Below are 72,089 nucleotides of genomic sequence, written 5' to 3' on the forward strand. Positions count from 1 at the left end.
CTCTCAGGTGATAATAAACATATTGCAACATAAAACCCATTTTTGGACTTAATTTGTCAAATAAACAAAAGTTGGGTTGAAAGTTGCCCTCCACGGATTTCTTAAGGACCAAACGACTCAAAACTGTAAAAATAAACGTTTTTATGAATAACATACTCTTTAAAGGGCTAGAAATGTAATTTGTAGCTTAATGGGCCAATTTTTGGGCTTTTCAGCCCATTGAGCCAAAAGTTGCGAAAAATATGATTTTCAAGGGATTGAAATGGTAAACTTCTCAAAACAAGGGGTAAAAGGGTAAACAAAACTAATTCAGGGGTTAAAATGATATTTTTTCCAAACAAGGATCAAAAATGTAAAGTTTTTGGATTTTGGACCAAAATTGTAAAAGTTGCAAAAAGTTTGGATTTTAACTGAAAATTTTTTTACTGGAGGGGCTGAAACTGCCAAATAGTAAATTTTGAGCTAAAATCATCACTTAAACAAGTCTATGGGTCAAAAATGTCAAGAAAATGGTTTAAGGGACTAAAATGTCTTTTTTTTTTAAATAAAGGACTAAAATTGTCATTTTTATTAAAGAAGGGCTGAAAGGGGTCAAACCAATATTTTTGAGTCAATTATTTTATTATTAAGATATTGGGTCAAAAACACCAAATTACAACTTACGAAAATAGAAAGATGAATATACATATAATTCCAAATATCGTTATAAACAACCGACCGACCTCATGCCATTACAAATCTAACAATCATTAAATCAATCTTCCGACAATTATACAATACCTAAAACAAGTAAATATTCAAATCTTTGGGCTTGAAGGTTTTAAACATGCTTATTGGGCCTTCATGACCCATTATCATGACTTTAAGGCCCAACGATAATAATAAATGTTTATTGGGCCTCCTGTGACCCAATTTCATGCTTAAGGGACCCTCAATGGCTTTCAAGTGCTATTGGGCCTCAGTGGCCCATTAGCATTGCTAGTAAGGTCCAAATAAATCAAATGCGAAATGGGCCAACGTGTCCTTCGTATACCCAATAGTCATATATAGTATGTGGGATTAACGGGACATTGTAACCCTCTTCTCCTCGTTTGTTAGGCTTACCTTCAATTCAGTAAACATATACAGGTTGTTAATCAATGGTAATCAAATTCATGTTGGATTCAGTGAGTAATAACGGGCGGCACCTTTATGGGTCATTTGTAGTTTGTAGTTATAATCAAAGTCTCTTGGAGGGAGAGCGAGAGTTTGTGTATACATCTATACGGGGGTGACTCCCCCACACCTCAGCTGTTCGCTACAGTTAGACTCGGCCAGTCTAGGGTGACAAAATCTTAAGATCAATTATGGCGTTCGCTAGAATGCCAAGACAGACGAACTAGTCATTATCATGCATGGTTATAACGACTCGCATAAATAAATCCAATACCATCCGAGTAATCAAGGGAATTCGTAATCATTAGTTATGGTGGTATAATAATTCGAAACAATTATATAATATTATGTTATTGGAAATCATCGGGTTTTGCGGGGTAATCAATATTAATCACTTGTACTTTCAATAACTACAACGCCAAACCTCTTATATATACACATTTTGAAATCATTCATGCATACACCTATGGATCTTCACACTTTTTGTGTAAACAATTGTAGTTTCAGAAAATATCGGATTTTATGGGTTTTATAAACTATACAAAGCATTTTCATACCAAACCTACTTATGAACTCACCAACATTCCATATGTTGATGTTTTCAAAATAACTTGTATTCTCAGGTAACAGGTGAGCTGAAGAGTAATACCAAGTATGTTAGAATGTTATGTTTTGAAAACTTTCAAACAATTTATGCTATGAAAATGTAAAATTTAGACAATGTAATTGATGTGAACAATGTCGGTTGTAATGTATTAATGCATGGTGATGTTAATTTTATGATTCATGTATATTCATTGTGATGATATTCAATTTAAGTCACGCGAGCCCTCAGACATTTCCGCCGTCTGGTTCGGGGGTGTGACATATCGGGTCTTTCACCCCTATATCAGCAAGAGTCACAATGACAACAAGCACATAAAAACATAACAGTAATTGTCACGAAGACAAATATCATCCTACAAAAATAAACAGTGGGCCGACGTTGGTGCCTTCGACCCAGAAATACATTGAAGGAACTCACCTCAGTCTGAAGATAGACAAACTACACTCTCAGGCTACTGCTATTATAGCTCCTCACATTGAACATTCCAAATTAACCTTAACTAATACATAGGGTAATAACATATGAATGGTCCATATCACCTTCTTATATGCCAAGGGGTAAAGGACCATTTTACCCCTTCCTCTAACGGGCCCCTAAATCCATGGACCAAGTCCAAAAGTCCTAAGGCCCAAAATGGTCCCTCCTGAGTACGCCAAGTGTACTACCTATGTTCGTCCGGTGTATTGCTTACTCAAGGACGGGGAATCGGGCTCAAACCCAATACGTGTGGCATACTCAGAAGTACACCTAGTGTACTGTTCAGTTCCTTAGTCTCAATCTCATTGCTTAATCCGTTAAGACCTTATCGTCCAAACCACAAATCTACCTCTAAATAAGGTCTTAATCCATACAGTTGGAACCTTTAAACTTTTGCATAACTTCAAGAGGTCCAATCCCTAGATTTAACATTCTACTTTCATCAATTAACCATTAACTCATGCATGGTTGATCTACAACCATCAAGATGCAAACTTTATGAACTAGTAACATCAAAATGAATAACTAAAAGCTTTTGGAGTAGCATTTACTCACAAGAACTCATTCATGGGATGATAATATGCTCAAATTCCAACTAATCCTAGATCTAAGCATGTAATAACCAAGGTCATGACTTTATACCTCCAAGAAGCTGAAAAAGGAAAATAAACCCTGGATCTACAAGCTCTAACTTGATTAATGCTCCTTCATCAAGCTTCTTCTTCTTCAAGATGCACCAATCTCACACCAAACCACACACAAAAGGGTCAATTTTATCTAAAATGGGCCAGGGTTTCAAAATAATGCTTTTGGGTACAATGGAGGCTGATAATTAAAGAACCTTAGGGCATAAGGTTGCTTAAATAAGGATCAAACCCTAAAATTAGTGTTTGCATTCTGTGTAATTACGCCCAACATATTGGGCATAATCCCATAACCCATTTAATGAAGTACGTTGTACGTACTCCCATGTACGCCCAATGTACTGCTACTTCCTCATTCCCACCTAAACTTCAAATGAGCAAAACTACTTCATTCCAACTCCGATTTTGGCGTTCTTTATATCCACAGAAAGGTCTTGAAGAGCACTACAACCATTTAACTTGTTATATGTGTTCAAATATTACTATTGTCACCGGTTATAGCATGTTAAAATGATAATATATGAACACATTTTACAAGTTAAATGGTTAAATGTGTACAAAAAAAGAAAGTTGTCTAAATGTGAACAAAACGAAAAGTTAATTACCATAATATGTCATTTTCCTCAATTTTAATAGTGATTTTATTTTTCATATTTGTTTGTGTTATTTTTTTTTCAAACTTTATTTTCAAAGCATCTATAATGTCATAAATATTAATTAAACATTGATTGATTCTAAACTTTGCTTTTTAACTAAAGAATATGTTTTTGTTTTGTGAAATATTTTATATAGCCTCTTTTATTTTTTTTATTTCTTTTAAGTATATACAATATTTTTAAAGTAAATAATATCTAACAATAAAATTAAATAAATTAAATATGTAATAATAAGTATCGAGGGTCTTTTAAAAAAAATATTACGTAGCAAATAAAAAAAACCAAAAAAAACCTATATAATGTAAATGTTTTAAAATTATTATAACTTTTTAATAGTTTTTAAGTACAAGTTTATAAACTTTTAATTTTTTAATACAACGTTTTAAACTAGTATTTAACAAAATTATTTTAAAATGTTATACAAAAGTATTAAATTGTCATACAAAATCTATGAAACACTTTAAAAATGTTGTAAAAGAAAGTTTAGAAATAATTATATGAAAGTTATAAATAAATTTTATAAAATATTTGGTTTAAAAGAACTTGTATTAAAATTATATGAAAGTACAAAAAATATTTAAAAAAATTATAAGCAAAGTTTAAAATATTATATTAGAAAAATCTATCGGAAAAAATAATTAAAATATTGTAAGAAATTATAAACAGTTTTAAGAAATTTATATAAAAAATTGTTCATATTTAGACAAAAATTTTTATATATATATGACCATTTAACTTGTTAAATGTGTTTACTTATTACCATTGTCATTACTATAGCAGATGATAATTGTAATATATGAACACATTTAATAAGTTAAATGGTCAAATATAATAAAAAATACAAAACATAAATAAGACGAAAAAATAATTATCCAATAATCATGTTTCTAATAGTAGAAGGATGTTATTTTTAATTTTTATATATTATCGGCAGCTAAAATTAAAATTTAAAAGATCAATTAGAAAATGGGTTCTATTTTATCTTTGAGTTACGATGTGTGATCATCATTAGTCCTCACCCACTTCATCCGTATACCATCTTAATATCGACCAATCTCTTCCATTCACATTAATTTGTGGCCATCCCTTTTTTAGCTCCCGTCACATCATGTCATCTTCGTCCTCCTACAAACAATTTGCTTAGAGCATTGGGTGTGGGCAACTAGTTATAACACCAAATTGGTGCCACCTTACATGCCACATAAGCAATGGTGTTATAACACCAAGTGAGGAAATAGCGCAACTCTAGTCACAGAAAGTGACCTCTCAACTATCGGCTGATTGCTCAACTCAGACCGCAATCCTCCATAAAGCACCATCTCTTTTCATCCCCGAGTCTTGTGACTCCAACCGGCATCTCACCAGTAAAATCCCTCAGAAACTAACTCAATTTCCATCTCAAGGTACACTCTAATTGAAGCTTGCTCGACATGGACCTCTGACCCCACACTCCATCATATCAGTTCTCAGTCTAAGCAATCACAACGGGACCACTAGTTAAGTCAGAAGCATTATCTGCTACGAATCATGGTACTCAAACCATGTTATCTCCCCTCAATCTGCTACTTAGAACCCCTGGAATTCTCCCTGTTTCAAGTATGGGTCCTCTGCTTTCAGTAGTATGGGCCCATACTACCTGCCACATCTACCCATACTTTCTACACAGATCATCCCAGATTTCCTAAGTAGTTGCTCATCCTTCTCGATCACCAATCCCGTCATACATGGTCGCTCTCCAGCGAATACTCTCCTCTAACAGCGTACTCATCTGACTAAGGTCACTCCTTAGGCTCTTTCCAGGTTCTCATACTTCTCTGCCATCAGCTACTGAAGAACTCCTTATGATGCCAGCCGTCTACCTCCTGAATATTGTCATATTCACTTAGTTGCTGACTCTCATCATCAAGAGTTCCACGAAGCACAAAGCAAGCATCATTCAAGCATCGGATAACCTCCACCGGCACCAAAACACTACTCGAGCACACAACTCCACTTGATCTATTCACAACTCAAAAGTCATCGCCAAACCCAGGTGATCTCCCCTCTCATGGTATCTAATCACTCTTCTTAACAGACTCCTCAAATGCTCATCTAGGTATCTCTCCTAGATTACCCAGCTACTCAATGCTCTCTCTCTAAAAGATCCGTGCAAGGTACTCCTACTCAACACATTCACAGAGAAAATAACAGATATCAACATCTCCTAGGCTAAGACATCACAAATCAGGCATTCTAGCCCGAGAATCTGAAATACCTAGCCTATCTCTAGCATCCAATTCTAATATCTCATAAAAATCTCATAAATATCTCATAAAGTAAACAATTAAGGTATTTTGAGAAATCACCGTTCGGGCTCTGGCTGATTGTACACACGTCTCCTTCTCGTCTTTCTCTTAGAAACTCTTACTTGTTTTAGAAAAATCATTTCTTTTGAAAACTTTTCTCAAATCCTCAATTTGAGTTCAGACATACTCGAAGGTGCATCTGAATCCCTCAAACCAAGGCTCTGATACCAACTTGTAACACCATAAATTTTCAAACAAAATTTTCATTTAAAAATCACATTAATCTCATTAACATAAATCAAAAAGTCTCCAAAATCTCAATTTATCAAAACACATGTCTATAATAACAAAATCCAGGATCCACAAAATATAACTCGGTCTCATGTGTAAAATCAAGTCGGCGCCTTCCCATGATGCTGAGAAGTACCTAAAACACATAACACGGTAAGAATGAAGCTTAGTGAGTTCCCCAAAATACCACACATATCTCATTAACCTCTCATGGCTATGCTCAAATAAGACCCTCCGGTCAATGTGTCTCAGTGCACTACTAGAAAAACAACATTTTACGACGTGTAATGTGTGTCGTAAAACGCTCAGACGACGCGCAAATCCGTGTCAAGGAAGGCTCTGTCATAACGAAAGACGACACGCTTTTGCGCGTTGTCTATATACGACGCACATTTATGACACGCATTTACGACGCACAGTTATGACACGCAATGCGTATCAAGGAAGGCCCTATCATAAAGGAAGACGACATACATTTTCGTGTCGTAACCTTACGATGCACGTGTTTATGACACACAATGCATATCAAGGAAGCCCCTGTCATAAATAAAGATGACACGCATTTGCGTGTCATAAACTTCAGTAACCATTTATGATATGCATTTACGACGCGTCTTTACGATACTCATTTATGCATAATACATGTAAACAAATATATACCAAAAGAATCAATTTCATCCAATAACATCATGTCAAAAAATTTTAATACATTGATTTTAAGGGGATCCAATTGTACATTGTTACTAAGAGGTTTTCCCTAACTATATAACCTAATACTACATTGCGTATCAAGGGACACCTTCTGCAAAGTAATGCTATACAAGCTAAAAAGATATACACAAAGATGATAAACATCAAATTCCAACTATGTAGAGTTGCATCTTGCCTTTCATAATTCTTGAAGACTAATGAACCCCTGCTCCGATAATTCTTGTGACCTAATCAAATAAAAGTCAAAAAATTAATATGCTAATATAATTTATAGAAGAATCAAACAAGGAATGTTAGTTGGAAATACTTGTGCCAAATGTGAGTGGTCAAATAAGGGAAAAGTGAACATCAAGAAAGGGTCCTAACAGTTTGAATGGCTAATACCTATACCGACGACTTGTCGTCGGTATAAGTGTTTTTTTTTGTTTTTTGTTTTTTTTACTTTTTACATATTTTTTATATTTACCAAACCTGTTTTTTAGACATGGAATCATTTGAGCTGCTCTCTGCATCTCCTGTTTGGCTCTACTTGGATCTTGACTTTTCTAACTTTTCTGAACAAGTAAAGAGACATATATGACCAAAATACCCTCGATTCCATATACACTCAAAAAACATGGAAGATTCATGTTATACCTTCAATTGCACCCAAATTGTTGATTTTAGAGGATATGGACTCAAGCATGGATGCATCAGGATCTTTGCTTCTGCGAATTTCCAAATATGCACTTCTTTGTGATACCCCTTTTGCCCTTGGTTCAAATTCTTTCTTAGGGTTCTTTTTCCTCTTACCATAGATGATGGTGATCTACCATTACAACAAACTTCGATAAATAAATTTTATAAAGAGAAAAATTAATGAAAATGTAATATATCATTGTATTGTATGGTAGAATGGAATTAGGGAAGGAATGGAATGGAATGGTTCATTCCATTCCATCCAACGAAACAAAACCTAAGCATAAACACTAGGAATCATACCTCTGCAAGTTTGTGGCCACTCTTCACAAGTTTCCACCTTTCCTTATCCAAACATAGCACTTTAATATCTCCATCATCATATAACAAAATTAGTTAAAAAAAACAGGGTCAACAGGCAAAACATATCAAAAGTTGACAAAGCATATTCAAATGAATACAATCTCTTAAATAGTTATTATTAATAAAATTAGATAGCTATGTTGATCATAATTTTTAAAAGCGAGCAGTGGATTGCACCTAAAGTGGATTGCAGTGGTAGCGGGATTTCTCCGGGTTGGCTTCAACGGTGGTCTTCCAGTGGTGGCTGGTGTTCACCGAAAAACAACACATCAGTAAAAAAACCAAATCAAAGCATCCTTACCTGTTCTGTGGGCAGTGGCCACCGGATTTTGGGGGTGTTCAACGGTGGTCCTCTGGTGGTGGCTTGTGGTCACCGGGGATATACTGGAACACAACAACAAACTTCAACATGTTTTTTGTATTCAAAGATCTTGACCCATGCATCTTCATGATAACCAACCAAATCACAATCTGAGATATAACACAAAACAAAAACTTCAATTCAGACCATTCACGCTCAGAAAGATAACTATATATATATATATATATATATATATATATATATATATATATATATATATATATATATATTCACTTGTGGCAATGGAAGAACCGCAAGAATGTAACCCAAAATTAGCCACCACAAAAATATTAATTTATCCAATAATATTAATATTTTAATTAATCAGGTTTTTATGATATAACCCTGGAAAGAAGAGAAATTTTATGATATTCTTGCCTTAAATGCATGGAATCTGACTGCACAGATTCTTAAATCTCCTGGAACAAATGAATTATACTTTCCACTTTCAGTACATTATACAAACATAACCCAAAACATGATAATGATAATGATAATAGAAGAAAAGATACCATACCTGTAGCTTTGGGTAGATTTGTGACATGGCAATTCATCCCCACAACATCAAGCCATGATGATCCCTATTATTTCCAGATGAAGCAATTTAATGCAGTTTGAAAGAGTATAATAACTAGTGGTAAGTTATTAACCTTTAGATTTCTAACTTGATGGGCACATCAAGAAGGTATTAAGACAACATCTCCAAGCTTTTGGACAAAACTCCATGCTTCAATCCTTGATCACAATCCAAAAATAAAGCATATTCAGAGATTTTATATCAGTGAGAAAGGTGATACATAACATGCCTTGCAAATGCATACTAACCAAACTCTTCCTTGAGCTTCCTTTTATGGTCCATGGTTAAGTAAAAATTTTGATCATGAATTGGGTGTATAACCTGGACCAAAGAAAATACAATTGAACAATTTAAAAAATTACTATGTAGGATTGTGATGTTACATATAAAAGAATTTCAACTAAAAGTAAGGATTAATACCTGCTGCAATGGAAGACAGAAGGAATTTCTAAACTCTCTGAAATGTCTTTTGAGATATTCTTCGAGTTTAGGAGTATCTTCCCTCCAAAATATGTCCCACAAAGCACCTCCATCTCCCAAATCAGATCCAACCACACAAGTACCTGAAATATCATCCTTTTTATCACCTTCTTAACTATCAGAAGATATCACTTGTTTCCTGCCCTTCTTTTTCTTTCGTTTATTTCCATCTGGTCCCTCAACTCTTTGATTTGAATCCTTTCTCTTCCTCTTACCTTTTTTTATCAATGTCAAACTCAACTCCTTCACAACTTTCCTTCTTCAATAAATATTGGTCTGATTGATTACTAGTAGTTTTATGCCCTTCTTGTTTCTTCAACCCAACAACTTTCTTAGAAGTAGCATCTTTCATGTTATCAACATAAAGTTCCTTCTGATACTGAGCAATGTGCAGCTTTTTTAATACATTTATCCTTTTACAATGTTCAGAGTCGAGGGTCACAGTTGCATTATGAGTCAACACATCCACCTGCATATCACTAGAAAAACTATTAACGAATGAAAAAAATATAAAAACCAGAACAGATTGGGTGTGAAAAACAAAGAATACATCTCTTTGAAATAACTCTGCACAAGAAAAGCTAACATGACAAGTTCAATTTTTGAAAAATGGTTTTATTTTGACATACCCAAATGTTTAGATCGGGGTTTTGTCATCTTAAAATAAAGCTAGAGATGATTTTATATTGTAAATCAAAAACAGGCATTACAAATTAATGCTTAACTCGGATAGTAAATATACAACTACTTCATAAAGTTCACTTCACTTACTTTTCTAATTAGTGGTTCTTTTTCCATGGTGAGTCCAAGAAGTACTGCAATTACTGCTTTTTATTCTTTTAATAATAGAAAAAAGATGAGAAACAGAAGAGAGTTGTTGGTTTCTTCCAACAGATCAAGAAAGGTTCGAAAAAACTAAGATTGCATTCCAGAAATTTATGCAATCCCCATGTAATATATATGAGACTCTCATAAATTGCAAGTGTGAAATGAAAGTAAACAAACTTTCATGATAGCTTCTGTTATATTTCTTTTGAAGATAGTGAAGTCATCAGCAAACCAATTCCTTCTCATACAAATTGAAATGGCAACTTCTATAACTAAAAGGTAAAAAAAAAGTTTTCTTGATGATGCCTAAAGAGAAAAATTCAATTCTAATGATACTAAATGAAATCCAACATGTCTTTGCCTAAAATCAGAATAGATCAATAGAAAATTTTAAGCAGAAGAATTTGGCATAACCAAACAGAAAAAACATACCACATCAGACTTGTGACAATGAAGTTTAGTTACAGAGTCTCCACGTCCCAATTCTTCAGAAACTCCATAACCTATATATGTTTTAGGACCCATGTCTGGCTTCAAAGATTTTTCAGGCAACTTGACAGCAAGATTAAGGTAGCCATCACGAGGATGTGTATATTCTTTGAAGGGCAAGGAAGTGATGAATTCAACACCATGACGTGGCAATCGTTCTTCAAATGAATTTGATGGAGGCTAGTCTTTTAGCTTTAGGATCTGAAGCCACCCTTCAGTGTCATATATACTGTCCGTATACCAAGTAAAAAACTTTTGAAGATTAACATCAGCTTGCATGTCATGAGAAAAGTTGATTAGGCATGTAATATATCTCAATGTAGTATTAACTTAAAGGCAAACAACAAGTAAACCCAAATCCTATATAAATGGGGTAAGAGGGAGTTAAGATGTATACAATCGTATTTTGACCAAGGGTAGATAGAATGCTTTCACAGATGACCTCTGGCATATGAAATGTGAGCTCACAAGGATGAATAGAGGGGAGAAAGAAAAAAGCACATACGAAGCAATAAAGTTGAATGAAAAAATGGGACAACAATAATGAGGAAAATCACTCCCTAATATTTTTTATTATTGCATTCAGTATCTTGTCCCACACAGCATGTCCACCACACTTTCCTTATTTCCACAACTCCAATCTTCCTCTCATGTTCCTTCTTAATCAGACAAAGTCAACACATTTAGCCTAACTGTTATGCCTCTAGATCCCAAATTCCCTGTATGTTGAAGTGACCTAATTTTTTCAACTTTAATCATGTCTTTTGATAGACGCATGTGATATCTGTAGAATGTAATTACAACCATATTAAAAAAATAGGGTTTTGTATACTCACTTTGCTACGCCGACCTAGATCTATAATGGATCCGATTAAGTCTTCCTTCTCATTATCACCGACAACATCCTGAAATCAACAAAAATAAACAAAAATCAAATCAATTCTCTGCAATGGATAGCTTTGACTCAAATCTTATTCAATTGTGAATCAACGAAACACATAAAGAATATACCTGAGCGAAAACTACTATATGCCGATGGATAGCGTTGGGATATCACTAACAAGAGGGACCTTCCATCTTAAAGCATCCAATAACACAACGTTGAGTCCTTTTATGCGTCGTTGTCCCTCAACGATCTTGTAAGCCTGAAGGGAAGGCTAATGGCGGCGAGCATGGAGGACTCGTTACTTGAGGAACTGAAGATCGAGAGAAGTAGATGGAGGGTTTATGAACCGAAACCCTAGTTCCAACAATAGTCGTGGTTCCAACAACTGTACCCCTTTGGTTTCAATTTCATGGCCTGGTGGCCAAAAAACCTTCGATTTCACTAAGAACAGGAACCCTAGTTCCAACAATAGTCGATTTGGTGGCCCTATATAGAATTTTAGGCACGAGACTCCTTGATTTCTGGCGACTGGTATAGGAGAAAGGAGAAGCGCATCGTGGTTCGTTTTTTGGATATTTGACTAAGCGAATTAGAGCGGGGGGAGAGGGTGGAGACATCGGTCGGAGATCAGAGATTTGGTGATGGTGTGATGCTATTATGGGAGAAAAGAGCAGTGACGGTGAGAGAGACATCGTGGCTCTCCGATTGGAGGTTTTTTTTTTTTTTGTATTTGATTGTGAAAGAGAGAAGAACAGTTGAAAGAAGGTAGAGGGAAAAAACATGGCGGCTTTTCAAACTTTTGGAATTTCATTTCCCCCGCGAGCTTCTAAAATGCGTATTTATGAAAAAAAAAATATAAAGCGGCGTGCGCACACGACGCACATTTTATCATATGCGCCCTTTGTGTTTTTCTTGGACACTAATTTTAGGGCACGCACAAACGCGTGTCCTCTATCCTTCAAATTTTACAAGAGATGACATTATTTTTAGGGCACACGCTTTTGCATATCGTAAATCATTGTGTGTCATTGTTTGCGCATCATTAAAGGCTGTTTTTCTAGTAGTGGTGGGACCCTCCGGTCCCACAGCTCGAGTGGACCCTCTAGTCCTAACTCAGTATAGTACACAACATAAATCATAAAGACATAATGCAGGATATCACAATACCCAATATAAGCACATAAGACCCTCTGGTCACACATAGATTACCACTCAAGGTAAGTATAGTGAGAAGACTCACCTCGGATGATAAACAACTCCTAAAAATGCTGCTGCTATGCACCAACCTCTATCCCTGAGCCAAACCCACATTTAACCCAATTAGGACCTAAGTCCAAACTCTCACACATTAGGTCCAAAGGTAGGCCACTACCCATCCCATCAATAACCCGAACCTATTGGGCCCACCAAGGCCTAATAATAAATGGGTTCTCCCAAGGCCTAAATCTCAAGTCCAAGTGGCAAGCCCCATACAAGGGCCCAAGGTACATACACACACACACACACACACACACATATATATATATATATATATATATATATATATATATATATATATTGTAGGGTTTCAAAGCACTCCATGGATGATGGCAATGGGCCCCTTTGATGAATTCTAGGTTAAAAGCCCAAGACTTGTCTTTTCCCTATAAATAGTCATGTATTATTCACAATTAGGGTCAAGAGTTAGGCAAAATGTAGCCGCCACGTTGTGAGGTTTCTTGTAGAGTTAGATTCTTATTTCTTAAGTGTAATTTGTTCCTCACAATTCAATAAATCGAGTGATCATTCGACATAATCTTCATATTTGTGTTTGTTCTTATTTTCCGCATCTTGTTCATCAAATCTCAATTAGGGTTTTAATCCTAACACACACACACACACACACACACACACACATATATATATATATATATATATATATGCCTCTGCTCAAAATTTCTAGTACTATAAGCCCAAAAATCCAGGCCCAACTCTTAAGGCCCAAATAAGATTTAGCCCAAAAAGCCTACTGCTAGGTTACGCGGGGCATACCCCCCTTGGTATGCTCAGTATACACAAGCATACACCCACATCCTAATCGGGGATACCAGATCAGTACGCGAGGCGTACACTCAATTTTGCTTAATCCATTCTCTTGGTCTTAACCCGTTAAGACCATAGCTATACTCTTAGATCTGGATTCCCTAAAGGCTCATACTCCATAAAGTCAATGGCTTTAAGCCTTTGCAAGGCTGAGAAAGTCCCAACACAGAAACTCTCACTCTTTATTTCCAAAAATGCTCATATCTCATACATGGGGGGTTGACGTCCAAGACTCCATTTTTATGAATCCACTCCATGACAAACACTCAAAGGGACAGATATCAGGCTTTGGAGTTCAACAACTCATAAAACTTCAAGCTTTGTGACCAAAAACCCTAAAATGGACCCTATTACGCACAAATCAAAAAGGATGAGAAAGCTTTGAGCTTTATACTTCTAACTGAAGCTCCAACCATAGATAAGCTCAGATCCAAAGCTTGGACTCCAACTCCTTTGTAACACTCTAAAAATTTCAACCAATTTAAACTTTTCAAAAACCACCAAGTTTCATTAAGTTATTACAAAAAGGTTTTCAATACATTTATTATCAGAGTATTCTTAGAACCATATCATAAAACAAGAACATGAGGAGCGGTACGATCACGCCTTTGCTTTGCCACGGTCTCCTGAAGAACCTGAAAACATTTAAACCACAACTGGAAGCCCGAAAGCTTAATGAGATACCCCCAAAATACCAACCACATATACCATATGCATAATAGGCCATATCATAACAGAACACATAACAATCATTCACTTCGGGTCTACTGTGTGACTGGTCCGCCGCACCGGCTTACAGTCCACCTGGTCCACCCTCCGAGTCTAGCCATATACAACGAGTCTACAGTGTGATTGGTCCGCCCACACCGAGCCTTCAATCCACCTGGTCCACTCTCTGAGTCTACAGTATGACTGGTCCGCCCGCACCGGGCCTTCAGTCGGCCTAGTCCACTCTCCGAGCCTCGGCACGTCTGGTCCGCCCTCATGGGGCCTACAGCCTATCCAGACCGCTCGTTGGGCCTTCGGGATAACCGGTCCACCCTGGGTATGTTGGCCTACAGCACAAAGCAGGACCCGCCTCAACCCAACCCTAGTCCAACAACCATGTGCACATAAACATACAATCATATAACAATTCACATCCAATCAAACTGATCTAGTAGATCACATAACATAACATCATCCTAACCAGGATACCGACCTAATCGGTCACTAGCATAGCATCATCCTATATACCAGGATATCGACCTTAACCAGGTCTCTAACGTATACCATCCTAACTACCAGGATGCAAACATAGCAAAGCAATAACATAACAACGATACCCGAATTACAATCCGATAAGGGCCGGCTTGGTGCCTTAGGACCTGTTGATATAGTGACGATAACTCACCTTGCAACTGCCGACTGAAGAGACAAGATCGAGCTGCTCCGACCACTGACACGATCTCCACCACCAGCCAACACCAAACCACTGAATTCAAAATAATGCCAACAGTTATCAAAATACCCCTGGAAGTCAACTGGTCAACACTTGGTCAAAGTCAAAGTCAAAGTCAACCTTCCTGACTGACTCTACTCACCGAGTCAACCCGCTGACTCGTCAAGTCCCTATACTCAGAACCCCCAATCCACGACTCAACTTGCCGAGTCGCCCCAAGACTCACCGAGTCCAACAAACTCTGAGTCCTTTCTCACTCAACTCACCGAGTCATCCCTTGACTCACCGATTCACAGCTCAACCAGGAAAGGTTAGGACCTCATGACCAGACTCGCCGAGTCCAAGGCTATCTTCAACGAACTCGCCGAGTTGTTCTTCCAATTCGTCAAGTTGCTGCCTATCTTCATGCAACTCGCCGAGTACAACCATGTGACTCGCCGAGTACCACTAGCTCTTAACCCATACAGAGGCTTTCCAAGCCATATAGGGTCTCCAATCAATAGATCTACTCTTATACAAGCCATCCATCATGTAAAGTGGCAAACTTTACGTGAATCCAAGGAGATCTAAGCATAATACACTCTAGGGCTAGGGTTTGGGACAAGAAGGCTTCATCAACAACTCTTGAACAGGGACTTTATGCTCTTTTAGATGATCATTACACTAGATCTGAGGTAACAACCTCAGATCCAACCTCCAAACTCAAGATAGCACTAGATATACTCCCAAAAATCCCACAAATGATAAATCTAGATGGATAACAGCCCAAGCAACGAATCATTACCTAAAGAGAAGACTCCAATAGAAGAATAAGCCAAAACCTTGGAAAACCCCTTACTCCAAATCTCTTAATCTTCAAAGATCTCTTCCATAAACACTCCTTAAAGATCCAAATGCTCTCTAATTCTCTCACACACAAATATTAGGGTTTCTGGACTTCAAGGGAGAGCAAAGAGGCTGGGGAGAGGGTATTATGTTCTTTATATAGGGCTCAACCCCCGGGATTAGGGTTTTCTCCACACAGCACCAACTTGCCGAGTCCAACTACCGACTCACCGAGTTGGCCACTTAACACGCGACCAGAATCGCGACCCTACTCGCCGAGTTGACCATCCACATTTTCACTCTGAACCCTGAACTTGCACTCATGAACTTGGGATGTTACAATTCTCCCCCACTTAAATTAGGCTTCCTCCTCGAAGCCTGCGGTAACACATATCTAGAAACTACTCTCGCAAATGCATCACCTGGCATTAACCAAACCAGGTTCCTCAAAACACTACCACCGAAACCCAAAAACCCAACTCTTCCCCTACGGTGTCCTGACCACCGTCTCAAGCCGGCCACCAGCCTCATCCTCTGATAACCACACTTATCAACCGAGTACCACTCCATGATACTTCACTCATTCCAGATCACAACAATCATTTGACTCTTATGAACTAAATATAACCATGAACCACCGGGATCCCGACCCAGTACCACACTGCTATCATTTTCCTCGCCAGACATATCTTTCACCGAATTCTTGTTGAGACTTAACCTGCTCCCTTCCTGAGTCCAACTCTATCCCTTCCATGATGACAGGATGACACATCCTTCAGCTTCAGAGCAATTCCCATGAGTTCTCATCCGCAATCACATACACATGCTGAACTGGCTCTAGCATCCTCGGGTTGGGAAAACCCGACACACTGACGACACCTCCAAACATCCCCCAGGATGAATTACCACTACTTACATAATTCCTTGATCAAAATCAAACCGGGAATCCAAGACTCCATCCTTGCATCCCTTCCGAGCCTCTTGGTTCTACACCCTCGGAATTCCTTCCGTGACCTTAGCAGACATCCAACCCGGATGTGATTCCATACCACCGCCGCAAACACACTGCTCAATAACCATACTTGGAACACCTCAATCATACCTCCGCGCTACTGCTTTCACTTCCGTGAACTTACACTCCCTCTCGGAGCTACATACCTTTCCCTTTCCTTATCCAAGGAACTCTACTTGGCTGCCTTGTCACTACAACAAGTGCCACAGTGCTCACCCAATACTACACCATTCCCTTATAGCATAACCACTATCCCATTGCACCACACTTGCTCTGAATCTGCTCGCAAGGTCTCTCGAGTTCATGCACTACCTTCCACTAATCATGATCAATACTCGGGGCCAAACCTTCTGATGCTATCACATCGCAACATACTCATTCCATCTCCTCATACAGATCTATCAACACATGCAGAGTCTTCAGCATGATTGGACCGCCTTACCAGGCCTTCAGCCAATCTGGACCACTCTCAGAACCTTCAGCATGTCTGGACCGCCCTTCAGGGTCTTCAGCCTGTCTGGACCGTCCTTCGAGCCTTCGGCCTGGCTGGCACACCCACCGGCCTTCAGTCTATCCGGATCGCTCAACTAGCATTCATCATCCCGAATTATCCCTCCAGGAAAAACTCTCCCATGCATACTGTTCTAGCCCTCTAGGGGCTCCGAACTCTGACTCCATCCTACATACTCAAACCCGGCCTGATCCTAGGCCTTCCACAATCAATCGCCCTTTTTATGAAACCCTTGGTCTGTATCCCACCTCGTTTGCCTGTCACTTGCTCATACCATCCTATTCTCTTGGATGACAGAACCGCTGCTAAATCCCAAGCAGCTAATCAACCTCTCATGCTTATCGATCTTCCGGAGAATTTTCCAATTCTCCCCACTTAGAGCACTGACTATCCACCACCGGTCGCCATAACCGACCTCCCTTAACAACCCTTCACAAAATCACATATCAACACTGATCATCTCGAACTCGAAAGAAACCCGACCTTCGGCTAACCATTCCTCAGACTGCAGATGCTACCCTACATTCAGACCAAAAGCCTGATTTCCCACTAATAATCCCCATGGATGATAACCAACGAAACTCCCAATACCACAACCCTTAACCATACCATAACTCTCAAGGAACGACGAATACAATACCAAAAATCACACAACGAGACTAGCAGATATACAATACTCCATAATAATCACAAGATAACAAAATATCAAGAAGGAAACATACCCGCAGCTGCATCCGACACTGACCTGACCTCCTCTGTTGTAAGCTAAAAAGCACGACCCTGAGCCCTTGGGGGCTCCGCTCCACCCTGACCTCCACCCGTAATCCTCAAAGTGGCCGGTGCTAGAACCTACACTGGTCCTGCAGCAAGCCGTGGGCAGTTGACCCTCAAGTGTCCAACCTGATGGCAGTGATAACAAATCCTCAAATCCTGAACCAGGGCTGTCTGCCGACAATCCCTCACATAATGCCCCTCCCTTCCGCACTTGCGGCATGCACCACCGGCCCTACAAACTCCAGTGTGACCCTTCCCACACTTCCCACATGTGCAGCTGGTCTGATCTGCCAACCTAGAATCAACGGTCTTGGACTGTTTTCGACACCGACTGCGATTGTGCCGGGGCCTGCCTCTGCTCTCTCAACTGCAACTCAATCTCCAACTCACGCCGACGAGCGGCCTCCTGCAACTCCAGTAAGGTCTCGCACCTCTGCGTAGACACGAACTGTCTGATATCCCTCTTGAGCATACTCAGATATCGGGACATCTGAGCCTGCTCTAAAGCAAACTCAGGGCAAAACATTGCCCTTTCCGTGAACATCCTGGTGATCTCCGTCACCGACTCCGAATCCTGCTTCAGCTCCAGGAACTCCTGAGCCAACCTCTCTCTCTCTCTCTCTCTCAACCCGTGGAACATAACGAGTGCTAAACATCTCCCGGAACTAATCCCAAGAAACCGCAGCCCTCTGCGCATCCGAATATGACCCCGTGGTCAATCTCCACCAATCCTTCGCCCCGAGCCTCAATAGGTTCAGAGCACACCTCACTCTCTGATCAGCAGGGCATGAACACGTGAAGAAACACCCCTCCACGTCTGACAACCATCTCATAGCAACAATCGGGTCCTGAACTCCATCCTAACTACCAGGATGCAAACATAGCAAAGCAATAACATAACAACGATACCTGGATTACAATCTGATAAGGGCCGGCCTTGGTGCCTTAGGCCCTGTTGATATAGTGAGGATAACTCACCTTGCAACTGCTGACTGAAGAGACAAGATCGAGCTGCTCCGACCACTGACACGATCTCCACCACCAGCCAACACCAAAGCACTGAATTCAAAATAATGCCAAAAATTATCAAAATACCCTTGGAAGTCAACTGGTCAACACTTGGTCAAATTCAAAGTCAAAGTTAACCTTCCTGACTGACTCTACTCGCCGAGTCAACCCGCTGACTCGTCAAGTCCCTATACTCAGAACTCCTAATCCACGACTCAACTCGCCGAGTCACCCCAAGACTCGCCGAGTCCAACAAACTCTGAGTCCTTTCTCACTCAACTCACCGAGTCATCCCTTGACTCACCGATTCACAGCTCAACCAGAAAAGGTTAGGACCTCATGACCATACTCGCCGAGTCCAAGAACAGACTCGCCGAGTCCAAGGCTATCTTCAACGAACTCGCCGAGTTGTTCTTCCAACTCGTCAAGTTGCTGCCTATCTTCATGCAACTCGCCGAGTACAACCATGTGACTCGCCGAGTACCACTAGCTCTTAACCCATACAGAGGCTTTCCAAGCCATCCAGGGTCTCCAATCAATAGATCTACTCTTATACAAGCCATCCATCATGTAAAGTGGCAAACTTTACGTGAATCTAAGGAGATCTAAGCATAATACACTCTAGGGCTAGGGTTTGGGACAAGAAGGCTTCATCAACAACTCTTGAACAGGGACTTTATGCTCTTTTAGATGATCATTACACTAGATCTGAGGTAACAACCTCAGATCCAACCTCCAAACTCAAGATAGCACTAGATATACTCCCAAAAATCCCACAAATGATAAATCTAGATGGATAACAACCCAAGCAACGAATCATTACCTCAAGAGAAGACTCCAATAGAAGAATAAGCCAAAACCTTGCAAAGCCCCTTGCTCCAAACCTCTTAATCTTCAAAGATCTCTTCCATAAACTGTAACGCCCGTAGATCAAGGCTAGTCAATTTAGAGACGATAAGCGTCAAAAATGACTTTTTGATAAAAGATTATTTAGAATGAATAATGTTAACTAAGTTGTAGTATAAGTTACAAGGATTCCGTACATATAAAGAACGCCGAAATCCGAGTTATAACGAAGAAGTTATGACCTGTCGAAGTTTCGCGACAGAACCGGCACGACACAGCGCGACGTAAAAAGTGAATTTACGTTAGAGCAATATTTAGCCTTAGAAATCTAAATGAAAGTCGTAGAATACGTTAAACCATGAGCGTGCATAAAAAGAGCGCCCAAATCTGACTTCGTATGAGGAAGTTATGATTTTTCGAAGTTTCGACTTAGCGGTATGCAGCCCAAATACTCGATTTGAGACCGAGCGGTTTTTAGCCAAAACAATCTAAATGAGAATTGAAGATCTCATTAATTGTAGTAAAACGATAAAAAGATAGGCGAAAACGGACGTCGGATGAAGAAGTTATGATTTTATAACGGAGTTTTCCTGTCCCGGCCTACTAAAAATAAATAATAAAAATAAACTCAAAATTAGCCGACGGAGTCTAAACGAAAGTTGTAGATCGTAGTCTCACCTACGCGTGGATATAAAGAACGTCGAAAACGGAGTTCGTAAGAGGAAGATATGAATTTTTGAAGTTTATTAAATATTTTCGAAATTAAATTTAAATATAAATTTTTGATATTATCTAAGGGGGGAGTCACCGGGCTTATCCAGGTTACGCCCCGCGTAAATCGCAGATCCAGACCCTATAAAAGGGAGTCGAGTGCAGCCGATTCAATTGCTCATTTCTCTTCTTTCTCTCGCGTTTTTGCATCGTTTTTCGTGCAAGAATTATCCCGAAGCCCCGGTACATTCCCGAGCCCCGAAGCAAGTCCCGAGGCCCCCAAGATCCCGAGAAGTGCGATTCCCGAGCCGAAGCTCTGCCCGCGAGAAGTTCGATTTTTGTAGACATCTTCCAGATCTGCTGAGGATTACTACTTCTACAAGCCATAGTGCTGTTCGATCATCTTCTGATCAAGTGAGTGTATACTACCTTTCATAAACACGATAATAATACAAGTATGGTTTGAGTGTATTAAGTATATTGTTGTTTATATGTGTGAGTGTGTAGTTGCTTTCTTCTAACACATAAATATGAAGTATTGCTATGAAATACGTGCTATGTGTTTATATGTTATTTGTCTATTTGAGATGGACATGGAAATTGGAGTTTTATACAGGTGTTAAATGATTTAAACTGTGTAAATATTTGTATCTACAAAATTGTTGGGTAGAACATAGGTAGATGGAATAGTTGGTGACTATGGAGTTAGCGCCTATTGTATAAACCTTGGCGACGATGTGACTTCGTGCCTATTTGATGAACCTTGGCGACTATGGAGTTAGCGCTTGTTGAGTAAACCTTGGCGACTATGGAGTTAGCGCTTGTTAAGTGAACCTTGGTGACTATGGAGTTAGCGCCGCTTGAGTAAACCCCGACGACTATGGAGTTAGCGTCTGATAAACTATGGATTTAGTACCTGATAGATAAACTTTGGCAGCAATGGACTTCGTGCCAATTCCTTAGGTAAATCCTTAGGAATAAATGAATGAAGGATAGTTGGTTCTTAGGGTAAAACCTTAAGAAGATAATGGGGATGGGTAATTGGGTTGATTGTTTGATAATTGAATATAATAACTGTATTATTGTGGGTTGAAAACCCTATATGCTCACCAGGCTCCCAAGCCTGACCCACTCAGTTTTCTTTGTATCACAGGTATCGATACGAAGATATATTTCACGGAGAGATTAAAGGAGATGTAAAATCTTTAGTGTAAATAATGTAAGTTCTATTTATGCTTATGTGTCTGTATCGGAACATGACATCCCGAGGTTTTATTATTTAATGAAAATACATTCTCTTTGAGAAATGTTTTGATAAATGGTTATCATATTTTATTTTGGGAACAAATTTCGCAACTGTTTTCTTTAAACGATCACTCTGATTTATAAAACAAAACATAAACAAATCGGTTTTTTCTGGCCGTGAAATTGGGGATGTCACAGTTGGTATCAGAGCATTAGTTTAAGCGAACTAGGAATTTGTAGGAAATTTCTAGACTTAAACTTAGAATGCTAAGTAATGATTGTGAGGAGTGTGTCTAAAATATGTTAGGTAGTACACCTAAATTGACACAAACACTAGTTTATTTTAGGAGTGATTCCTAAAATGCTTTTATGTGCTAAATGTTTTGTGTGATAGCCGTATTGATGCTATTATTTGTTCGGATCTATGGTCTGTTGCCGACTGGATCTGGAAACCTTATGTGTTTAGGATTCTAAGCGTATGGCTGCGATATTAGAACTAGCATGTAAACGTTTCGGGGTGATAAGGAGATTTATACGTTTATCGTAATTAAAGCTTTCTTATCTTAAAAAAATTCTCGCTTGGTACACCGAATGTCTGCTTGGATGTACAAGGGGTCATGGTGAAGACTCGTAGAGAAATTGAGTAAATGGAGGAAATGAAGAAGGCTTATGATAGTGGATGACACCTATCAGAAGATATCGTAAGAGTGGCATCTTGCCTTTAGAGTATGTCTTATGAAATAAAAGTACGTTTAGAGGAGTACGGTACGTCTAAAGTACACCTTCGATTGGCAGGATGATGGAACGATTGGTGAAGTTCTTGAAGTTGTCTCATCGTCTGATATTTTCATCACCAATCGAGTTGAAGTAGAGTTGATGATTGAAGATTGAGCAATGAAGAAGTCCTAGTAGAGTCTACGGAAATTGTTTATGATTACTTGGACACATTCGTATGTGTTAAATTGTTTTGTGATTTTCTTGTATGGTGACTTGGTCGACTACAGGACAATACTTGGGACGAGTATGAGTAGGTGTGAAAGGTAGTAGATGCATATACTACCGGAAGCACATGACTCGCACTTGGATCAGGGAAAGTCACAAGGTTACCAAGAAGCTAGTGATTGATTCCATTTTATTCTGGTATGTCATTACCATTGTTTCGGTAATGACTAGTAAGATGGTTCTTGTTCCGACCCTAGTGGTCATGTTTAAAATTGAGTTCGACTACGAGGAGTATGTTACGTGGTCTAGAGGACCAAGTTAGATGTAACATCTGACTTAAGTCAGAAGGTTGAAGTTAATGCGATTGATAGTGTCGCGCTCGTTGTTAAAAGAAGTTTGCAGGTAGAAGTGCTACATGCTGAAATGTGATTATATCACATTAGAGTATGAAGGAAGGTATATTCCATTTTGGAATTTAACTTTATTAAAGACCGAGTCTAAGCGTCGCATCGTGCGATGAGAGGTCAATAGAGCACGACCCATCGGTTTGTTACAATAGATAAATGAAGGTATTTATCCTGAGAAGAAGAAGGAGTCCACAATGAGGACTTATTTGGTAACTTGAAGGTTACGATTGAAAGTACAACATAGTACGATAAGCAGATGCAAGATTGGGCATCGTCTACGGTCAAGAAAGCCATAGAGTTAAATACTCTTTCGAGGAAACATAGAATTTACGGTTAATACTTAGGATGAAGAGATAGCGTATGGAATAATTATACAAGTTCTGTTTTCGTTGATGATTCCGGGACGTAATCATCCTAAGGGGGAGATACTTGTAACGCCCGTAGATCAGGGCTAGTCAAATTAGAGACGATAAGCGTCAAAAATGACTTTTTGATAAAAGATTATTTAGAATGAATAATGTTAACTAAGTTGTAGTATATGTTACAAGGATTCCGTACATATAAAGAACGCCGAAATCCGAGTTATAACGAAGAAGTTATGACCTGTCGAAGTTTCGCGACAGAACCGGCACGACACAGCGCGACGTAAAAAGTGAATTTACGTTAGAGCAATATTTAGCCTTAGCAATCTAAATGAAAGTCGTAGAATACGTTAAACCATGAGCGTGCATAAAAAGAGCGCCCAAATCTGACTTCGTATGAGGAAGTTATGATTTTTCGAAGTTTCGACTTAGCGGTATGCAGCCCGAATACTCGATTTGAGACCGAGCGGTTTTTAGCCAAAAAAATCTAAATGAGAATTGAAGATCTCATTAATTGTAGTAAAACGATAAAAAGATAGGCGAAAACGGACGTCGGATGAAGAAGTTATGATTTTATAACGGAGTTTTCCTGTCCCGGCCTACTAAAAATAAATAATAAAAATAAACTCAAAATTAGCCGACGGAGTCTAAACGAAAGTTGTAGATCGTAGTCTCACCTACGCGTGGATATAAAGAACGTCGAAAACGGAGTTCGTATGAGGAAGATATGAATTTTTGAAGTTTATTAAATATTTTCGAAATTAAATTTAAATATAAATTTTCGATATTATCCAAGGGGGGAGTCACCGGGCTTATCCAGGTTACGCCCCGCGTAAATCGCAGATCCAGACCCTATAAAAGGGAGTCGAGTGCAGCCGATTCAATTGCTCATTTCTCTTCTTTCTCTTGCGTTTTTGCATCGTTTTTCGTGCAAGAATTATCCCGAAGCCCCGGTATCATTCCCGAGCCCCAAAGCAAGTCCCGCGGCCCTGAAGATCCCAAGAAGTGCGATTCCCGAGCCGAAGCTCTGCCCGCGAGAAGTTCGATTTTTGTAGACATCTTCCAGATCTGCTGAGGATTACTACTTCTACAAGCCATAGTGCTGTTCGATCATCTTCTGATCAAGTGAGTGTATACTACCTTTCATAAACACGATAATAATACAAGTATGGTTTGAGTGTATTAAGTATATTGTTGTTTATATGTGTGAGTGTGTAGTTGCTTTCTTCTAACACATAAATATGAAGTATTGCTATGAAATACGTGCTATGTGTTTATATGTTATTTGTCTATTTGAGATGGACATGGAAATTGGAGTTTTATACAGGTGTTAAATGATTTAAACTGTGTAAATATTTGTATCTACAAAATTGTTGGGTAGAACATAGGTAGATGGAATAGTTGGTGACTATGGAGTTAGCGCCTATTGTATAAACCTTGGCGACGATGTGACTTCGTGCCTATTTGATGAACCTTGGCAACTATGGAGTTAGCGCTTGTTGAGTAAACCTTGGCGACTATGGAGTTAGCGTTTGTTAAGTGAACCTTGGTGACTATGGAGTTAGCGCCGCTTGAGTAAACCCCGACGACTATGGAGTTAGCGTCTGATAAACTATGGATTTAGTACCTGATAGATAAACTTTGGCAGCAATGGACTTCGTGCCAATTCCTTAGGTAAATCCTTAGGAATAAATGAATGAAGGATAGTTGGTTCTTAGGGTAAAACCTTAAGAAGATAATGGGGATGGGTAATTGGGTTGATTGTTTGATAATTGAATATAATAACTGTATTATTGTGGGTTGAAAACCCTATATGCTCACCAGGCTCCCAAGCCTGACCCACTCAGTTTTCTTTGTATCACAGGTATCGATACGAAGATATATTTCACGGAGAGATTAAAGGAGATGTAAAATCTTTAGTGTAAATAATGTAAGTTCTGTTTATGCTTATGTGTTTGTATCGGAACATGACATCCCGATGTTTTATTATTTAATGAAAATACATTCTCTTTGAGAAATGTTTTGATAAATGGTTATCATATTTTATTTTGGGAACAAATTCCGCAACCGTTTTCTTTAAATGATCACTCTGATTTATAAAACAAAACATAAACAAATCGGTCTTTTCTGGCCGTGAAATTGGGGATGTCACATAAACACTCCTTCAAGATCCAAATGCTCTCTAATTTCCTCACAAACGAATATTAGGGTTTCTGGACTTCAAGGGAGAGCAAAGAGGCTGGGCAGAGGGTATTATGTTCTTTATATAGGGCTCAACCCCCGGGATTAGGGTTTTCTCCACACAGCACCAACTTGCCGAGTCCAGCCACCGACTCGCCGAGTTGGCCACTTAACACGCGACCAGAATCGCGACGCTACTCGCCGAGTCTACCCATGGACTCGCCGAGTTGACCATCCATATTTTCTCTCTGAACCCTGAACTTGCACTTCTGAACTTGGGATGTTACATCCTTCTTCTTCAAAGCTCCTTCTTCACTCCAAAGAACCACAATAACACTTAATAGCTCACAAATGGACACACAAGCTCAAGGGACAAGAAATTAGGTTTTGAGAGGGTTTATGTCTGGAAATGATGGCTGGTTATGAAGACATAATGTTCCTTAAATAGGGGCACTCCAAAATATTAGGGTTTCTTCCTGGACCTAGTACGCTAGTACGCCCAACGTACTGGGTGGCTCCACTTCAATTTCACGCACATGAGTACGCTAAGCGTACACACACGTACACCCAACATACTCAGCCACCACATTTCTCAATTAAGGGACCTATCTTGCAAAAACTTCAAACTTCCATAGCTTCCTCATTATAAGTCCGTTTCCAATGAACCTCATATCCATGGAAAGTAGCGAGGAGCCTTACGCTTCTAGTAACTCGTCGGAACCTCAAGGCTTCCTCATGCCCGGGTTGCAGCCCACGAACCCTAAATCACAGACGATACGAAACAGGATGTTACATGGTCACCATGTTATAACAAGATGTAACACAAACCTTTTTCCATGTCATAATTTCTTTTTTTTTTGCGAGTTTCCTTTTTATTTTTTTTTCCAAAATATATTTTAAATAAAACATAATATCTAAATAAAATATATTTTTTATAAAACATAATATTAAAAAAAAGACATAATTTTTAAAAAACTAAAATTAAAATTATAATAAAAACAACGTTAAAAGACAATGTTAATTAAACCTAATACATAAATATTTTACTACCAATTATATTAGCTTTATTCCATATTGGGTCAAATCGCAGTAGCTCCCACGCTTTCTCGAACTCAAACATATGTTCCATCTCGACCCGATATTGTTCTTTTGCAGCTTTGAACAAATCAATGTCGTTGGTTCCGCTTTGTTGTTGCGCCTTAAACCGGTTGTAAACACCATTGAATTTTGTGCACCGATTGTTAATTTGAATCCATTTGCTATTAAGCATGTCCGTATTGCGATATGGTTTTTCTTTAATATATTATGAAAATTTTTAAACACCGTCTTCCAATAAGCACCTTTCTTCATCCTATTTCCGCGACATTCGTCTTTTGAAGTGTCACACCATGCTTACGCCAAAGCATTTTCTTCATCTGGTGTCCACCAATGTAGAGCTTCCTCATTTTCCATGTCAACTACTATAGCTTTTCCTCTCCCTCCCGTTTGCGTTTCAACGATAAATAGAGGCGGTGTGCAACGAGGCGTTCACCTCAACCACAACGAGTACGAGATGTGCCCACACCGTTTGCTCTTATTTTCCAACCACCAACTTTTCTGATGCAAATCTCGTTAGAGAAAGTGCAATTTGGAAAGGCTTACAACGGACAACAGCTCTTACATTCAGAACTATTAGCAAAATATAACGGTAGTTACTGCACGAAACAAACAGAAAAATTGCAGAATTTAGCTGAGGACTATTTTAAACAATTACAATGTGTGAAATATTTAGATACTTGAGGGGGCAAAGTGTGCAGATATGAAACTTGGAGTTAATGCGTGAAAGCTGGATTCGTTATTGGGAGTGCTGGATGTAGAAGAAGTTTCCGAGTGGTCTCCGTTTGGTCCTACACGTGCATCTAAAAAAAGCAATACATAATATTTTTGACATCGTATAATCGTATTGTATTAATCTAAAAGCATACGGCAATTTAATCTAAAAGCAGTATAGGCAACTAGAAGTGTGATATCTCATAATATGTCATAACACTAGAAACTTTGGGGTTATCAACGTATTGAAACCGAAACATTGATTGGCTGTACATTTCTTATTTTTATTTTTCTCCTCTTAACCTCCTCGTAACATGGTCATAACACCATGAACACCATTTTCCACTTGATGTTATAAGTTGCTATAACACCACTTCAACGACCATACTTAATGCTCTAAAAAAGCAAAGATGTTTTTCTCATTTTTCGTCGCTTGGTTAACAGCGCGCTTATAGTTGTTTTCAGTTCGTCTTATTGTGTTCAGATTTGTTTTTATTCAAAGTTTGGTTCAAGTTCTCAATTTTTTCAAAGTTGTTCGGAGTAAGTTTAGATCTTATGGAATATTGAGTTTATATCTGGATCCGCAAATTCAAATTCAAATTTTGGTCTAGTTTTTACCTGATAAACACAAACATCATGTCTTCTTCATCTTTCTACAAACAGTTTGATCACTTACGAATCAGACTTAATGAGATAGTATCCGCCACAGACAACTTTTCTGATTCAAACCTCATCAGATCTGATAGATTTGGAAAGGAGTACAAAGGACAACTCTTGCGGTCTGGTCAATTGGTCGATATTGTTGCATGGAGGTTAGATGATAAGCATGGGAAAGGACACAAAGAGTTTTGGACCGAGGTTACAATGCTTTCCAAACTCAAGCATAAAAATATTATCTGTATGGTTGGTTTTTGTGATGAAAAAGGCGAGAATATTGTCATCAACAAGCATGAGACCGGTGGAAATCTGTACGACTGTCTTAGAGACCCTGCCCTCACATGGATGCGGAGATTGCAGATATGTGTTGGCGCTGCGCGGGCATTGAGTTACATCCATTATGATAAGGGACGCGATTTTAGCGTCATACACCGTGATCTCAAGAGTTCAAAGATTTTATTAGCTGACGACTGGGAAGCAAAGTTATCTGGGTTTGAACTTTCCATCACTCAGACCTCAGCTCGAAGGAAGGGTCTTTGTCTTACTAAGGCTTGTGGCACGCTGGGGTACTGTGACCCAACATATCTTGGAAGTGGAACTGTGACCCACAAATCGGATATGTATTCCTTTGGAATTGTATTATTTGAAGTACTGTGTGGAAAGGAAGTAAGAATGGTAGACAATGATAATAGTTTCTTAGTTTCAACGGCCAGATCTTATTATGAAGGGGGGAGACTAAAAGATATGATCGATGAGGCTCTATGGAAACAAATGAACACAAAATCATTCAATATCTTTTCAGAAACAGCATATTACTGCTTGAAGGAACAACGACAACAACGTCCAGATATATATCAGATTATCATCAAACTTGAGCAAGCATTAGCATCTCAACGGGAACATGAAAATCCGGTAAGACCTACCATCCATTTATTTCCACTTTCAGTTCAACCTTTGTTATTATAACTTTATATATATATATATATATATATATATATATATATATATATATATATATATATATATATATTCCATTGACATTGTTACATTGTAGTTGATATCAAAGGCTTATTCTATGGTTGGGGACACGACTACCAACAGCTTGAAGGTAAAAGAAAACTTAATCTTTATTTCTATAATTCATTTTTTTCATTTTTCTTATTGGCAATTGACAGCCCAGTTGGCGTTTTCTTTATAAAAAAAAGTATACAAAAATTAAATGTAAACCTTCTTGCCTTTTAGTTTTTTTTGTTGTAAACCATGAACATCGATGAACCATTCTTTGAAGTAAAAGGATGATAGTTGAATATATTACAGGGTAGAAAATGATAGTAGACTATGATAGAAGAAAGAGAGTGTTGTGTTAGATGGGAAAGACATTAGCTAAATCTCGAGGAAAATGTAAAATATTTGAATAATAAAAAATCATTAGAACTTTTGAAGAAATGGGAGAACTTTTAGAAAAGTGGGAAAGTTTTGGAGATATGTGAAAGATGTGATAGTGGAATATATTACTGGGTAGAAAATGATAGAAGATGATAGTGGAATATATGTGGTGGAGAATTGTCTCACCAAAAGGTATTGATTCTCTTTACTAACTTAGACGATAGAAGATGACAGTGGACTATGATAGAAGAAGAGAGCCTTGGGTTTAATGGGAAAAACATTAAATAAAGACAAAATTGCAAGAATGTTTCTTGTGGTATGTCAAAACTAATAAGTTTGATCTAAAATAGGTTTAGCCTGCAAGGATGGTTCAATAGTTTTGTTTTGTTGCGAGTTTTATTTAATTTGGTTTGAGCTTTTTTGTAAAGACGATTTTACCCCTTATTATTTAATTTTTCAATTTTATTTTATTACCAACAATTAAAAATTAATTGAAAATAAAACAAAAATAAAATACTCTCTCTCTCTCTATACACCACCGACGACAAAAAGGTGCACCGACAACCCCTCTCCACCCTTCCTTGATGTTGATCGGAAAACACCCACTGAGGATTGCCGCTTCTCTTAGCTGCTACTTCGCCATTTCTTTCCTTCAACCAAACACCTCTGTTCTAATTCCATTCTTCTTCCTTCTCCCTTCGATCCAGTCGTTTCCCTTTCCCCCTTGATTTGTGGACGCTAACGAAGAGAGGAGAGCCAATAGTAGTTCGCCGGAAATCGAATCCCTTCTCGTGATCTGTTTGACCACCAGACCACCATTTTGACTACTTCCATTCGTATTACTTCTTCCCTCTCCCGATCAGCGAAGACGAAGAGTAAACCCACGGAGGGTTGTCGTTCTTGACGGACCCCCTTGCACTTCATCGTGATTTCTCAGCCGCATCGGAGCTCTCATCGATCTACCTTTCGTTCGAATTGATGGTGGGTTTTCATTTTGGATAGGGTTTTGTGTGTAGTTTTTGTTTCAAATCTACCCTTCTTCATCTTCGTTTCATATTTGGAACCATGAACATACTCACCTTCGACTTTTGGATTTGGGTTTTATTTCATATCCAAAATCAAGAACGCATAACACCCATTGTATGTTTATGTGTGTGTTGTTCTACATTCAATGAAAAATGTTCATTAGAGGGATAAGAAGAGTTACACACATAGTTCGATCTTGAAAGATTTCGCATCTACTTCGATCTTAAAAGTCAATTTCATCTAGGTTTACAACTTGAAGATCATTATTGAGTTCTTGAAGTTCGTTATTTAGTTCATGAAATCGAGGTTGAGTCTTGATTTGTTAAGAACATACAAGGGCACACACACACACACACACACACACAGAGAGAGAGAGAGAGAGAGAGAGAGAGAGAGAGAGACTTTTTTTTTTTTTTTTAATTTCAGTAATAAAAAAATTGAAAAGGGGGAAATACCAAGGACAAATCTATCATTATAAAAAGTTTTAAAATTTTTGAACAAACTCGCAACAAAACGAAACTATTGGACCATCATTGCAGACCAAACTCATTTTGGACCAAACTTGCTAGTTTTGACATACCACAGGGAGCATTCTTGTAATTTTGTCTTAGATACATCTCAAAGAAAATGTAAAATATTTGAATAATAAAAAATTGTTAGAACTTTTGGAAAAACGGAAGAACTTTTAGAAAAATGGGAAAGTTTTGGAGATATGTGAAAGATGTGATATGGAAAACTTAAAAGGTATTGATTCTCTTTACTAACTTATAAATAATATTTGCTTTTGATAACATGTATTTATAGTCGCAAATAATATTGAAATTTATAACAATATTATATTATCGTGTTTTTTTTAATAATATAATAAAAATGATATATATATATATATATATATATATATATATATATATATATATATATATATATATATATAGGGTTACATTCATGTGAGACGCCTTAATTTTATGAAACTGTGAGGCATATTTTTTTATTTTTTTTTATTTTTTTTAGTTAATTCAAGTTCCGAAAATAATATTTAAAAAAAGAATTTTAAGATTTTTCCATTTATTTTGCATTTTAAAATTATTTTTTAGAATATGTCAGTGTAATATTCTATTATAATATTTCACGTATTTTTCAAAAAAAAAAAAACGGGATTTTTTTTATTTTTTTAGTTAATTCAAGTTCTGAAAATAATATTTAAAAAAAGAATTTTTGGATTTTTCCATTTATTTTGCATTTTAAAATTAGTTTTAGATTTGGTCTCATAGTCTCACAAAATTAGAATGGTCTCAAATAAACCTGATATTATATATATATATATATATATATATATATATCCCTATTCTAATAAAAGAATAGGTTTAATTTCCTATTGACAAGTGTCATACAATTAAAACTCCTCATTAATGTTATATATCACTTATCATGCCACTTGTCAACCTATTAATTATCTATTTAAAATTTTTAAATTTTAAATTTCCACTCTAATTACATTAAATTAATAATTAATTATGCATTTCAAAATTTAAATTTCACTCTAATTGTAGTAAATTAATAATTAATTTTTCATTTTAAAATTCAAAAATTTAAACTTTCTCACTTTAATAATATTAAATTAATAATATTTGATTAAAAAATAAAATACAATTATTACAGATTATAAGATGATATAACTTCACAAATTTATTTAAATCAACGATTATAATTTTATATTAATAAAAAAATATATCTTAAGTAATAATTTATTTAAAATAATTGATTAATAATTTTAATTTTTTAATATAAAAGTTTAAGTAATTTTATAACCGTGGTTCTCACGGGTTGTAAACTAGTATATATATATATATATATATATATATATATATATATATATATATATCCTCCCTAATAAATGAAAATAATTTTGCCACATGTCACTCTTTCATTAACTTGGACACATGTCATTTTTTAGTATTTTTGAATACATGTTTTTTCCATGTGTCATTTTCTCATTGTTTGTTTTTTCTTAATTAATACATCATATTAACACCTTAATTAATAATCACCTTAATTGAAAATAACCATTAAATTATAATATTACAACTCATATACTGTTCAATATGTTCCTTTTAAATTCAAATTTTAAATTTTAAATTTCAAATTTAAATAAATTTTTGTTTAAACCTTCATATTTAATTTTTTTATTTTATCCAACCCGTATAACATACGGGTCTCACAACTAGTATATATATATATATATATATATATATATATATATATATATATATATATATATATATATATATATATATATATGTTTACCACTCACTTCGTCTGGTGAGGCTATGAGAAAACGCTTCAAGGCATGTTTTAATACTTTTAAACCCTACCTAGAATAGAATAGATGGATAACTCATTAAAAGGACTTTTTTTCGTTCGGATTTTTTTGTGTTATTTTTTTTTCATTTGGTAATATTTCGTTTGAATTATCCATGTATTATTCTTTCGTTCGAATTATCCCTATATTGTTTTTTTCGTTTCAATTATCTTTGTGTTGTTTTTTTTCGGTCAGATTATCCAATGTTACATTTTCATTCGGACTATCCATTTTTTATTTTTTTCGTTTCAACTATCCATGTGTTATTTTTCCATTTCAATATAATTACCCTTGTGTTATTTTTTCGTTCCGACTATCCTTGCGTTGTGCTAATTATCACTTTGTTTTTTTTGTTTCAACTATCAATGCACTATTTTTTTTTGAGCAATCCTTGTGTTGTTTATTTAAGCAAAAACAAAAAAAAAATAACACATGGTTAGTCCGAATGAAAAAGATAATTCATTGTTAGCCTGAACGCGAAAAATAACACATGCATATTTGCAATGAAAAAATGAAAAAATAACATAGGGATAAACGGGATGATAAAATAACACACAGATAGTTTGAACGAAAAAAATAACTCAATAATAGTACGAACGTAAAAATAACACATTGATAGTTTAGACAAAAAAAATAACATAAATGAAAAAATAGCATATGGATAGTCGGGACGAGAAATTAAGATAAAGATAGTTTGATCGAAAAAATAATGCAAGTATAGTCTGAGCAAAACAAATTAGATAAGGATAATCCAATCGAAAAATATAACACAAAGATAGTCTGAATGAAAGAAAACAATCTGATAATAGTACAAGTACGAAGAAAAATATAACAAATGGATAGTCCGGACGAAAAAAATAACTAAGAGATAGTCCGAACAAGAAAAATAAACATGGATAGTTGTAACTAAAAAAAATAAAACAGATATAGTTGGAACGATACACATGGACAGTCGTAACTTTGTTTATTGAAAAATAAACATGGATAGTTGTAACTAAAAAAATAAAACAGAGATAGTTGGAACGATACACATGGACAGTCGTAACTTTGTTTATTGAAAAAAATATATGATACCATCATTTGTAAAATTAAAAATATCATTATATATAAAAAATATTTTCTAAAACACAAATAATTAAAAACAAAATAACATATTTAATAATAATAATAATAATAATAATAATAATAAACAAAATACAACATAAGAGAAAAGACAGAAAAACAAAAGAAAAAAAAACCAAGGACCAAAAATCAAATAAAAATAAGTTTTTTAAGTCAAAGGATATGCAAAGCAAACACTCATAAGCACAAAGACGTGTTCGATAAAACTAGTTGGTAGCGGGTAACTTGTAACGGGTAACGGGTAGCTTGTAGCTTGTAGTGTTTTGTTAAACGCTAGATGGAGTAGCTTCTGGATTTGAAACGTTTTGTTTAAACTAAAAGCTAGAAGCTTTTAGTTTCGAACGAAGTTTTTGTTTAAAACGGAGCGTTTTCTCAAACGCTAGAAGCTAGAAGCTCTCAAACGTTCCGTGCGAGTCAAAATATGAGCTTTTAAATGTATGTCACAAATGCTTTTTATGCACTTAACGCTTTTGCAATAAGTTTTAATTTAAACATACAATTTTACATTTTTAAAGATATGTAGTTTACCAAAAAAAGTAACTCAAACTTTTTTTTATTGAACATTTGTGAAGTTTAGAAGAGTACCAACGACACCATTTATTTAATTTAATTATCATCTTTAATAGCATGTATAGGATGCAAAACTCGGTTTTTAACTTAAGCAAAATGCATGCTGCAGGGAAAAGACTTGAAACACCTAGAGATCCCACTCACTGATATTGAATTAGCCACCGAGAATTTTGGTAAAACATACCTCATTGGGTCAGGTGGATATGGTGACGTATACAAAGCAGAACTTGACCATTTGGATAGCCAAAAATACTTTACATTGGAAGAGAAAAGTGTGGATGAACTTCCCAAAAAACGGAGCATTGTAGCTATAAAGCGCATAAAGATTAGAGAAGATGAGGAAGGAGAAAAGGGGTTCCTTGCAGAAATTGAAATGCTTACAAGTTGTAAGCATCCCAACATAATCTCTCTTCATGGCTTTTGTGAGGAAGGTAGTCATTTGATACTCGTCTATGAGCATGCTTCTAAAGGAAGCCTTAGTGATTATTTGGGAAGCACCGGTGGTAAGTTGACTAATCTTAGTTGGGTGCAACGTATAAAGATCTGCATTGATATTGCACGTGGATTGAATTACCTTCACACCAAGATAGAGGACGATCGAAGGATAATACACCGTGATATAAAAAGCGATAACATTTTGTTAAGTGAGAACTGGCAAGCCAAGATTGCTGATTTTGGGCTCTCCAGATTAAGCAGTGAGACAGAAAATAAGACTCTCTATACAGAAACTCTTGCAGGCACAAATTTTTATTGGGATCCAGAATATTTTAAAACTGGTAAACTGAAAAATGAATCCGACATTTACTCTTTTGGAGTCGTTTTATTTGAGATCATGTCCGGGAAGCTTGCCTATGATGCAATTTACACCAACGAAAATATCAACGGGATTGCACCTGTCGCACGACTTCACTTCAATGAGGGAACAATAAGGGAAATGGTAGATCCTAGATTAATGGAAGAAACTCAAGAAAACATTTTCACTCTAAATAGAGGACCCGACAAAGATTCCTTGGATGCATTTGCAGAAATTGCTTATCGATGTGTGGCAGAATCTCAAGCCGAGCGTCCAACAGCGGAAGACGTTATCAAAAAACTTGAGGAAGCGTTATATTTTCAAGTAAGTCCCTTTTTAATTAGGTGCCCCGTCATTATCATTTTAAGAGAAATCTTGGATTTTGTGATGCTAGTTTTAAGTACAAATCACAGATCTATAATAAATAAATTGCAATTAAATATGTCTTAAGCAAATTGTTTAAATGTAATGTAAAATAGTTTTATATTCGGCGTTTTAATGTTTTAAGCTGCCAGTTTTTCATCAACTATTTGTGCAGTTCATCATTCTGAAAGCAAGTTTATTAAACAATTTGACACTAATTCGGTTTTATGATTAATTTCTGATTTCTAATTTCTATCACTAAGTTGCTAATTTATGACCTTCACATGTATGCATGTATATATTTGGCTCCTTTCATACTATTTCATATATTTGCATGAACGTTAAAAAAATATGGACATTAATCAAATGATGACATATTTATATACAATAAATAAATAACATGTTATTGCAAATTTTGAATTTAGATAAAGTTAGGATGTTTAATGACCAATAGTAAACTTTGAGCTGAAGTATATATATATTTTTGAACATTTGAAGTGCACGTAATTTTTTATCGAAATTTTGGTTGGTTCTATTTGATGGAAAGTATATGAAAATAGGATGTACATTGTATCAACATTCAACATTTGATATATAACGGATTTATAGCAATCTAATGTCAAATACCAAAGGGTTTGTCTAATGTCAAATACCAAAGGGTTTGTAGCTCAATGGTATCATGTGTTATCCTTCATTCTATAGGTCAACAGTTCAAGTCTCGTTTGAGGATATGTAGAATTAGAAGCATTTAAGAATAGATCATTAGATTTATCGTTAAAAAAGCTAATGACAAATAGGATCGGTTCGGTTCAGTTGACCACATTAAATTGGATATTACAATATTTTAATATAGAACGAAAATAGTTTACATGAAGTTGATTAGTAAATAGGAGCGAGAGCATAAATGAGCTTTATATAGGAATTTCAGTTTTTGCCTTTTATCTATCAAATTCAAAGTGTTTAATGATTATATTCCCAGGAAAACATCAAGGACCACCTCAAATTTTCACTTGCGGAGATAGTATCGGCCACACATAACTTCAGCGGTGCCTACTCATTTGGTTCCCGAGGATTATACAAAGGAGAAGTTACACATTCTAATGGACGTCATATTGTTGCTCTAAAGCGGTTCGACGGAGGACGTAGTCAGGGAGAAAAAGATTTTTTGTCAAATCTTCAAGTTCTTTTGGAGTATAAACATGAGAACATCATCGGTCTTGTAGGCTATTGTAACGAAATGGATGAAAGAATCATTGTTTATGAGTATGCGTCTAGAGGAGGTCTCCATATGCACTTAAAAGACAACGACCTTACGTGGAGGAAACGACTTGAGATATGCATTGATATTGCAAACGGCTTGGATTTCCTTCATGGTGGTTCTGTAACACAAGAGGTGGTTATACATAGACACATCAAAAGCTCCCACGTTCTACTAACTGATGATTGGAAAGCAAAAATCACTGATTTTGGGCTTTCCTTAATAAGCGCAATTAATAAGGATATGGACTTTATCATTGATGATGCTCGCGGTTCACCGGGTTATGTTGACCCACTGTACGTGGAATTGGGTTTCTTAACAGAAAAATCTGATATATACTCATTGGGTGTGGTTCTTTTTGAGATCTTGTGTGGGAGAACTGCACTTGTTAGGCACGACTATAGTGGTTTGCATGCGATTCTATCTAGATGGGTTAAACACAACTTCAAGCTAGGAACACTTTATGACATTGTGTTCCAAGGTATAAAGGAACAAATTGCACCAAAATCATTCACTACTTTTCTAACGATTGCCTACCAATGCTTACATGAAAGAAGAGAAGAACGACCAACAACAGGTGAGGTGCTACTACGACTTAAGGAAGCATTGGAATTCCAAGTAAGTTTTCATAGTTTTCGGGAATAGACTTTATTTCAATAGATATACGCATTCAAATATACGAATAAAAAGGTATGATGTTATAAGTAAATAAAAAGCTTGCACTATCCTCAATAAATATAAAACAATGGTTTTGCATGTGTAAATTTACTCTAATTTTTAGAATATATTTCTTGCATTGATAGAGACGTTAAAGCCTCTATATATACACACAAACGACATACTAGGAAAGGAAATGAAGAAAAAGCTACTTAGAAAGAACTAAAACTATATATATATATATATATATATATATATATATATATATATATATATATATATATATATATATATATATATATATATATATATATATATATATATATATATATATATACTAGCCGTTCACCCGCGTAAAGCGGCGGACGACAAATAGTTTGTTTCGACAATTAATTTGTTTTCGATGGAGAATGATTATTTTCAATTCAATCATTAGTTTGTTTTAGGAAATATGTCATATTAAAAATAAAGAAAATTCATGAAATGACCAAATTATAAAGTATTGAGTATTTATTTGGATGAAAAAAGATTTGGTCAAAACCTTGGAAGAGAAGATTTATTGGAGTTTGTTTAAATTTTAATATTATTTTATTAGTGATTAGTTGTAGAATTAACTTAATGATTTGGACGTCTTAAAAAATATTATTATTTTTAGAAATAGTGGGATTTGTTTTATAAGATAGTAAAGATATATATATATATATATATATATATATATATATATATATATATATATATATATATATATAAACACGCACACACATTCTAGCACTTCCCCTCAACATAGAGCATATATATATATATATATATATATATATATATATATATATATATATATATAGAGAGAGAGAGAGAGAGAGAGAGAGATCTATGCTCTGCTTGTTACAAAAAGTAATCAATTCTACCCCCAAGTTAGTTTGGTGAACACATTGGCTAGTTAACCCCTTGTCTTAACATGGGAAGTTGTGATCTTTCCATCTTCTATCTTTTCTCAAAAATGTTATTCCACTTCTAAGTGTTTGGTTCTCTCATGAAATATTGGATTGTTGACAATATGAATTGCAACCTTGTTATCACACCACAGAGTCACTGGTTTTGATTGAGGAAACCTAATCTCACCAAGTAGATTATGTTTACATATGAGTTCGCAAGCTGTTTGCACCATAGCTCTATACTCGAATCATGCACTCAAAAAAGAAACTACATTTTGCTTCTTACTCTTCCAAGAAACAAGATTTCCTCCATTAAAGACACAATACTTGGTAGTTGACCGCCTACTTGTAGGATCACCATTACATCTGCATCTGTAAACCCTTCTAGGTTCTAGCACGTGATGACCGTGATTTCGACATAAAATACCATGATTTGGAGTACCCTTTAGATACTTTAAGATGTGAATGACATCATCCTAATGTGTAACTCTTGGTGATGACATAAATTGACTCATAACACTTCATAGAAAAGTTATGCCCATCTAAGTAATTATAAGATAATTTAACTTCCTAACAAGTCTTCTGTATTTTATGGATTCTCAATTGGGTCTCCATAATCAGTGTTCAGTTTCACATGTAGTGTCATAACAGAATCACAAGGTCATGCATTGATTAATCTTAAGTCATTCAAATCAATCTTCAAGCACCAAGATGCCCCCTGAAGCTGATTAAATAAGTCATTAATTCTCGGAAGTGGGTAAGGATTCTTCACCGTCGACTTATTCAACTCCCTATAGTCGATGCACATTCCGTGATATCCTTCCTTCTTCACAAATAGAATAATGGCTCCCCACGAAGAACAACTCGACCTAATGAACCTCTTGTCCAACGGTTCTTGAAGCGACGTGGACAACTCCTGCATCTTAGGAGGTGTAAGACGATATGATGTCATGGTTATCGGAGTTGTATCCAAAAATAGATCAATTTGAAACTCTACATGCCTCACAAGAGGCACTTCAGAAAAATCCTTAGGAAACATATTGGGGAAATTTCGAACGATGGAGACATCATTAAAAGGCTTCTTCCCCTCGACCCGAGTGTCCACTATATAAGGCAGAAACCCTAAACACCCATGTTACAAATATCTCTTAGCTCTTGCAGCCGAACAAATGGTCGGATCGCCCCGTGCACCTTTTCCTTAAATAACTAGCTCTCCCCCACAAGCATGAAAATCACGAAAAGTGAGAGTGCGTGCCCCGCACGGACTGATTGTCTGCTTCAGTCGAAAGGCCCGTATACGCTCATCCGTCAACTTGATCATCCCCTCCTTGATTGTATCGAACATGACAAGTGTCTCCAAGATGGCTCGCGAAATCTCTGTTGCAATAAACTAACGCAACTCAGTATCACTTGATCCAACACCAGAGCTAGAACCAACTCCAGGACCTCTTCCATGACGAGTCTGATGGGTTTTGAGCGCTATAACAACCTTATATTGCACATGCAACCCTAATGTTTTGGATCTAAGTTTTCTCTAATTATACATGCAATATTATTTCTAAAGCATAAAGCCTAAACTAGCATACAAAATTTGGTATATAAATCATAAAACTAGTTACAAGAATACCTCTTGTAGTAACTTGTTGTGTTTGGCCTTTAAGAACTTAGCACCTAGAATGTGATGCCTAACATGGTACAATTAAAATCTCAACCGAATAAAGTTCAATGTTCTTGAACAAAGAATGAAGAAATTTGTGATTCGTGTGTGTACGAGAGTTCAAATGACCAAAATCGGAAAATAATCATAGTGTCTGAACATTGTCGAAACTAACATATGGTAGTTCCAAAGCTACCACTTAACTGCTATAAAATTGGGTCTAGAAGTAGGATAAAAACCGGCTCTAAAATCACAGCTTGACCACAGCCAGGGGCTTTGCCCCTTTGACCCCACTAGGGGTTGCCACCACTTGGACCCCACTACCAGGGACAAATATGTATTTTTAATCAAAATAAACTCAAACAAGTGTGCAATATGCATCACCCTTACTTGTTCAATATTTATCAAGATTACATCGGTTAACAAGTTCATCCCATTACAACTAAATAATATTAGCGACATAAATCACCAACAAAATGTTGGTTCGAAATTCAATGTATTTTTTTTGGCAGAAAAGTGTGTTTCTCGGTCTAGAATATCTATTCCGGATTAAGTGGTTATTTTTGCCTAAAACATTTTTTTTCGGACATTTTAGTAAAATACACATTAAGTTGTGGTTAAATTACTTAATTTTTCTAAAATTTATCTTTGAAAGTAATAAATAGATTATTTATCTAAATGAAAATGAGTACACGAAATGCGTGGTGCATGGATTAATTGAAGTATGTTTTTTTTATTGTTTAAATAATATACAGGAGGATTATGATATATGGAAGCCTAAAGTGCCTGAGGACTATGAAAATCTAATCCAAATGTCAAACTCTCGAGAGTCTCACTCCGCTGAAAAGTATAAAGATCTTTACGACATGTTCTCTAGAGGAATCCTCCTTAAAGAAGGCAAAGTGGTAATTTGTTCATATTCAAACGTTCTCATATGATCATATCCAAGTAAAAGTGTTTTATGCAACATTCCTTGCGTTTTTTTATCTTCAATATTTGTAAAAACAGTACATTTTTATTTATTTTGTTGGTTTGCATAATTTTCACTCATTTTTTTCCATTAACATATCTTAAATTTCCAAAAATCCTCCAACTTTAAAACTTATGTATTCGATCTCATGATTGATCACAGCTGTTTGCCATGACAAAGTAAAAATTGGTGCTCTTATCGAAATCATTTTTCAATGATATATGTTACTAGTAAATTCTTTTGGTCTAAATGAACCTTTTTTTTCTTTTTACCATAGTACGTTAATACATAAAAAAAGTTATTGTGAGGGAGTTGGAAAAATCATACATCCATTTACACATAATAGAACTTGGGCTTGATTATTCCTGTTTTGTATGACAGTTGTTTTCATTAGGTGGAAATGGAGAAAGAAATGAAATGATATCTGCAACAAAGTTTTCATACCAACATCGTTGGTCACACAAGTGGAGATCTATTCCGGAATCAAGGTTCATTTCTTTTTCTGTGGGTATATTGTTATTATTAGTGTATCAAATATCGGTGTGATACGGTCCTTATATATCTATATATGTTGTAGTCTTCATCACTATATAAGGGCTCCTCAAGAGACATGTGTTTATTGAGTTAACAACACCGATGTTAGATACATTATCAACTCCACATATAATCTTACATATATGTTTTTAAACATGCATGGTCATTAAAATTGCTCTCATTTTAGGATGTTAAAATCAATTGTTTTTCAATTTCAATAATGGCAAGTGTTTATTATGTTAGCAACATTAGTTGATAACCTATTTTGAATTTACATCATAGTTATGCACATAACAAGTTCTCAAAGCAGAAATAATTTACATCTATACTCTATTGTTATCACAATATTACGCTATTAGAGAAAGTGTGCAAGTAGAAAACCTTAATTTTAGTTTTAGCTGAATTCCCTCTGAGGGTTTCGTATTGCATATACATGATGTACATAGAAAGAGTTATACACGTTAAACCTATATATATATATATATATATATATATATATATATATATATATATATATATATATATATATATATATATATATATATATATATATATATACACACACAAAACTTGGATAAGGAAGTAACATGCATTTAGTCAACTCATACAATTTATTGTAATGCCAAGAACAACCTACCCCATCAATTTACATAAGAATAGGGTAAGCGGAGGTAATATGTATATGTGACATTTATAAAGGGCAGGGGTACAACTCATTGTAGTTTTTTAGCAAAAGGCCTTTTACACAATGTTAGTGTACAAGTTCAAGTTTCTATAAGACATGAATGCAAGAATTGTGTTAAATAAGTTCGTTGTAACTTTCTAAATATGTCACTAATCACAGAAAAACCAATACATTGTCTAAATAAGCTCATTTTAACATCTTAAGAGAATCATAATAAATAAAAAAAAATTAGGTCAAACAAGCTATTGAGTAGCTTTTGCATTGTCTAGATTTTTTTTCATTTTGTTTGTAGGACCCATAAATAAGATTTGGAAATCTGAATTTGATTGGGTGGACGTGTGTAAGTGGGGGCATAGAGGCTCTGACTAGGGGTGTCTGCGTGTTTGAGATTGTTTGTTTAAAACAATGTTTATTTGTAAATATGAACTTTATTCATTATCAAAACAAAATAAATTGATAAGTTATTTTTAGTGTTTGGCATACTCATAATTTATGTGTAATAATAAAACAATTTATTCAAAACTCTTTAAATAAATTAATAAGTAGTAAATGATTTATCAAAAAATACTCCTTATTTAAATCAATAAATGTTTATAAAATCATTTTATGCAAGCACTTAAAACTCTTTATTATTGGTGTCAAACCAAAATAAGTTAATAAACATTCTAAACACCGGCTAATCTAGATTTTAATATCTTATAACGTGAGCATTTTCAGGTTTCATAAAGTAGCAAAGATGTCAGATATTTCGAATCTGAAGATCCGAGTAAAGATAAAACCTCAATTTTTATCTCACGGCCATTACAGTGTTAATCTCATCTTTAAATTTTGTGAATCAAGTAAATCTGAAGCTGAACAAAAGTATGTGAACCTCAAGTACAAAATGGGGAGCGAAACATTACATACATATTTCGCAACATGGAGAGAAGATGGGTGGATGATGATTGAATTGTGTCGTTTCTTAAATCATACTGAATCGTGTCCATGCTTCAATAACTATGAAGATACTGACTTTGAGTTTTTACTAGAGAGCTTTTCACGATCCTACTGTGAAAGCCGTGACATCTATATTCAAGGCATCGAGTTTCGAGCCATGGATAATGCAAGTTTTAAAATGCTCTTTCGTTTCCATTCTACAAATATATACAATCTTCTTAGATTCTACAGTACAACTTATAGTCTTATAAAAATGTTTTATAACTTTTGTACAGGTGGAACATGAAGAAAGCAAGAACTTAAAGGAAGTCCAACAGGTCCAGAAGTCAAACCTGAACATGGACCAGGTTGAACAGTCGCCAACTAACTTTGGAGACCTATTTTGGAGATTTATAAACTACGGCAAGAGTGAAGAGGTCCTTCATATTTCTATCATATTTTACCCATAGTAGAATTAAAACTATTTCTTGAGATGGATCTAGGTAATAAATTATGTTCAACCTTCATGACTACAGCTGGTCTCACAAAACAAAGTGAACAAAAAGAAAAGTTACATGCTTCCTGCGAAGGAGGTTCTTTACCAATCTTTTGATGTGAAGCTTTTTAATTCAACACCCTCAGCCCAGTCCAGGTTTGTTTCGTTAAACTAAATTTCTAGGCATTCTCCCATAAAAGTTTACTTTGTCCACAACTTTTCTTACTTAAATAGTTGAGTATTTCTAATTTAAAACTAGATTTCAAAATTAGAAATCATATTCTTGTGTATTTTTCGATAAAGTATATGGATTGGCAATAAGTTTCACCTCGCCATATTTTGAATAACTACTTAGGTCCTAAAAAAATATATATTTTTGTCTCCAATAAGCATATGATAATATATCATAAATCCAGATTTCAAGATGTGATCGAGCTTGCAAGACAACAAGTATTTCATATCAAGTGCAAGATTGAAGGTCAAAGGTTGTCACCAGATACAGAATACACATGTTACCTTGTGTTCAAGCTTTCCGAAAAATGTCATGGCTTGCATTGTCCAGTGATAGTACGGGATTTACTCAAACGCAAAAACAAAAAGAAGAGAATTGTTTATTTTAGATCCCCAAACCCATGTAATGTCAATGATATTGATCAGGTTCCGGTTGAGAGGGAAGATGGATGGATGGAGGTGAATGTGTGGCGATTCAACTCAAGTAATGAGATTCAAGATGATTGTGTTTCTATCAATTTGAAGCTCATAAGTTATGAAGGTACTATGTCCGGCCTTATTATAAGTGGCCTTGAATTTCAGCCATTGTAAGGTTATACATGTAAAACTCCTGCAATATCATAATATAAAATATGTTTAGTGATTGATGTAACGCTCTAAAAATTTCAACCAATTTAAACTTTTCAAAAACAACCCAGTTTCATAAAGTTATTACAAAAAGGTTTTCAATACAATTATTATCAGAGTCTTCCCAGAACCACATCATAAGACATAATTATGAGGAGCGGTACGATCACGCCTTTGCCTTGCCACGGTCTCCTGAAGAACCTGAAAAACATTAAACCATAACTGTAAACCTGAAAGCTTATTGAGATACCCCCAAAATACCAACCACATATACCATACACGCACAACATGCCATATCATAACAGAACACAGAACAGTCATGCACTTCGGGTCTACTGTGTGACTGGTCCGCCGTACCGGGCCTTCAGTCCACCTGGTCCACCCTCCGAGTCTAGCCATATACATCGAGTCTACAGTGTGATTGGTCCTCCCGCATCGGGCCTTCAATCCACCTTGTCCACTCTCTGAGTCTACAGTATGACTGGTCCGCCCGCACGGGGCCTTCAGTTGGCCTGGTCCACTCTCCGAGCCTCGGTACGTTTGGTCCGCCTTCTTGGTGCTTACAACCTATCCGGACCGCTCGCTGGGCCTTCGGGATAACCGGTCCGCCCTGGGTATGTTGGCCCACAACACAAAGCAGGACCCGCCTCAACCCAACCCCAGTCCAACAACCATGTGCACATAAACATTTAATCATATAACAATTCACATCCAATCAAACCGATCTAGCAGATCACATAACATATCATCATCCTAACCAGGATACCGACCTAACCGGTCACTAGCATAGCATCATCCTATATACCAGGATACCGACCTTAACTAGGTCTCTAAAATATACCATCCTAACTACCAGGATGCAACATAGAAAAGCAATAACATAACAACGATACCCGGATTACAATCCGATAAAGGGCCGGCCTTGGTGCCGTAGACCCTGTCGATATAGTGAGGATAACTCACCTCGCAACTACCGACTGAAAAGATAAGACCAAGCTGCTCCGACCACTGACACGATCTCCACCACTAGCCAACACCAAAACACTGAACTCAAAACAAATGCCAACAATTACCAAAATGCCTCTGGAAGTCAACTGGTCAACCATTGGTCAAAGTCAAGTCAAGGTCAACCTCCTGACTGACTCTACTCGCCGAGTCAACCCGCTGACTCGTCGAATCCCCATGCTCAGAACTCCCAATCCGCGACTCAACTCGCCGAGTCCAACAAACTCTGAGTCCTTTCCCACTCAACTCACCGAGTCATCCGTTGACTCACCGATTCACAGCTTAACTAGAAAAAGGTTAGGACCTCACGACCAGACTCGCCGAGTCCAAGAACAGACTCGCCGAGTCCAAGGCTATCTTCAACCAACTCACTGAGTTGTTCTTCCAACTCGTCGAGTTCCTTCCCATCTTCAAGCAACTCGCCGAGTACACCCTTGTGAGTCGCCGAGTACCCTTAGGTCTTAATCCATACAGAGGCTTTCCAGGCCATGCAAATGATCCAAACCATAGATCTACCCTTCTACAAACCATTCATCATGTAAAGTGGCAAACTTTACGTGAATCCAAAGAGATCTAAGCATATAACACTCTAGGGTTAGGGTTTGGGACAAGATGGCTTCACCAATCACTCAAGAACAAGGACTTTAATGCACTCTAGACCTTCTCCATTCCAGATCTGAGGTAGCAACCTCAGATCTAACCTTCAAACTCAAAATATCACAAGCTATACTTTCCAAAAACTCCAAAATGATGAATCTAAATGAATATCAGCCGAAGCAATGAAATAATACCTCAAAAGAAAGCTCCAATAGAAGAGAAATCCAAATCCTTGCAAAGCTCCTTGCTCCAAGCCTCTTAACTCTCCAAGATCTCTTCCAAAACACTTCACCAAGGATCAAATGCTCTCAAAATCACACACAAACGCGCATTAGGGTTTTTTGGACTTCAAGGGAGAGTAAGGAGGCTGGCGAGACGGTATAATGTCCTTTATATAGGGCTCAACCCCCGAAATTAGGGTTTTCTCCACACAACACCAACTCGCCGAGTCCAACCGCCAAATCGCTGAGTTGGCCACTTAACACGCGACCAGAATCGCGACCCTACTCGCCGAGTCCACCCATGGACTCGCCGAGTTGCCCATTCACATTTTCACTTTGAACCCTGAACTTGCACTCCTGAACTCGGGATGTTACAATTGAGATCACATTTTGACCATATATTGTCGGTAGAATAAAGATAGGCATGCAAAAAGAGTTTATGCTTTCTGAAAAAACTCAAAGTGTGGATAACTATATTCTAAATAGTAAATACAGAAAATCCTAATGTGACCACTCGGAGCAAATTTCTCCATAGGATTAGTATTTCAAGCACATAGAACTCAACTGTTCAAAATCCATAGACGCATTAATCATTTAATTGGGCACCACATGACATTTCTAGACAGAATTGAAATTTCCAATGATAAGCAAGTACATACAGAACAGCATCATAAAAACCACCGTGAAGTAGCCCCTTCAAGAAAACTAAAAGCAAATGATGTTAACTGACATATATTAGAAACTAGTTGTGAAACCCGTATGATATACGGGTTGGATAAAACAAAAACTAAATATGAAGGTTTAAACAAAAATTTATTTAGATTTGAAGTTTATAATTTAAAATTTGAATTTAAAAGTAAACATATTAAATACTACATTAGTTGTAGTATTTAGATAGTGACATGTGACAAAATTATTTTTACTTATTAGGGATGATTATTTTGAAAACTTGTGCAAATACATGTCAGGTGCTTTGTTTCATAAGCAACTAAATTAAAGAACCCTAAGTCCCTAATATACAAAAAAACACTTAAAGATTTAGATGCACAACTAAAGAATCCCTAAAACAGAAAATCACAATAGACCTAAAATGATGTAAATTGAGGTGAAACTTAGCAAACTCAACAACAACAACAACAACAACAACAACAATAATAATAATAATAATAATAATAATAATAATAATAATAAAACAACTCAAATGAGGCCCCAACAACATGTCAATTTTAATCAACTAACCATACCTAAAAATTGTTTAGCAGAATTCAACCGAAACCTCAGCGATCATGTAACTTAGTATCAAACTCCAATCCACGTAACTGAGATTTTGGATTTCGATACATAAAGCCCAAACTTTGATAATTGGGTATTTTACAACTGCAACGAATTAGGTATTAGGGTTTCACTAAATCTGAAGTTCATGGGCTAGCGAGCGTGTGTGTATAATTGTATATGTAACCATGAGGAAACTACAATCCATGCTCATAAATGAAAATCTTTTTACTATATGTCACATTTTTATGCATTTTGATACATGTAATTTTATGGTTAATTCTTAGAAATTAATTTTCATTTATCATTTTGTGGTGATTTTTGATTTTCTTAAGTAACTATTCTAATTTTTAGGTTATAGAAAGTAATTAATGTCTCATTAATTTGTTTCCTTATATATTCAAAGTTCATTGTCATTTTAGGTAAAATGGTCTATATAGAAAAAATAATCAAACTTTGTTGCTTTTTATTGACAAACTAAAAAAATGTTATATGGTCAAAATATAATTATTTTATGTAGTTTATTGTATTAGTATAAATTAAATTATTTATTTATTCATCATTTTGTTTTTATATATTTTGAAATTTTATTTTAAAAAATACATAATGTTTATACTTTGATATTTAACGTTTTCTTTAAAAAAAATACTTGATATTTATACCTTCATATATAATTTTTTTAATCAATCCGTATAGTAAAGAAGTTTCACACTTAAATTAATAATAGATACTTGACCCATAATGATCTCCTTTCTCCCAGCTTTTTTCTTGCACCTTGGTTTTTCCGTTTGCTTTTTTTAAACTGATTTACTACTCTTGTGGGCGGGCAAGTAGTGTGAAGTGTGAACTGTTAGTTGGTGAATTTTGAATTGTGGTTGCCGGCCGACTGTAATTTTGGGCCTCAGACTTCTTTTTAAGCTTTATTTTGGCATAAATGGACGGTGGATGGCAATAAATGATAACATTCAACGTTTCAACTCTCACTATAGTTGGATCAAATTTAGATCGGATGAAATTAAGATCATAATTTCATTCTCTTAGCTTGGTATTGTAATCTATTTTGAATTTAAAAAAAAATTAAAACATTTCGGTCATTAACAAAATGAAACCAAAATACATCAAAACACTCCAAATATTTTTGAAAGAGAAATTAAATATCTTTCTATTTATCTAGCTATTTATGTGAAATTATGACAGATGTCACATTTTGAAACAAATTAATAATATTTTAAGATATTTGCAATGATTTCATAACGGGCGTAGAGGTGGGCAAAAGCACCGGTCCAAAAAAGATGCATATGGATTGAACCGGTCCTAGACCGGTCGGTCTTTTTAACTAGTTGGTCCTTAAAATTGATATACGTGGCAGTTCAGACCAGTCCAAAGTTGAACCGGTCCAAAAATAAACCAACCAATCTTTTGGATAGTTGCCGATCCAAACCGGTCCAACCGATCCGGAATATGAAAAAACAAATATTCTAGGTAGCCCAATTAAATATCAAGCCTCCAATTATGGTTTTGTTTCAATTTTTTCATGTGTATAGATATTTTATATACAAAAAACCTTTTAAAAAAAGTTTTTATGTAGAAAAAATAAGATTTTTATGTGAAAATATGTTTTTTTTGTATAAATATGAGTTTATAAAGAAAAAACATATTAGAAACAAATTTTTGAGAAAAAAAGTTGTAAAAAAAACTAAATTTATGATGAATTCATAATAAAATTCTAAATTTGGTAAAAAAAAAGGTAAATTTTGGACCAAATTTGTAAAAAAAAATTAAAATATGGGCAAAAAGTGTAAATTTTCGACCAAATTTGTAATAAAATTTGAAATCTGGGCCAAAAATGTAATTTTTGAAAGTTGGATGACCTGTTGACTGGGTCAAAAGGTTAAATTGAATACGATTATCGGTATTTGAGACTTAATTGAATAAAAAAAATATATAAGGACTAAATCGATTATGAGGCCAATATATAGGGACTTTATTGCAGTTTTCCCATATAATAACTAAATAATAAAACATTACCCAACGGCTACAAAGTATAAATGCAATCACTTACTTTTGGCTGATTTTTTTTTCAAGAACTAGTACACTGCAACGGTTAGAATTACACCAACGGATATAATCAAAATGAGTAACGGTTATAATTGTTTTTTGCTGATTTTTTTAACCCTATAAATACTTATTCATATCATACTATTTATCTCACCTCAAATTCTATCTCTTACTCAAAATGTCTCTAAATTTACACTACAACTTTTGGAATTTTCCTCCTATATATGACATTCTGATGATATGTTTGTGCTTTAGAAATTATCATTAATATTATGAACTTATTTATATTTACTAAGTCTTTTACGTAATGTTATGAATCCAATTTCTCTATGTCTCTAAATTTACACTACAACTTTTGGAATTTTCCTCCTATATGACATTCTAATGATATGTTTATGCTTTAGAAATTATCACTAATGTTATGAACTTATTTATATTTACTAAGTCTTTTACGTAATGTTATGAATCCAATTTCTCTATGTTTTCTATGTAATATTATGAACTTAATTTTTAAGTTTATATGTTAATGATATATTGAAGTAATGAAATCTTGGAATTATTACATATTTATTTGATGGATGATGATTTATAATGATATGAAATGTAAAAACCAAAGCCTAAAAAAATCCGAAACTAAACCCGAAAAAATCCGAAACTGAACCGAAAAAAGACTGGTATCAGACTAGTTTATAGCAAAACCGATCCAAAAAAACCGATCCGGAAAAAGACCGATCCAAAAAAAGACGGGACCGAAAAAGGACCGACCGATGACCGATTGGGACCGGTCTAAAAAAGACTGGTCCAAAAAAAGATCGATCCAAAAAAAAGGATCAACTTAGGACCGATCCAGGATCGATTTTTGTGCACCTCTACAGAGGTGTCCCGTTGGTTTTGAGGGTTCTATGCGAAAAATCAAAATGGGCCCATATATGTATATAACATACTATAATAACTCGATAATTGATATAAAAACAACCTAAACAAAAGAACAATAATATATTATATATAATCTTAAATAGTTATATAAATTACGAGACTATCTTAGCATTTTTGATAGCAAAGTTGGTCAAACAACTCTTCATAATTAATATTTTTTTTCAATATATCATTCTTAGTAGCTATCAGAGCCAAACTATAAAGTAATTTCTTATGCCGTAGTGGATCTGTAAATAGGATTTTACAACTTCAATTTTTATCTCTATCTACTTATGCATTATCAACATTAATATCACCACTGTTTTGATTATATGAAGAAACTTGAGTTTTTTTTTTTTTTTTTTTTATCAAGAACCCCACATTAAGACTTTCTTAATTCTTTTTTTTTTTTTAATATCATCACTACCCAATTAATGTTTAGGATATATAATTATTGAAAATTATATATGATATAACACTAACACTAATGAAAATCATAAACATTATTCTAATCAACTATGCAGATGGCACAAAGCATGAAAAAGTTTATAGAAACTAGCAGTTAGAGAAATCGCTCGAAACAAAAATTAGATTTCTTAATGCACTAATGTGAAGTCCAAAATTCAGTGATTCAAAATATGTGTGTTACTGTGTTTCATTGATTAATCAGCGACAACAATCAGAATATAAAAACAAGAGATCATCAGATTTAGAAATCAAGAAGAGCGAGATATTTGTTTAATTTTAGTCGACAATAAAAATGAGAGCAGGAGTGCAATCAGCAACAAGAGGAGAGGTTTGGTGGACTCAGAAAAGCAAGAGACAAGAAACATCTTTTGATCTTTGTCGTTTCCGTAAATTTGGAATCAGAACAAAATATAAGCTCCTGCTTGCCACAAATCTACATTAGCTCAAATGCAATTTTTTTACTTTAAACCTAACTTTTTAAAATGTGGGTTGTTCTAAATTTTAATTGTAACATGAGCTATTAGAACCGAAAAAATATAGGATTTTATCTTTTACATTACTAGATTGTAGGAGCATTGATAGTGGAGTGAATCGTATAAATTGGGCCCCATCCACAACATGAGCCCTTTGCGTTCGTCCACCTCGCACACCCTTAAAGACATCCATGATTTCATATGTTAAGAAGATAAGTAGGAAAAAGTAAAAAGATATTTAATTTCTCTTTTTTAAAAACATCTTTTTAAAACCTTAAAAAAAATTCTAAAAAATTCACGTAAAAAAGAGTTTTCAAAAAGTCGCATACTTCTCATTTTTATAAAATGACTATAAGTTTATCTAAACTCTTTTAAAAGGGGTTTATCAACTTAAAATACTACCATATAGATGCATGTCCAACCTCACACTATACTCTACGCAAACTCACTTTTACACTAAACATAACGTTATATATAGTGTTGATGAATAGTATAACACTAAATGTAATGTTATATTATTCATTAACATTATCTTTCACACTATCAAAGTTGGATAAACTATAATATGTCTTGCATACATTTTTTAGTGTTAAGTATAATATAACTGGTTTGTAACGACCTAATTTTCAAAAGAAAATTTTCATTTTTGAATAACCAAAACACTAGCCATGATCATTTAAATTCTCAAATACAATTGTTTCCAAAATCCATATTAAGTACAATTTTATTTCAATTCATCAGAGTGTCCCAAAAAAACACATGAGAGAGTGCACGTCACGCCATCACGCCTTGCCCTTGCCCTTGGGCTTAGAAGTACCTGAAACAAATCCACAATTGTAAGCTAATGCTTAGTGAGTTCCCCAGAGCATACCGCACATACAATCCACATATCACATATCATATTAGCCATAAAGCTACATATATCTCATAAGCCATGCATACAACATATATGGATGTCCTGGAAACCATCGGGGGTCTTACTCTGGGTGCCTCGGGAACCCCCCGAGGTCTTAGCCCAAGGATGCCCTGGAAACCCTCCAGGGTCTTACTCCTGGTGCCTCGGGAACCCCTCGAGGTCTTAGCCCAAATGCCTCGGGAACTCCCCGCGGTCTTTACTAAGGATGCCTCGGAAACCCTCAAAGCTCTTACACATAGGCGCCTCGGGAACCCTTCGAGATCTTTCATGCAAGTGTCACAAATAACTAGCATATCACATATTCCATAACCAACTAGCACATTACATAACAAATAATAGGACGACCCTGGTGCCTTAGACCCATTGGTATGGTGAGGAGACTCACCTCTGTCTGAAGAATCCAAATGTTACTCTCCTAACAGTCCGTATACACCGGTGCTGAACAATAATAACATTACTGAATGTTAGGATCAAACACCATCTAATTGGAGAACCTAAATCCCTAAGTCCTTTCACAATGGACCAAAAAGTATTCCTTAGTTAATGGGCCCAAAGTCCATATCTAAAACCATTAATGGGCCTCATGGCCCAATAAACCCCAACCATAACATCCATGGCCCAAAACAAATAAACTGGCTCACTAAACCCAAAATGTGACCAGGCCCAATGACTAATTGAGGCCCAAAAGCTCGAAGTCCCAAAAACAAATGTAAGTCCAACTATTGTGCATACGCCTAGCGTACCACCCTGGTACGCGCAACGTACTGAGTCCTTGAGAAGTACGCACTGCGTACACTAACTTACGCCCATCGTACAAACATATTAAGCACTTCCTTCCATTAAGTGCTTAATACTCAATTTTCTAACATCCAAAACCAGATCTGAGCTCATTAAGACGGCCTAGGGCATAAAGTTGGAAACTTTATGCCCTTGCATGCTCTATGGAACTTAAATACTTCATTCTTCACATTAAGACTTCATATAGGGCTCCAAACTCTTGTATGGAGTCTAGATACTCCCCAAGCTAGCACCTTTATGCATCTAGCATGCTTACAAGGCTCAGATCTAACCATTTCAACCTCTGGAGTTGCTCAGCTCTCAAGATAAGGTCCAAAACCAATAAAAGGGATCATAAAGAAAACCCTAACTAGATCTAAAAAATAAGATGACAATATCAAAGCTTTATACCTCCAGAAGCTCCTCAAGGTGAACTAGATACAAATTCTTGAAGCCCAATGTCACTCCAAGCTTGCTTGGCAACTCCTTCTTCTTGAATGGACACTAGAATGGCCACAAATGCACTCCTTAAGCTCAAGCACACTCTCTAATGATATTAGGGTTTTCAGAGACGTTTGAAGGAGAAAGAGGCTGATTAGGGTGAGGCTCAAATGAGATAAGGATGATTATATAGGCCTCTAGTCCGAAAATTAGGGTTTGGACATCCGTTACGTATGCCTAGTGCACGACCTGTCCCTCCGCGATCATTCTTGCAAAGTACGCTAAGCGTATCCATGAGTACGCCCAACGTACTTAAGGGACTTATTATGCAACATTAAAATTTTCAAGGGCTTCAAAGGTAATACCTGATTTGGAGTGTTACATGGTTGGAGAGAATTTAGTGGTTGTACTAATTTTTTATACTATAATTATAAAGTTAGTGTAAAATATAGTATTAAAGGAATAAATGTTGGAGATGGTCTAAATTAATCCTAACACCTTTTTAGAAACTTTTTTTTTATTTATAACCCATGACTAAAAAAATTGTTTGAGTTAAATACTAGACAAATCTTATTTTTGAACCTTATTCGGAAATTGAAGATCAACTTCAAACATTTGGATTATTTAATGTAAAATTATATTTTAAAGTGACCTTTTTTTGGAGGATGATGGGCATATATACATTATGTTGGATTAGTGTCTAAGTCTATAACTATATTTGGTATGTACTTGACCCGGTTGTAGCATGGTCATTTTGGGTTGCCTTTGTTGGATTAGTGTCTAAGTCCATAACTATAATTGGTATGTATTTGACCCGATTTGGCATGGTCCATTTGGGTTGCACGGCATCGGAACAATTTGGATAGACTTTTATGAGAAAAGGATATTTATGATTTTATTAATGTATATAAGTTCTAAGATATCGATATGAAATCATATTATTTAATTAGTATTGATCAAGAATTAATTTGGAATTAATTTTGTGATCAAAAGACACAAATTAAATATATGGGGATTGATTGTGTAAATCATTCATTCTTATATATGTGGGCTTATGATTCATAGTTCTTCATGTTGGGCTAAACCCATGGAGTAACCCATGGATACTCCATGGAGGTTTTAACCCATAGAACATGAAGAATATGGAAAGGCATCATTTACATGGTGTAACCCTAATAGCCACAATATATAAAGACCCCATAGCTCAAGAAATTGGCTCTAAGGGTTCATATGAGAGGGCTAGCCGATTTTGAGCATAAGAACTTTTCTCTTAAGGTATGTTAATGCCTTGGAAACCATTTGCATGTGTAATTAGTGAAAACATAGACCTAAGGTATATAGGGTTGTATGTGAACCATAGGATGTTGTAGTATACTAAAACCCATCAGTGGTATTAGAGCCAAGGCTTGTTTTCAATTATACTTGATGCAAATTGCTGAAAAAAGTTGGAAAAAATCGAATTTTTTGTTGTTTGGACAGGGGACTCGACGAGTCCATGTGTAAACTCATCTATCTCATCGAGTTGGTTCTTGCACTCGGCGAGTTAGAGCCCCTGACAGCAAAATTTCGAGTTTTTTTGGCTTGTTTTGGATTAGAATCATTACCACAAAATGTTTTTGTTCATAAAATTTGATTTTGTTGATATGGTAATGATGATTCTCATGCAATTAAAAGATAATTGTCATAATTTCAATATTTGTATTAGTTTATATGTTTATGCTAATTTCTTGAAGATTGAGGATATGAATTATCTTGTTCTTATGATTAGCTTAGATTAATAGAAAAATTATGTGATAATTTGTTTTTGATGCAAATTGATCTAAAAGTTGTTCATAAAATGTGTTTTTGTAACTTGTACTCAAGTTATATGAAAAGTCTCATTTATGATTTTTAAAACTCATAAGATTTCCATGAGTTATGAAAATGAAGAGTCTCATTTTTAAATGTTTTTAAGTCGTCCATAACTTGTCCTTAAGTTATGGAACTTGAAGAGTTTTTTCATTAAAATTACTTTAAACTCATAAGTTATGGAAACTAAGAGTTTTTGAATTGTTCAAAACTTTCCCTCATGTTTTGGAATTTGTAAAGTTTCCCCCATGAATACTTTAATTCCAAGTTAAACCCTTAGAATTTTAAAAGTTAAAATTCAACGCATATACTATTATAATATTAATAGTTAATATATATATATATATATATATATATATATATATATATATATATATATATGTATAAGAACAAAGTTAATCTTACCGTTAGTAGGCCTCATTCACGAAGTCAGTCTATAAGGGCGGTATAAGGTTACTGCCTATAAAATGGCAGTTTAATGGGTGTCCAATCTCACCCACCACTTCCTTGACTGGTGGAGGGTCGTTAGCCGAACGGGTAGGACAAGACTCTAATTCTCCCTTCATTAAAAGAATAATGATAAATACTAAGTAACTAAACACTTATAAATTCTCAATCTTAGTTACTTAGGAAAATGTGAATTTTGTGTTAACCCAGGAAATTACACTTTGTACCTTACCAAGTCGTTGGTGGAGCGTGTGTGGGTAACCGGTACACTAACATGGACTAGTAAGAGTGGAAAATGGTAACTTAACGTTTATCATAGATCGGCGGAGCGCGTGTGGGTAACCGACACATCAATTAGGTGATAAAAATTAAGGGTACCAAGTTAATTTGCATGATTATTCACACCTTGTTTGTGATCCTTAGCATCCCAGTCACAAACTTGAGAGGGCACAATCGATATTTAAACATGCCATTGAAAAGTTCAATGAATCTCAAAGGATCTAAGAGTTTCAATTCACTTAAGACCTAAAAGAAAATTTCATTTTTCGTGGTGGAAATTGGTAAATCTTCATTTACCTACCTTCAAATATTTTATAGGATGGATTACGGCATCCCTCTTCCAAGTTATAAACTATTGTGTTGGGTCCTAGCCTTAATATTTCATATTGGGTGTTATATTAAGGACTTAAATCAACTAACTTGAATTTCTCCCATTGTAGATGTCTGGTTCAGACAACTATGATCTCCCCAAATCTTTTGAAACCAACTTTCCTAATGAAGATGGTGTCCTGTGGTTGGATCATGGAAATCATACTTCACTTCCTCCACCTCCTCCAGTTATTCTCCCTAATCCACAAGTTCAAGGTCACTCAAGCCCTATTGGCATGCAAAGTCTGTTTCTGCTCACATCTTAGAGATGAAGTCACATATTGACAAGCCGAGAGAGTTGGGTGTCAAAGTCTTGAGAAAGTTAGTTGTTGAATAGGTTCTTTAATCACTTCCTAAATCACATAGTAAGTTCCTTTAGGATTACTATATTCGAGGATGGAGGACTTCATGTATACTATCAAAACAAAAAGTATAATAGTGCTCAAAGTAAATACAACCATTATAAAAATAATCAATAAAGTTACATGATTTCACAAATTACATGTTTCAAAATCGATTACAATATAATGACAAAATGTTTGTATTAACGCCGAAGCGTTTCATCCTCAAAAGCTGGTAGTCACCAATTTCTATTGATTACCTAAGAATACAAGTAAATTTTGAAAGAGTGTCAACAATTAAGTTGGTGGGTTCATAAACTTTTGTATATAGAGTAGAAATCCTTTCTTTGAAAATGTAAAGTATGCTCAAGAAAAATCCCATATTTTCCTTATAAAATGGTTTGTAGCCTTAATACCTAAAGGCTAAAATGTACAAGTATTTTACCATACTTATAGTAGTGTATGCAGCTTTATAAAATAAAACTCATTTATTTAAAGGTGGAAATTCTTGTAAACTATATGTGTCCTAATCTCCCTATGTGAGTCGTTATAACTATACTATGACATAGTAGACGCGTCGCGACGTTTTTCAGGTGTTAGAAACTGTTATGACATTCGTCACCCCGACCGGCCGGTCGGGCTGTTACAAGCTGCTTGGGTGTGGGTTGTCAATCCCAATATAGATCAATATACAACTATCACGTTCTCCCTACAAAAGACTCTGGTTATAACTTTCAGGAATTTTAGCTCATACTCTAAGAGTACAATGAAGTAGTGTCTCACAATTTATGTTAACGAGTTTACGTGTAGAGTGAATGAAAAACCTTTTATGTAGTGAAATTGAACCCCTTTTTAGTAGTGTATTTGTAGTTTAAGGAAACATAAACTATACCTATTATAGTTTATCATATAGTGATGAAAACCCATTTATAGTGAGAGTTTAACCTTTTCGTAGTGATTAGTAATTTAGCAAAACATAAACTATACTTATTATAGTTCATCTTGTATGTTTGTAATGACTAAGAACCCTTACAATGAATGAGTAATTTATGTTATTTAAATGTAACTTAACAGAAAACACATGTAAAATATGTAGTCATCATAGATAAACACTTTGCTCAACACATTACAAAGTGTGAATAACTTGTAAACTGTTAGTTATAAATTTGTACTTTTATGTCCCTGTTTTTGTAAAAATCAAAGAAAAATCATCTTGAGTCGAAATCTAAATCCATAAACTTTGAAAGTTTAGAAAATATGTCTAGTATACTCACAATTTTTATTATGATATTTAATGATTTCTAACTAGTTTCAAAATGACCATTTTCACTGACTGGTCTGAAATCTTTGCTACAGTGATAGACGGTTTTGTTAAAATCACCATAAATCGTAGAAAGATCGTATGAACTTGTACAAGTAGTCATTTTAAAGGTATGAACCTGAAATATTTGCATATTGAACAGTTTTGAAAGTTATGGAGTTTAAGGTGGTCACAACAGATTGTGATTGAGCCATAACTTTGCTATTGAAAGACGTCATTTGAGTTTAAGCATATTTTTGATGTTGTGACGTGTATTCTCCCACATAAAACTAGATAAAAACATGAAAAGAAGGGGGTATAAAATCACATTGAGTGATTCCTTGAGATGGATGTTAAAGAGAGGGGTTTCAAGTCAAGAACACTTGGAGAATGCTTGAGGATTTGAAGATCTAAGAACAAATATGACGATATTTGTATAAGAAATCCATGATTTGAGTGAAGGAGTGTGGAATATTCAAGATTGGAAATGAAGAACTTACCAAAAATGAAGGAAGAGCTCATGAATTCCTGGAGTTCTTGGTTCTAGGGAGGAAAATTGAGAATGAAAGAGAGACAGAGACACACACACACACACAAAGAGAGAGAGAGAGAGAGAGAGAGAGAGAGAGAGAGAGTATTTGTTTTAAGAATTGTGGTGAATGGTTATTTTGGGGAGTAAGTGAGATATAGATATTTTAAGTGGATTTAGTTTAATTAAGTCAAATGGAGTATTGGAATATGTATAAAAGGACTGTGATTTGATATGGTAAGGAGTGAATAGTGACATAAAGTGGCTATGGTATCATAACTTCTTGGAAAAGTCAACACTCATAGATAATATCTTGTACAAAATATATTATCCATAGTTAAAGTTTTCCCTAAAATATGATTAAAATATGGATTCATGGGGTTTAATATGTTAAAATATGGGTTTGGGTGAAAATTCCCCGTCAAAATCAACAAAAACGAGCTTAAGAAGCAAAAGTGGTCGAAAATCAGGATAAATAGTTGAATATGCGAAATCCTGAGGGCCAGAAGCGAGGGTCTCGGTCCATGAGGCTGAGAAGCGAAAGTTCTCGGATAGAACCGAAAGCAGCTTCGGTCTGAAGTGGGTGGAGCTGAACCGAAGGTGGATGAGCCGAAGGCAAGCTGGACCGAAGAGAGGCTGAACCGAATGCAGTGTCTTGGACCGAAGGTTGATCTGAGCCGAAGAGAAGTTTGGTCCACAAGGTAGTTTCGGTGCTTGGTGGGTTCGGTCCTAGCGTAAGTTCGGTTCTAAGAGAGGCTTCTGTTCTTAAGAGGGTTCGGCCCAATAAGGCTGTTTTTCACATAATCTTCCCGTTTCGAGTGGTTTTTTACTAAGTTAAGGGTCGGGATGCCCTGGGTGATTATAAAAAATAAAAAGGGATGTTGAGAGACATTTGAGTGAGATTTGGGAGAGATAGAGATAGAGTGAAAGAGATTAAGAGAGACTTCGTTTGTGACCTTTGTGAGTGTTTAGCCTCAAAACGCAAGGTTCGTAAACCCTGTTAAAACTCATTATGAGTGTTATATGCCCCCGAAGGGTATCTAATAATGTTTTATCGAGTTGTTACATCACTTATCCTGGTTAGGGTTTAGATTTTCTAAACATATGAAACCTCTAAATGATACTTTGTATTAACATAGAGAATTGTTCACTAGTATTTTTAGAGTAAGCCCTAACACATAAGAGCTAGTTGAGTGGAAAGGTTTGACTTGTTGACTTTATTTGAATTTGACTTAACCAGAAATTGACGGTTGTCACATCATCTCCCCATTAAAAGGAATTTCGTCTCGAAATTTACGTTTTGACTGGGACTTCAAGGGTTGGGGAAGAGATGCGGGTTATTTTTGTTTCAGCTGGTCTTCATGTTCCCTGGTGAACTCGGGTCCTCGCTTGGCATTCCATCGGACCCTCACAATGGGAATGCGAGTTTGTTTTGTTCTTTTGATCTCTCGGTCCATGATTTCTACCGGTTCTTCCACGAAGTGGAGACTTCGTTGATTTCAATCTCATCAAGAGGGATAACAAGAGTATCGTCGGACAAAAAATTCTTTGAGTTGGACACATGGAAGGTAGGATGTACGTTTTTGAGTTCTTGCAGTAATCGAAGAATGTATGCTACCGGGCCAATCCTAGTGAGGATCTCGAACGGCACGATATATCTCGGATTCAATCTCACACGTTTACTGAAACGTATCAAACCTTTACAAGGCGAGACTTTTAACAGCACTAGATCTCCAACCTGGAATTCCAAAGGCTTTCGTTGGTTGCTCGCATAACTCTTATGTCTGTCTCTGGAAGCCTTTAGTCGCTCTCGGATTTAGACAATCTTCTCTGTAGTTTCTCTTATGATCTCCGGGATAGTGAGGTTGCTGTTAGGGACTTGTCCCTTAGCTAGTTGCGTGTCACCCACTTCAGCCCAGCACTGAGGTGATCTGCACTTGCGGCCGTAGAGGGCTTCGAATGGTGCAACCTTAATGCTAGTGTGATAACTATTATTGTAGGAGAATTCGATAAGTAGTAAATGGGTATCCCAAGCTTTACCAAATTCTATCGCACACGCCCTAAGCATGCATTCTAGTGTTTGAATGGTCCTCTCACTTTGCCCATCGATTTGTGGGTGATAGGTTGTACTCATATCCAGCCTAGTTCCCAAGGATTTCTGGAGTGATTGCTAGAATCGTGAGGTAAATCGACTATCTCTGTCAGAGATAATGGATTTTGGCACCCCATGCAACCGCATGTTTTCCTTGATGTATGTCTTGGTCAGGTTTTCCATTTTGTCGGTCTCCTTTATTGGTAGGAAGTGTGTGGACTTGGTCATCCTGTCAACGATCATCCAAATGGTATCGAGACCACCCGTTGTCTTGGGCATTTTGGTTATGAAATCCATTATGATCCGCTCCCACTTCCACTTGGGTATTTTTGGTTGTTGCAACAGACCCGATATCTTTTGGTATTCGACCTTGACCTTGACGCAAGTCAGACACTTGCTCACAAAGGTATAAATTTCGGCTTTCATGTTCGGCCACTAATAAAGTTTGTTGAGGTCCAGGTACATCTTGTTTGAACCAGGATGAACTGAGTAGCGAGTTTGGTGAGCTTCGTTCATGACGACATCCCTGAATCCACCAAACTTGGGCATCCAGAGGCGATTCATGAAATAGTATATTCCGTCACCCTTGATTTCGAGGTTCTATCCATCCCTCTTAGAGCTTCACCTGTTACGTTCTCCGGTTTCAAAGCTTCCAGCCGAGCCTCTTTAATTTGTGTAGACACGTGTGAATTGATTGTCATGGTTAACGACTTTACTCGACGGCCCAAGTATTCCTTTCGGCTGAGGGCGTCAGCTACTATTGGCTTTGCTCGGGTGATAACGAGTTTCACATTAGTAATCATTTAGTAGTTCCAGTCATCGTCTCTGTCTCATGTTGAGCTCCTTTTGATTAAGGATGTGCTGAAGGATTTTATGATCGGTGAAGATGATACACTTCATTTCGTAGAGGTAGTGCCTCTAGATCTTTAAAGCGAACACTACTGCCCCCAGTTCGGGGTCGTGCGTGCCATAATTAACATCGCGTGTTTTTAGCTGTCTCGAGGCGTATTTTAACACCCCAATTGTGGTATGATATTTATATATTTATAATTATTTTTCTTCAAGTTTTAAGGGGAACTCGACGAGTCAGTAGCTGGACTCGTCGAGTAGAGTCGGGATTTCGAGCACGTTTAAGTTGGCGACTTAGCGAGTCTATATTCCGGACTCGGCGAGTCCGCCAGTCTGGATGAAACCCTAATTTCAAGGGTTTTCACCCTATTTAAACAACTTTTGAGGCTACAAGTCAGCCCCCATCACCCGTCACAACATCATTCTCGAAACCCTAGTGCCCCCTTTGCATTTTTGTGTGATTTTGGTGTGTTCTTTGAAGATTTTGAGAGAAGAAGGAAGAAAGGTAGATCAAGAGGAGAAGAAGGAGATCCTAGATCTTTGAGGAATTTCAGAAGATAGTAAGGTATATCTTGGCCCTTTTCTGTTTCTATGCTTAAATCCTCTTTTTGAAGCCATTAAAGCTATTCTTGAACCATTTCTTGCCTTAGTAGTAGCATAGAGGACTCATGGAGTTGATTAGCCTTCGGATCTAACTAGGTTTGAATTCCAGAAGCTTAGATCTAGCACCTTTATGGATCCATTTTGCATGGAAGCCCTAGATCTACTCTTTTAGTGTGCTTTGAACCTTAAAACCTTCATTTGATGTTATTTACACGTAAAGTTGGAAACTTTACGTGTTAATCAAGCCCTAGGAACCCAGATCTATGAATGGTATGGACTGGTTTCAAGCAGAATCGAGTATATAGTGTTTGCATGTATACGACTCGGCGAGTCCCCTGTTTTTCCCTTTTTCGAGTTATGCCGAGTGGAACCAGTGAGTGAGAGATGGACTCGGTGAGCTAGAGGGTTAGACTCATTCGTGGAAGACTCGGCGAGTCCAAGGCAATCTTAATGCCTCAAGAACAGACTCGACAAGTTGTTCATAAAACTCGGCGAGTCACAGCTAGAATGTTCATCTGATGAAGGAGAACTCGACGAGTTGTTCATACAACTCGGCGAGTCGGATGCAGATTGTCGGAGTGTTAGTCACAAAGAGGAACTCGCTGAGTTTGTGCCAAAACTCGACGAGTAGTAGTGAGTAGAATCAAGAAAGTAAGAGTAAGGACTCGACGAGTTGGCGACCCAACTCGACGAGTCAGGTCAACTGAATGTTGACTATGACAGTTAGGATGACTTGGACCAGGGGTAAGAGTGTCATTTTACCCTCAATATTATTATCAGTATTTGATTGATGGTGCTTATAGAAATTATAGCCGGGGTGAAACCGGAGCCGCAGCAGACAGATTCCGGAGCAGTCCTTTCAGCAGCTAGGTTACGAGGTAAGTCTTCCTTCCAGTAGGAATGGGTCTACGGGCATAATTCCGGCCTGTTTAATTAGCAGTAGTTTCGGACCTCAGTCTGATGCAGTAGTTAGGGTGCTTGATGTCTTTGTGATTCAAGCATGTTTGGTGTTATGTGTTTCGGTCTATGTTCTGATGAAGTATGCAGTATATGTATCCATGTTAGCTGATATGTTTATGCTTTGTATGTCCAGTCAGCTCCGGACTTCGGTCCGATGCAGGGGATAAGGTCCCAATCAGTTCCGGACTTCGGTCCGATGCAGTTAGTTCTGGACTACGGTCCGATGCAGAGGGCAAGGCCCTGGTTGATTTCTGGACTTCGTTTTGATGCAGTGGGCAAGGCCCAGTAGATGATTTTTATGTTATGTATGGTATGTGGTAGTTTGGGGGAGCTCACTAAGCTTTGTGCTTACAGTTTCAGTTTTGGCTTCAGGTACTTCCGCAAGTAAAGGGAAGAGCTCGGGATTATGGCATCGCATACACCACCGCTTCAGTCTTTTCCTGGGAGATTGTTTTGATTCATAGTTTGATTTGGCACAAATGTTCACGACATTTTATTATGGGTTGAGATATTTGACACATGATTTTATGATGTGACGATTAGTATATGGTTTTTATTACTATTAAAACAAAAAAAATTTTGGGTCGTATTTTTGGGATGTTACAAGTTGGTATTAGAGCCTTGGTTTGAGGGACTCGGGCACACTCTCGGGTGTGTCTGAACTCAAACTAAGGAAGTGGTAAAATATTATCAAAAGAAAAGAGTTTTACAAAAGTGAAGAGAATTTTTAGAAAGAAAAGAACTTTGAAAAGAGAAAAGGGGTGTGGTGCATGCGATCAGCTGAGCTCAAGTAAGTACTCCCAAATTACCCATACAAGTTTATGTTATGAGTTATCAGATTCAGTATTCAGTAGAACATCATGCTAGAATAGGGCTACGGTCTAGGAGGATGCCATATGTGCCTGCTATATGTGTGCTTCAGCTTTATGAGAATTTCATACTAGTCGAGTGGGCAGCAGTAGGATAGCTTGTTTAGGTTATGCCTGATATCATGAGCTTAGCATTGTATGCTAGTATAGGTCCTTGTTATGAGGATAGAGTTGCTTGAGTAGTTTTATGTGTCTGAATGTTGCTTGCTTTGTGCTTTGTGGGGCTCTGAGTGATGGGAAGCCATTAGGTGAATACGTCACGTCACATGTGAACAGGGTTGAATAATCTCAGAGTGCTAGACTTGGCCCTATTGCGCAACTCCGGTATGAGTCTGACCGTAGTAGGGACGGGTCTTTACTCAAAGGATTATCCGTGCCTTGCTGCATATGATGGTATTCAGGTAATGGCTAATTAGCATTACAAGGAGGCCTTCAGCAGCTGAGGACTGGTTTGGGTGGCGTCAGAAGTTCCCTAGGGCAAGCCTAGGAAAGTTGTATTAGAGATCAGTAGTTATAAAGTGACTTGGTGGAGTCAAGGCAATTCTTGAGGAAAGTACGGATAGATGTGGAAGGTAGTATGGGCCCGTACTACTGAAAGCAGAGGACCCGTACTCAAATCAAGAAAGCTGAGATGAGACCAGGAAACTTGTGATAGTAGTGATCCCTTGAGATATATTTATTATCCTGAAATTTATTTTGATTCGTTTTCAGAATGGTGGTGTTGCGTCCTCGACCAGCAGTCGGCAGTTCAGGTGCCGAAGGGGGATTAGGATCAGACCCGGAGGCCGGGCAGATGGATGAGCAGACTAGATAGTTTCTCTCTTCAGAGATTACTCGCACCATACTTGAGCAGACTCCTGTGATCTTTGGTTCGATCAAGGAGGGTATCGTGGAGTTGATGGATGAGAGATTGAGCACTTTCTATGCTGAGGTAGCGGCCTTGATGGGGTCGTGCACGCTTACCTTCCCGGAGTACCATGCATGTGGAGCTCCAGATTACCACGGGGCACGGGACCCCATTGCGAGTACCAGATGGTTGGCAGATGTGGCCAACGCATTCCGCACGAGCAGATGTCCCGAGGGGGACAAGGTCAGATTGGCGTCCTGTCTTCTGAAGGATAAGGCACGAGATTGGTGGGAGGAGGTTGGTCATGCCATTGGGGATGACGCGGCTTTGGATGCCATGACCTGGACAAACTTTTCTACCAGGTTCAGAGCTGAGTTCGCACCGATTATTGAGGTGTAGCAGTTAGCACGTGAGTTCCAGGAGTTGACTCAGACTACAGAGACGGTGGCGGAAATTACTGCCAAGTTCAGAGAGAGGGCACTTCTTGTTACTCAGTACGCAGCTGATGAGGAAATGAAGAAAGCCCGTTATCATGAGATGCTGCCGAGTGATATCCGCCAGTTCGTGAGCCGATCCAGCTGTAAGATGTTGGATGACATGATTGCTAGGGTGAGAGAGAGAGAGAGAGAGAGAGAGATTGACCTTGAGATGGAGAGAAAGAGGAAGCCGGAGGCGGCTCTAGGTTCAGGGAATTCGGGCAAAAAACCCAAGGGTTCAGATCATAGAGCTAGGAGTCAGCAGAGCCACGTACGGTGTGGCAAGTATGGGAGATTGCACGATGGGGCGTGCAAGGCAGGGAGTGTCGGCTGCTACAAGTGCGGCCGGACTGGGCAAATGAGAAGAGATTGTACAACCACTACTACCACCGTTGTGGCATCAGATCTGATTTGCTTCCAGTGCAATCAGAGGGGACGTAAGAAGTCCCAGTGTCTGAGTTTAACGGTAGCGGGGAAGGTGTCAGCACCTGCTCCTGCTACTTTGAGGATTTCAGATGGCCGTCAGGGCCGAGTCAAGACGCCGGTGGTGAAGAGTACGGCTTTTCAGCTGACAGCAGAGGAGGCGTGAGTGACTCCTGATGTGGTGATGGGTATGTATTTTTCCCTTATCTCAGTATTTATTTCTTTATTGTTTCTTATGGTTATATGTTTTTTATAGGGTCGTTCTCGGTGAACGGCATCTCAGCTAAAGTATTGTTTGATTCGGGAGCTACCCGGTCATTCGTCTCTTTTACACTTAGCAAGAGGTTTAGCAGAGCTACATGGGAGCTAGATTGTCCACTTGAGGTTGAGATAGCAGCTGATAGGACCGTTAGGGTTGCAAGGGTGCACAGAGGGTATTCTCTGCAATTATTCGATGAGCAGTTTCCGGTGGACTTGGTCCCTATTCCCTTGCGAGGGAATAAGGTCATAGTAGGCATGGATTGGCTGAGCCCCAATGGGGCGGTGATAGATTGTGAGGTACAGTTGGTGAAGGTTCACACTCCCAGTAGGGGAGAGTTAGTGATTCAGGGAGAGAAGCCACAGCACAGACCAGTTCTGTGTTCAGCAGCGAGAGGAAGACGCTACTTTCAGCAGGGTTGCGTCAGCTATATTGCCTATGTTTTAGATGCCCGGGAGAAGGGCAAGATGACAGTTGATGATGTTCTGGTGGTGCGAGACTACTCGGATGTATTTCCGGAGGAATTGATGGGGGTACCTCCTGAGAGACAGGTTGAGTTCGGGATTGACCTAATCCCTGGTGCGGCTCCGATAGCCAAGGCACCATATCAGTTGGCTCCCCCAAAGATGCAGGAGTTGTCTACGCAGCTGCAAGAGCTACTGGAAAAGGGATTTACCAGGCCGAGCAGTTCGCCCGGGGGTGCACCGATTTTATTCGTGAAGAAAAAGGATGGGTCGCACCGTATGTGTATAGATTACCGGGAGATGAATAAGGTAACGGTGAAGAACCGTTACCCACTTCTGAGGATAGATGATTTCTTTGATCAGCTTCAGGGAGCGTCTTGGTTCTCCAAGATCAATTTACGCTCCGGATATCACCAGATGCGGGTCAGAGGCGAGGATGTGAAGAAGACTGCCTTCAGGACCAGGTATGGTCATTATGAGTTTGTGGTGATGCCGTTTGGGCTCACCAACGCTCCGGCCGTGCTCATGGACCTCATGAACCGCGTGTGCAGGCCGATGTTGGATCGGTCTGTGATAGTATTCATAGACGATATCTTGGTGTATTCTAAGACTTAGGAGCAACATAAGGAGCACCTGAGAGAGGTGCTAGAGGTTTTAAGGAGGGAGAGACTTTTCGTGAAGTTCTCCAAGTGCGAGTTTTGGTTGCGCGAGGTGCAGTTCCTTGGTCACCTCGTCAACCAGAAGGGTATTTTGGTAGATCCGGCCAAGATTGAGGTCGTTATGCAGTGGGAGGTTCCGAAGTCTCCATCCGAGATTCGGAGTTTCCTAGGTTTGGTAGGGTATTACAGGAGATTCATCCAGGATTTCTCCAAGATAGCAGTACCGCACACCCGGCTGACCAAGAAGTCGGTAGCGTTTTGTTGGGGGCCTGAGCAGCAGGTAGCGTTTGAGACCCTCAGGCAGAGATTGTGCGAGGCACCGATTCTTACCCTGCCAGAGGGAGTAGAGGATTTCGTAGTCTTCTGTGATGCCTCGATCACGGGTATGGGAGCAGTGTTGATGCAGCGAGGCCGTGTGATAGCTTATGCCTCGAGACAGTTGAAGCCTCTCGAGGCTAATTATCCTACACAGGATTTAGAGTTGGGGGCAGTGGTGTTTGCCCTCAAGATTGGGAGCCATTACCTGTATGGGGTCCGTTGTACCATTTACATGGATCGCAAGAGCTTGAGGTACCTCATGGATCAGTCGAATCTGAACATGAGGCAGAGGCGATGGTTAGATGTGTTGAAGGATTACGACTGTGAGATCCTTTATCACCCAGGGAAGGCCAACATAGTGGCCGACGCCTTGAGCCGCAAGGCAGTAGCAGCCCCGATCAGAGATATTTGTTTGAGGATGACGGTGATTACTCCATTATTGGAGCAAATCAAGGAGGCGCAGGTAGAGGGCCTCAAGGAGGAGAGACAGAAGTGTGAGAGGATCGTGGGCCGAGTAGCTTCTTTTGACTATGATAGTAGAGGATTGTTGACCCTTCACGGGAGAGTTTGGGTGCCGTACTGGGGCGGAGTACGACAAGTGTTGATGGATGAGGCTCATAAGTCTCGATTTTCCATTAATCCAGGGGCAACGAAGATGTATAGAGATCTTCGACCCTATTATTGGTGGCCCTGCATGAAGCGGGATGTCGCCTGGTATGTGGAGAGGTGCCTAACCTGCAGGAAGGTTAAGGCAGAACACCAAAGACCTCACGGCGAGATGCAGCCGTTAGACATTCCGGTGTGGAAATGGGAAGACATTACCATGGATCGATTTCATCACGAAGCTTCCCAGGACTGCGCGTGGAGTGGATTCTATATGGGTTATTGTGGATTGGTTGACGAAGAGTGCTCATTTTATACCGATCCAGCACTACTAGAATATTGGCCTTTAATGACGCGCGAACAATGACATGCGGTGATTTACGATACGCAAAAGTGTGTATCCTAAAAATAATGTCATATCCCAAAAAATATGAAGGATTTAGAACCCGCATTTTTCTGTGACCTAAAATTAGTGTTAGAAAAAAAACTCGGAGGGCACCCATTATAAAAGGCGTGACGTGCAGGAATGTCGCTTTATAATTTAAAAAAAAAACACGGAGGGCACCCATTAAAAAGGTGCGTCGTGCAGGCATGTCACTTTATAATTCATAAAAATGAACGCGCTTCTTATAACAAAGTCGCAGGGGATCTAGGGTTTTTTTTTTAAAAATGTTGATCTCTATTTACTACATCTGCTCACTTCTGCTCATCTCCACTCACCCCTTCCCACTGGCGACCTCCGCTCACCTCTTCCTGCCGGCAACCTCGAGCTCACCTCACCTCACCGAGACTGTAACGACTGCTCAAGTTTACAAGCATTTGTTTAAGAGCCAACCACTTTCGGGTCCTCACGCTCACAAGACTACGATTTAGGGCTTGTTACATTGTGCTTGTGTCAGACTTACAAGGAGATTAAGGGTTTTACAACTTCTCCCTATCGCCATCTATGAACTAATGAAGCCCTAGAAAGGTACGATTCAAGCATCGTCTAAGGTAAAGTTGGTAGTGCCTCATCCAAAAATAAATCGCAATATATCTTTGTTGTTCCTCCCCGTCAAGGAGATTTAGGGTTTTACAACTTCTCGCTCTTTTTTTCTCTCGATATTTCTTCTCCATTCTCCCCCCTTTTTTTTTCTCTTGATATTTCTTCTCCATTCTCTTATAGTTATGTTATGTGGTTAATTTGTTTATACATATACTTGATACTTGATAACTATGTGTTGTCAGGTTTCTATTTCATCCCTGAAACATTGAGTATTGAGGAGCAATGCAGATGGATTAAGGAGAGCTATGACTTTCCTGAAGCAACTTGTAATCTACTCCACACATTACATTCTGACTTTCCTAAAGCAACTTGTAATGGTATTAGTTCATAGAGCCTTAGTGCAAAAGCACATCAATATTCTTGCCATAATTGCTCCTAGGCATCCAGATTTGGGGCAGGAGATTGCTCATGTATGATTCCATGATTCTATATCAATTTTCTCTTTATTTATTATTATAAGTTATAACTTACTAAACTTTTGATGTTTTTTTAAATATTATCTATACAGGTAAATTTGATCTGAAATAATCAGATTCATCAAAGGAAAAGGAAAACAAGGATGATGGGTCCCTGGTGCATTGACGGTTTTGCCCCTGTATGCGATGCTTCTTGGATATGAAGGAAGGGAAAGGTTTAAGAGTTATAATCCTTCTATAGTGGTGACTTATTTTTATTCAGATGTTACTATATTTTTTTAATAAATATTAGTGTTTTTGATAAATCAGGGCTACTCTGAGGAAAATCTTGATGGAGGAAACAAGAGTTCAGAGTATATTCATGACATTGTCATCAAACATGCTGATCGCCATAACCTTTTGTGCCCTGAAACTCTTGAATCATTGTTTGTTCTATATCGTATCACAGAAGATTCAAAGTATGTTCTATTATTATTATTATTACTTTTTTTAATCTTGATTTTATATATATATATATATATATATATATATATATATATATATTATTTTTTATGATATATATTAATTTTTTTAATGTTATTATCAGATATCGTGAATGGGGTTGGTCAATTTTCGAGGCGTTTGAGAAGTACACAAAGGTTGAATCTGGTGGCTATACCTCTCGTGAATGGGGTTGGTCAATCTTCATATGGCATTTTGTACACAAACAGAGCCTCCTTAACCTCCAAACAAGCCCGTACAATCAAGGTTCCGTTTCCGTTTTTCCTATTACCTGATTTCAACAATTTTTACAACTTCGCTTGTCAAATTAAGAGATTCAACCACATTTCTCTGCCGATATATGATTTGATTGGTAAATGGTAATCAGTAATCCACATGTTGATGATCTCTTATTGCAATTGAATTGTTTGAGTTTCAATCGTTGGATTTCTTATAATCTGTTCAAATTAGAGAAAACTCGTATGATTTTTGATATCTGTTTCTGTGGCTGATTTGGTTGGTGTTGCATGTTTGAAATTAACATGATTCCGTCAGTTTTTGAGCTAAAATTCGACCTAATAACAAATCCATCAAGTCTTCTTATCAATGTTTGATTGAAATTCAACAGTTAAGAGTTGCAATTTCTACATCGTCATTCTACTTCTGATTGAATTCAATTCATTGGGGATCAACTGCTCTTTTTGTATTTCATTTCAAAAACATTGTGAGAAAATATATTAATAAATCCTCTTTTTCACATGACTTTTTTTCGGGTGCAGATTCTTGAACAGAGAGTAGAGACATTAGAACGAGAGGTAGAGAAAAGAGAAGCTGCCATTTCAGCTTCAGCTCATGCTCGTATAGAGAAAAGAGAAGCTGAAGCAGGACAAAAAGCTGCTGAATTACAAGCAAAAGAGATGATAAAAGAGCTTGAAAACACCACAAGTATGCACACTCTATAACTTTTTTATTTACATCTTAATGCTGTTGGAATAGTTTCTTATTTTTATAACATTGTATTCTTCTTCATTTTGTACACAAACATGTATTTGGAAAACCCTAAGCCTTGGTGGCTATACACACATGAGCTGGAGAACAAAATCTCATGTTTGGAAGAGGAAAATGAAAGACCCAAGAGGCAGAAGGTATGTATATTTGTTTCTCATAGTCTTTTCTCTCTTTTTCATGTTATCCAGTCTCTTCCTTACAGGAATTGTCTTCATGGGTTTCTGGAAGCCCTGTTTCAGAAGGTTTTCAATCTTTCAACAATAATAAAATCGAAAAAGACATAAATACCCTTCTACTTACTTCTTGAGCCTGAGCCGGGGTAGCAACCTTTCCAGTTCCAATAGCCCAAACATTATCCCAGTTTTTTTATCTTATCTGCAAATTAAAAAAAAAATTCATGAAAATGATAGATGTTTGTTACTTTCACATTGTAAAAAAAACGATTAAACAATTTAAAAATGAAAAATAAAACATATATTCATTTCCAAATCACCTGCAATTGCCTTAGTTTGTGCAGCAACAACTTTCATAGTTGTTCCAACTTTTTCTACAAATGTTGGGGCTTTTTTCTCTGGCTTTT

General features: G+C 36.9%; 1 protein-coding gene across 1 annotated transcript; it reads left to right on the forward strand.

The window, feature by feature from the left end:
- The first annotated feature begins 27,901 nt into the window (after window positions 1-27,901).
- LOC145088663 (uncharacterized) lies at window positions 27,902-44,907 on the forward strand. The gene is made up of 10 exons (XM_079027047.1): window positions 27,902-29,213; window positions 29,356-29,409; window positions 34,874-35,881; window positions 36,900-37,796; window positions 41,180-41,329; window positions 41,776-41,882; window positions 43,331-43,715; window positions 43,825-43,965; window positions 44,065-44,180; window positions 44,441-44,907. Exons 1-10 carry the CDS (start codon window positions 28,281-28,283, stop codon window positions 44,844-44,846), a joined length of 4,197 nt encoding a protein of 1,398 aa, XP_078883173.1. The 5' UTR covers window positions 27,902-28,280; the 3' UTR covers window positions 44,847-44,907.
- Window positions 44,908-72,089: the final 27,182 nt, after the last annotated feature.

This window comes from Lactuca serriola, chromosome 1 (assembly GCF_051521515.1).
Source record: "Lactuca serriola cultivar US96UC23 chromosome 1, Lser_US96UC23_V15, whole genome shotgun sequence".
Classification (NCBI taxonomy): domain Eukaryota; kingdom Viridiplantae; phylum Streptophyta; class Magnoliopsida; order Asterales; family Asteraceae; genus Lactuca; species Lactuca serriola.

Bases quoted from the DNA above. Each gene is read 5' to 3' on its own strand.
- LOC145088663 (XM_079027047.1), top strand. From the start codon at position 28,281: ATGTCTTCTTCATCTTTCTACAAACAGTTTGATCACTTACGAATCAGA. The intron at 43,966-44,064 runs GTCCTTCATATT...TCATGACTACAG, and splicing joins ACTACGGCAAGAGTGAAGAG to CTGGTCTCACAAAACAAAGT. The intron at 44,181-44,440 runs GTTTGTTTCGTT...TCATAAATCCAG, and splicing joins ACACCCTCAGCCCAGTCCAG to ATTTCAAGATGTGATCGAGC.